The 72,089-nt window shown below is 34.6% G+C and overlaps 2 protein-coding genes across 3 annotated transcripts; both read left to right on the top strand.

Annotated features, from left to right (window-relative positions):
• The first annotated feature begins 4,180 nt into the window (after positions 1–4,180).
• Positions 4,181–33,669, top strand: ATP6V1B2 (ATPase H+ transporting V1 subunit B2). The gene is given in 15 exon segments (XM_074287454.1): positions 4,181–4,435; positions 17,463–17,518; positions 20,564–20,689; positions 21,462–21,546; positions 21,664–21,683; positions 21,685–21,742; positions 24,472–24,611; positions 25,115–25,216; positions 25,724–25,821; positions 26,195–26,318; positions 27,217–27,367; positions 28,149–28,231; positions 29,860–29,964; positions 31,306–31,435; positions 32,145–33,669. Coding segments are annotated over 15 exon segments (1,566 nt in total). The 5' UTR covers positions 4,181–4,290; the 3' UTR covers positions 32,288–33,669.
• A 22,398-nt stretch (positions 33,670–56,067) lies between these two features.
• On the top strand, positions 56,068–71,008 carry LOC141554965 (uncharacterized). 2 transcript variants are annotated; one of them, XM_074287455.1, is made up of 10 exons: positions 56,068–56,404; positions 57,220–57,302; positions 58,325–58,412; positions 64,204–64,324; positions 64,594–64,676; positions 66,222–66,295; positions 66,562–66,682; positions 67,495–67,678; positions 69,631–69,680; positions 70,335–71,008. In XM_074287455.1, the coding sequence occupies exons 1-9, from the start codon at positions 56,344–56,346 to the stop codon at positions 69,647–69,649; spliced, it is 834 nt and encodes a 277-aa protein (XP_074143556.1). In that variant the 5' UTR covers positions 56,068–56,343; the 3' UTR covers positions 69,650–69,680; positions 70,335–71,008. The 2 variants fall into 2 exon arrangements, with proteins under 2 accessions (XP_074143556.1, XP_074143557.1); XM_074287456.1 differs by having other exon boundaries at positions 56,198–56,404; positions 66,565–66,682.
• Positions 71,009–72,089: the final 1,081 nt, after the last annotated feature.

Raw genomic sequence — 72,089 nt, forward strand, 5'->3', positions numbered from 1 at the left:
CAAGGCCAAAGTAACAGGTTTAGGGTAAACAAAAAATGACAAGCACAATTTAAAAATTACTCAATAATCTTTTCTCTGAAATCGATTATCTAAATAGAAATGAAATAATGCTCACAATATTTATAATGTGTTTTTGTATATAGACCTTATTTCAAAGACTGACAGTAACCATGTTGATCCATAATCCCCCCCAGAAGCTGAGACCAAATATTTAAATCTCCAGTTATTTAGTGTGATATGTTGTCACTCAAGTTGTTTTTACATCTTGTTCTAATTTTGAACCACTTTTGCATCCACAGGGAAGATGCACATTAGTATCAAAAGCCCAGATGGATTTTGAATAGTTCTTTATTCGTCACTACTGCTGATACTCCAGCAAGGTTTCAAAGTGCCTATAAAATCATTCTGTTCTGTTCAAAAGCAGTTAGTATTTGGGAAAAAATGAAAACAGAAAAATTTTTGTGACTTAGGAGAAACTTCACCAAGTAATTAAAAGAATGAGAGAAGGGAGAAAGAAAGAATATTTCAGCATTCATTGCATTTATATACAAATTCTTTGGCCATAGTTTATATTAGTTAATATATTAGATGCATGCAATAGTCTAAGTTTATTTATGCTTTATCACTCCTATTCAAAAGCATGTTTTCTATTGACCAAGTTTTTCCAGAGAATGCAAAAAAGTCTTATTAAAGTGGACAATAAAAATGATTATAACCTTTTTTATTTCTTTCCATAAATTCTCTTGCTTTCCAGAAAGATTTCTAAGAACCTCAGTATGCCACATTGTATATTCACTTGAGATTGAGTCATTGGTAAGCTACTCAATGAGTCAGTGGCATAGATAGGAACAGATCAGTGTTCTGATCTGAATCTCATGCTTAGACTACATTCCTTACCCCACTTCTTTTCCTAGTCATCCCCTTTCTCATAATTTTTTTTTGGTGGGGAGAATTATATGTTATATAATAACTTATATAATATATTAATAATATAATAATATGTTATATAACAACTTCCCAGTTATTTATATAGATCAATATTGAGAAAAGATAAAGGGATTTGGATTCTAATGTATATTTGATTTTCTCAGTATCACCAATGGGGGAAAATGTCTTTATAATAGGTATTTGATAGGAAAAGATTTTCAAAAAATTAATAAAACTAATAATAATGGCTCATTTAAATAGCAATTTGCAATTTATAAAGCACCTTCTTCTAAAAGTGTATAAGTACCTGCATTTGACTAGAAGAAGGCAACTGAGATTATGGAGGTGAAATGATTTAGGATCATAATTTTAAAACTGAAAGAAACTTTGGGTGAACAGATTTATTTCATTCTCCTCATTTACATTTGAGCAGACCTAGAGAGGGAAATAAGTTCTGCAAAATTCTAATGTATTGTGCTGTTGCCCTCAAAGCTTTATAGGAATCTTTGACCCAGCCATATATCTTTCATGTCTGGTCATCAAGTTCTGTATATTTTCTCTCTGTACATGCTAGTCTTTCCTCTTCATTTATACTAACACCATATTAGGCAATTTCTTTCATTTTCTCAATTCTGGATTACAGCAATTATGTCTTATTCTCACCAAACTCTAGACTTTCTTCAATCCAATTTAACCTGTACCTCTTTATCAGAAAAATGCTTCTTAAACACTCTTTTTATCCCATCACTCCTATATCCTAAAATCTATGATAGCTTTCTATTTCTTATATATAAACTTAAGCTTCTTTATCTAGCTTTGATTACTCAAAAGAATTATGATTCCATCTACTATAACAACCTCTTCGTACCACTCTTCAACATATACCCTTTTAGCTATTCAAACTGTCTTTTTCCACTGTACTTTAAACACACAGTGCAAAGTTTCAAATTCCTTTTTTCATTCATGTATTTTCCCCTGCCTCCAACATCTTTTCTTCTTATCTTCAGCTACCTATCACATCTCTAAGCCAAAGTGTTCCCCCATCCAATTTTCAGCTTTTTTCAGCTTTGATTTGTTGATTTTTTCATCTGAACACATATAGTAATTAGAGTTTACTTAGTATTTTATTATTTACTAGCTTCTATATTTTAAATTTCTTTTTGTAGGCTAGTTTTATATCCTAGTTAGATATTGAATAATGGAACTATGAAAACATTTTCTTTCTCTTAGAAAGTAACTATAAATTTAGAATATTACCAATATTAAAATATCAGTGCGAGGTCTTTAGATTTAAAAAAAAATAGCAGATCAGTATAATAATTTTAACATTCACATTTCTATTATGATATCTTTTATTTTCTCAACTAAGATGTCATTGCTTTTTGTTCGATGCAGTTCAGTTCAGTACACATGGAAGATATTATGCTAGCCTTGAGTATAGAAAGATAAAATAATCACTGCTCTCAAAAAGCTTACATTCCATTATTGCTTTGTAAGAAATGACCAGCAGGATGAATACAGAGAGGCTTGGAGAGACTTAGATGAACTGATGCTGAGTGAAATGAGCAGAACCAGGAGATCATTATACACTTCAACAACAATATTGTATGAGGATGTATTCTGATGGAAGTGGATATCTTCAACATAGAGAAGAGCTAATTTAATTCCAATTGATCAATGATGGACAGAATCAGCCACACCCAGAGAAGGAACACTGGGAAATGAGTGTAAACATTTGCACTATTGTCTTTCTACCCAGGCTACTTTTACCTTCTGAATCCAATTCTTCCTGTGCAACAAGAAATTTGGTTTTGCACACATATATTGTATCTAGGATATACTGTAACACATTTAACATGTATGGGATTGCCTGTCATCTAGGGGAGGGGGAGGAGAGAAGGAGGGGAAAATTCAGAAAAAGAAGTGAGTGCAAGGGATAATGTTGTAAAAAAAAAAAAATTACCCATGCATTTGTACTGTCAAAAAAATAATAGAAAATTAATAAAAAATAAAAAAAAACAATTTTAAAAAGCTGACTTTCTATTTGGGGTAAAATAATACATAAATATATGTATATGTACATATTATATATGTTTATATGCATACATACATACATACATACACACAAAAGAAGTAAGTGTGAGTGTATGTGTGTGTGTATATATGGATGTCCATATTGATGGGAAGAAGAATAGATGCATTTGAGAAAATCAGAAAATAACCTCGAGAAGGATGTGGCATTTGAATACATCCTAGGAGAAAACAGAGAAGTAGTGATGAAGAGGGAGATCTTTTCAGCAAAATATACAAAAGCAAGGAGGCAAAAGAGTATCAGTGATTTATAATACAAATAACCTGGGCCTGATCCTAATGAAATGCTGTGTGCAAAGCATCTTCTAGAAATATGTAGATATTATCTTTTAAAAAACCTAATTATTATATTAATGACATTTTTGAAAACTCCTTTCTACTTCCATTTTAAATGGCTTTTGTTTAAAATGGCTTCCTTTCTTTCTTTTCTCTCTCCTTTCCCCCTCCCTTCCTTCCTTCCTTCCTTCCTTTCTTCCTTCCTCCCTCCCTTCCTTCCTTCCTTCCTTCCTCCCTTCCTTCCTTCCTTCCTTCCTTCCTCCCTTCCTTCCTTCCTTCCTTCCTTCCTCCCTTCCTTCCTTCCTTCCTTCCTTCCTCCCTTCCTTCCTTCCTCCCTTCCTTCCTTCCTCCCTTCCTTCCTTCCTTCCTTCCTTCCTCCCTTCCTTCCTTCCTCCCTTCCTTCCTTCTTTCCTTCCTTCCTTCCTTCCTTCCTTCCTCCCTTCCTTCCTTCCTCCCTTCCTTCCTTCCTCCCTTCCTTCCTTCCTTCCTCCCTTCCTTCCTTCCTCCCTTCCTTCCTTCCTCCCTTCCTTCCTTCTTTCCTTCCTTTCTCCCTTCCTTCATCCCTTCCTTCTTTCCTTCCTTCCTTCCATTTATCTCCTTTACTTTACTCTTATACACCTTTCTTTTTCTTTTCTTCAGGTCTCCCCTCGGTTTTACCCTCCTCCCTCTTCTACATTCTGACTGTTCCTTGATGTTCAGCTCATTACTTTGTATGTTCCGTTTTCCTTCCCTAGTCTTCCCCTCCAGCTCATCAGGCCCATCCCAGCACTCTGGCCAGCTCCCTTCGACCCCGCCCCTGAGTGTAGGCGTTAGGGGGCGGGGCTGGAGAAACGGCGTGGGGGATGGAGCTAGAGAGAAGGCAAGAGAGAGGAAAGGAGCCAGGAAGGGAGGAAGTCGGGAGCGCGCGCGTAGACGAAACCGGGAGTGCGGGCCTCCCGGCTATATCTGCGCCTGCGCAGTGGGATTCCTGGGGCCCGACGGGACGGAGGAGACAAGATGGCGGTGCGAGCGGTTCGGGGGATCGTGAACGGGTCCGCGCCCAATATGTCCAGGTCGTCCAAACCCGGCCTGGGGCCACAGGCAGGGGCCCGGGAGCAGATACTGGCCGCCAACCGAGACTACCTCTCTCAACCCCGCCTCAGTGAGTAGCTGCAGGCAGGGAGCGCCGACCCTTTTCCCCTCCCACCCCCTCACCTGCCTAGGCTGTGGCGAAGAGACTCCATCTCTCTAGCTCTGCGTTCCCTCTCCCGCGCCCAGCGAGCGCCAGGTGTGCTCCCGCGGGAGCCGCGCTCCCCCTCCCTCAGTGTGTCAGCGCCGCGGGTGCAGGTTTTGGAGAGGAACGGCGCCCTTCCACCCCCATCCTGACCCCCTCCTTCTCGCTCCCGGGCCCTCCTCGAAGCCGGGGACTTGTCCCCGCCCAGGCCTCGGCGACACCTGCTGTCAGGCCGCCCCTGAGCCTTGTAGCTCTGCGCTTTGCCATTTCGGGGACCACGGACACGTCCCCCACCTCGGGGCTCTCTGGGTGCGCTGGGCTCCAGCTGCCATTCCTGGCTTAGTGGGCAGGGACTGGAGAGCCTGAGCTTGGCCTTTGGTGGGGGAGGATGCTTAAGATAACCTGGAAGGAGCCTTCGAGGTCAGTCAGCTCCGGGGCGATTTCTCTTCCTTGGAGACAAGGAATTTGCCTGAAGTCATTCAGCGAGACTGACCGAACTGGGACCCAGATCCCCGCGCACTTGTGCTCCTCCCCCACCCCCTCCGAGGAGGGTATTTGATCTGAAGTCTTTTCCTAGCCAGATTATCTTAGTTCTTTCCTCATCCCCACCCATATACCGAGAGGTTTATTTCCCATAACCTTTTTTGGGGGGGGAGGGGCGCGTGCTATGCGTGGGTCCACGCTGTTGTCATTGCTGTCAAGGCCTTAATGCTAGGTGAAGCAGATTCGTAGCAGAGGAGATGGTGCTCGTTGGGGGAAAGAGTCCAGTTTCATAGTAGCTACCATGTTCTAGGACTGAAGATGAACCATTGGACTGGACCATATTTAGGGTTGGCTGGCAGCGCTGTGTTTTTTATTGTGGTGCTTTTTAAATTGGGGAGGTCGGATTTTAAAATTTGTCATAATTGCTAAAGCAGTTCTCGTCCTTGAGCGGTTCTTTGCACAGGCTGAAAACAACAAGAAGGGTTTTTGCCTGGGTTTTTCTCCTGTCTGACTAATCAGATCCTGATCAGTTACCGTGTCATGTGACAGCACTGCAGAGTAACTGGGAATGAGAGCAAGGCTGGCTTCCTAATCCGAGAGAGGCCCTTTTCAGTGGGGTCTCATTAAATAGAAAGCAGCTAAAGCAAGGGATCCTTAACAAATGTTGCATTAGTTTTTTCATAGATTTGGGAAATGCTTGAGAAGCTTTGTTCTCGTTCAGTCATTTCATTTGTTTTGGACTCTTGGTGTCCCCATTTGAGATTTTCTTGAGGAACACCATGCCCTTCTCCAGCTCATTTTACAAATAAGGAAACTGAGTCAAGCAAGAGTAAGTGACTTGCCCAAGGTCACGCAGCTAGTACATGTCTGTGGTATATATTATTCCATGCAACTTAATATTCAGCTGGAGAATTGTTGTGTCTCCTGATGGAAAGAACCTTTCCTTTTGAGTCAGGAAAGGCTACTAATTAGCTATGTGTTTTAGGGCTAGTCAGTTACTTTTCCGCCCCCATAAGGGATTTGGACTCGATGTTTTCCAAGATCTGTTTTAGCTATGTAATTCTTTAAATAAACTCTTTTTTTGGTTGATGATGTTCATATACTTTTTTTCCCTCTTTTTGTCAACTTATTTCCAAGAGTGTTTCTAAGAAAAAAAAAATGTGCATTAGAAAGGTAAAGTAGTTCCAAAGGGGGGATTTGCAGTAATTATTCACTTTATACTTTGTTTTAAATATCTCCTTTAGATTCTTGAGAGAGATTGAAACTTTTAATTAAAAATTATATATTGTAAATCTAGTCAGCTCTCAGAGTTTGAAATGTTGCATAAACACTATATTAGGAGCATTATCTAAACTTCATGGTTATAGGTCATAAAACCATTTAAACCTCCTAATCCATTGGTTACAGAAATTAGAGCTGGAAAGGATTACAGAGACCTTCTTTCCCAACTTTCTCATTTTATGGATGTAGAAACTGAGGTTGAGTTTTGCTGAAACTTTTAGTTAGCCTCTAATAGAAAATGAACGTACTTTGTTCTTTAGAGGTTTTAATAGAAGTTTAGTTTCCCCTGGACTATCAGGAAAGCTTGGATGGGTATCACATGTAGTTTAAAAATAATGCCAGAATAATTTTTTTTAATAGTTGCCATATTCTTAGTGCTACTCATTAGCACTTTTTGGAAACTTACTGAATTTTGAATTTTTCCATTTTAAATTTGATTGGCACACTATAAATGAAATTTGTAACAAATATTTGCTATGAGTATTTTCAAGTCCTTTCTCTGGGAGCCTCGATTTCCTTGTGCAAATGGAAACTGATACCCAACACTGGATTGTTGTGAGAAGTCATTTGTAAATCTTAAGTTGATACAGAACTGATTTCATTCTTCTGATTATTATTACTGATAATTCTTAGTGGCTAAAGAAAGGGGTTTCCTGATGATGATGACCAAGACCTCTACTGCTTTTGAGCTCTTTCTCTTAGAAGGTAATCAATGAAGAAATGATCAGCCAGAAATTAAGTGGAGTTACTAAATAAGAGTGAAGGATATGTACTTTCTCATCTGAATAATATCTAGTGTTTTCAGGTTCAGGAAGCACTTTACAGATTTTTTTTTTTTAGTCTACTACCTTGGCAAATAGCTGCCTTATTTTACTAATGAGGATACTAAGGTAATCAGAGGTTAAGTGACTTGTCCTAGGTCATACTGATAGAAAATGTCTGATGTTAGACCTGAACTCGGATCTTCCTGCTTCCAGGTCTAATGCTTCACCCAGCAGTTTTTGTGCTTTGGTGAGATACCACTAACAATAAAAATAGTAGCTGATATTTGTATAGCAATTTACTATATGCCAGGTACTATGTTAAGTCCTATACAATTATTATTTCATTTAATCCTCTCAGCAATTGTAGGTACACTTATTAAGCCCATTTTACAGAGGAGGAAACTGAGACAAAAAGAGTTTAAGTGGCCTGGCCAAAGTCACACAGCTTGTATGTGTGTGAGGCTGTATTTGAACTCAGATCTTCCTGATTTCAGGCCCTGTACTTTCTCTTCTGTGCCACTTAGCTTCATACTAGGTTTCTCTTATGCCACAGGAAAATTAGAACTTGATTATTTTAAGATCTTGAGTGATTTTGTAAGATGCATAAATTTTGTGGCTCTTAAACATTTTGGAGTAGATCGGTTTCTTTTATTGATCATAACCCAGAGTCAACTTTGTTAAAATTTAGAAATAATCAAAGCTTTACTTGCAGTCTTTTAGAACCTTCACTCTACTGCTGCCCCATTGTAATCTTCCAGGTTTCCAATACTTTGGTATTTGATTCCCCTTTATTATATAAAGTTATGAGATACATAATTGCTTTAGATATTGTTTGAATAACGAGTCTGAGGTTAAAAGGGTGGTTCTTATATTATGCAATTGCCACAGAATTTCCCCCTTGAAAATTTCACAATCATTAAGTAGCTAGGGTATTGTTGGGAAAAACTCTTGCCCTGCCTAGGGTGGGGAAGTGGGAAAATGTCATCTGACCAAACTTTCTTGAGACTTTGAAAAAGGCTGGGTAAATTGTTCCTTGTTTAGATTTAAATATGTAATAGTATGCCTCTTTGAATTAGATCACTGAATATCTAAATTTTTACTTATACATTTTCTTATCTTGAATTCCTTGGGATCACTAGCTAAAAAGAACTTTTGAGGCTATCAGTTCTAACCACATTATTTTGCAAATGTGGCCCAAAGAAATGAAAACAGATTTATATATATTTATTATGTGATTACTATGTGCCATGCATTAAGCTAAGCTCTGGGGATAAAAATAAAAAACTGCCTACCTACCTGCCTACCTTCAAGAAGCTTACTTTCTAATGGGGGGAAGACAATATGCAAGCAATAAATGTTTATTGGCTGACTCACAAACTGGATAAATTGGAAGTGAATTGTCCCTGGTCACATAAACCGAGCCTGGAAGGTCTGATTCCAAGTTCTATGTTCTTTCCACTTAAGTGAGCTACAGGAAATTTTCCTAAAAATTTTTAGAGGGTAAAAAACCCCAACACTTTTTTTTTTTCTGAGGCATTTGGGGTTAAGTGACTTGCCCAGGGGCACACAGCCAGAAAGTGTTAGGTGTCTGAAGTCACATTTGAACTCAGGTCCTCCTGACTTCAGGGCTGGTGCTCTATCCACTTCACTACCTTATCCCTATCCCAACACATTCTTGCTAACATTTCTGAAGAAAGTTTCTTTTTTTTCTTTTGGATGAGAAGAATGGAAGTACTTGTAAATAGGGTTTGCCTTCCTCTTCTCCCCTTTTTGACATTAACTTTTAAGACAACATGGTAATTGAAATCTTTTCTTTGAGAAGTTATCATGTGGCAAATAAATGCTGGTTAAATATTGTTATAGGTTAAAATGTAGTGTTAGATCTCTTTCTCTACTCCGCCTGTTTAAATATATGACTATATAAGTCGGTGTTTCTACCTTTGGGATAGTATTATAGATTTAGATCTAAAACAGGGCTTACTGGGCCTTGGGAAACATTTTACAGATAAGGAAACTAAGACTCAGAGAGACTAAATGACTTTCCCATAGATAGTGTAACCATTCCAGTAGCTAACTGCATTCTCTTTGGAACAGAATGTAAGCCTACATGTTTCAAAATGAAGTGCAACATATTTAAGAAGGTGGTGGGAATAGAATTGTATATGAACATTTCAGACTTTTCAGTTTAGTTAATAGTGTTTGAGTTATTTTTAATTCACCAACAACTTAACTGCAGAGCATTCTTAATCTTTTTAGCTTTAATATTTTTTCTTCATCTTCTTAAAATTAAGCCTCTGAGAAAGCACTATTCTTATGATTTGAGACCATATTCAGACAATCGGTTTTAAAGAAAGAAAACATGAATAGTACCATAGGCATTTAAGTTCTTGAAGCCAAAACCTAAAATTGGAAGCCAAATGACCTTTCTTCCTCCCCCCTCCCCCCCAGTTATAAGCAAAGAAAAACTTCATTTATTTTTAAAGAGGGCAGCATTTTGCTCTAGGGCACTGATTTCCAACCTAAAGTAAGGTCTAGAGGAGCCTTATCTATAAACTCCAAATATTTTCAGTTCTTCTGCCATTCATTCTTTTAACAAGTTTTAAGAACCTAAGTCTGAGTGGAGCAGGAACACACTGATTTATCCATTTTGATGCTTTAGTTTTATTCTTTTCAACTTATTATGTAGTAAAAGTAGTCATGAACAGGAAAAATGTCAACATACTTTACTTTCTCCTACGATTGTATTTCCCCAGTCCCCAACTCAAAACAGGTGCTAGGTCTAACCTTTCTGTGAGTTATCTTAGGACCCACTTGAGTCAACCCAGAGATTTGCAAATTGTCAGATTTTTCTGTTGCCCATTGAGTACTGGGACTGGTTACTATATTTGGAAAACAAATCCTTTTTATAATGATAAAATTGATATTTCAGTGAATAGTTCTGCAACTGAATTAAATACAATAAAAACTACTGATTTTGGAATATTTTTCTTTGTTAGTGATTTAAGTTCATTAATTTTTTTCTTTTTGACTGATCTGTGATTTCATCAGTTGATGGAACTTCTAATACAACTGCACATCAGTTCTTGTTCTGCAATCTTATGAGTTGCTTGGAATATTGAGAGGTTAAGCAAATTTCCCAGGGTCACTACATAACCAGTATTTTTTTTAGAGGTGGTATTTGAACCTAGCTCTTTCTAACTTCAAGGTCAGCTCTCTACCCATTATATCATCCTGCCTTTTTTAAGTTCATAAGAAAATGAAATTTTAAAAAATCTGAAACATTGAAATAGCATGAATAACTACAAATAAAAGTCTTATTATTTTCTCTACAGTTTCAAAATCGTTTTCCCCAGCTAATGCTTTTTTTTTTTCAATCGGCATTAGCTTTTTTTTTTTTTTTTTTTTTTTTTGCTGAGGCAGTTGGAGTTAAGTGACTTGCTTATTAGGTCACATAGCTAGGTGATTTGCTTCAGTGTCACATAGCTACGAAGTGTTGTGTCTGAGACCAGATTTGAACTCAAGTCCTCCTGACTTCAAGGCTGATGCTCTATCCATTGCTCCACCTAGCGGCCCCAACAGTTTCATACTCAAGCCATTATAAATAAATCTGCTTTTTTTTTTTTTTTTTTTTTTTCCTGAGGCAATTGGGGTTAAGTGACTTGCTCAGGCTCATACACCTAGAAAGGGTTAAGTGTCTGAAGTCAAATTTGAACTCAGGTCCTCCTGACTTAAGGGCTGGTGCTAATAAACCTGCTTTTTATGGACTTGTAGCACCAAATTTACTTAGATATATCTCTACAATAAATCTTGCCAAGTAAGCAGTAAGTTCAGATCAGGAAAAAACATTCCAGCATGACATTGTCCAATGTAAAATGGAAGTAAGGGCTTAGAATTATAGTTGATAATTAATTAGATATGAGTAGTTAACTTGATGGGGAAAGCGGCTGATTGTACATGATCATTGCAAACTTAATGTTAGACTAAAGTACAAAGCGTAACTATAAAATAATGAGCCCAGATCAGAAGCTACTGGAAGCTCTGTTTGCCCTGAGATTCCTTTTGATGAACCAGTAATTCTTTCTTGTCTTCTGGAAACCTACTCATGTTCTCCATTTCCAGGAAATAACCATGACTCAATTTTTTTTTTTTTTTTTTCTCGCATGGTCATACTGTTTTCTTGTGACTGGCAAAACCTTGTGGGCTTTTTTTCTCAGCTGTTTCCCCTATTGACACAGATCAGATGAGATGCCAAACATGAGATTCTGAGGCATTCTTTTTATAAAGTGTCTTTAAGAGGTAGGTCATTTTTTTCAAAGAAAAATGAAGTCATGAATAACAGATCTCTTGAAATCCTGAAAGAGCTGGTGATTGGTGTCATCTGTTTTTAAAAATATACTATTTGGGGCAGCTAGACTGCACAATGGATAGAGAGCTAGCCTAAAGTCAGGAGGACCTGAGTTCAAATCCAGCCTCAAACATTTAATATTTCCTAGCTATATGACCTTGGGCAAGTCATTTAACCCCAGTTGTCTTAGGAAAAAAAATACACACATACACACACACTATTTGGAAATCCTGATTTTGAATATCAGTTCTGCTTACTTATACCTTGTGTGACATTGGTCCTGATTTTAAAGATGACTGAGAAAGAAACTGTTACCTCTTAAAATGATCCTTTCCATTTTGAATTAGTTCCAGGTATATGCAGTAAATGGGTTTTCTGAAGGAAAAAAAATACACCTTACTCTTCAAGTCCAATTTGCATTATTAACATTTTCTGCATCACTTTCTTAAGTCTTGAGTAATGATCAACACAATAAACATTGATTTGGTCTTCTCAATTCTCAAAGGTATAAATGCTCACATAAAACATTTAACAGTTACATTACTTCTAGCTCATTCCTGAATAACTTGAATTTAAAAGTTTTCCCATATATCAAATTCGAATTTTTGCATACAACTTTGATCCTAGCTGTCCTGAGTTTAACTCTGTAAAATGGGGAAGAGGAACTTATTTTGGATTATTTGATCTGTAGAATCCCTTTGAGGCCTAACTATTTAGATTGTAACTATCTCTAAAAATTAGTTTGTTAAGTGAAATGAGATAAGATCCTTGAAACTTATGGCATGCCAAAATTAGACAAAATCTTTTCTTTTCCTAGCTACTTTAAAAAGCTGACTTTTAAAATGAGAGGGATATAGAAATAAAGCAAAATTTGAAAAGGAAAATAAAGCTGGAATTTTTGGTTGTAGCTTGATGAAATAATTACTGCAAATATTTTATAAGGAAACTGAGCCTTCGAGAGGTGGTAAAATGATTTTGTTTTTAGTGACACATAACTATGGATCAGAACTGGGATTTGAATTCAAATCATCTGACTTGGTGTGCAATTGTTTTTTTTTCCTATGATAACTCAGTCATTTAGAGTCCTGGTGAGTGTGAAATTTTTGGACATAGTTTTAGTGCTATTTGTATAGAAATTTAAAAATGGTTGAAGATCTTCTAAAGAGAATGTAAGTTGCTTTGAAATTTTCATAATTTTCTTTATGTTCTAAGGGGAAAATTTAGGCCCTTTGTGATATATACCATGCACCATTTAGTTCAAAGAATGGCATTCTTTAATCTGGTGACGCAAAACTTAGTTCATACTTAATTGTATAAGTTAAAGAGGGACAAGTAACTTGTATTTCCAGTCTCATATTCTTGCAAAATGAGAGTGATAATATCCTTAGTACCTATTTTACTCGTAGTTCTGAGATTCAAATAAGATAGAATATGTAAAAACTCAAAATTTTATAAATATCAGAGCATTGTCAACATTGCTAATTTTTTGAGAGTTGGCAAGTCTTGGCCCCCTTTTTTTGACAGTAATGTTTACATGTACATATCTTTATAGATATTTGTATTTTTTTTTTCTCAGAGCAAGTACTATGTTAAAATACCTTCTATTTTGGGGGTAGAAGTGAACTCATCATAGATGATGAGATATATCAACAAAGCAGAACTGTGCTAAGAATAGCTATTCTTGGAATATATATTTAAAATGCAAAATAAGTGTTGCCCTCAAAGAACTTATATTCTAATGGAAGTGTAGTTTGTACACATATTTGTATTTAGTGATGGGGATTAAAACTATGTTTCAGTGGTAGATGCAACTCTCAAATAAGCACACTCCCTACACCTTTCTGAAAAGAGTTGCTTAGAAGATGGTGTGTGTGTGTGTGTGTGTGTGTGTGTGTGTGTGTGTGTGTGTGTGTGTGTAAATAATTTAAAGTAATTTTAGAAGAGAAGACACTGGACTAACTGACTGGGAAAGGCCTTCTAGGTTGTCTGTAAGTTTTAATAAGTGGAAATTAAGAGAGAAAGGATTCTAAGCAACAGCAAGTACAAAGGCATGGGATTAGGAAATGATGTGGAGGATGTGAGGAACAGCAAAGTGACCAGTTTGTAGCTGGAACCATAATAGATGGAGTAGAGGATATTATGTAAGAAAGTTAGAAACAAGGACCAGAATAAATGCTATTTCCCAGCTGTAAATCACATCTTACCTCTGAAGTCCTCAAGAATTCAAATACTGATATTAAAATTTTTTGCTCCTACTATTAAACACTTTTATTTTTGCTTAGTCTTTTTCCAAAATTTGTTCCTAGACTTTAGAGAACTTAAGCAAGTGAGAAATTCCTAAGATGGTAATAGCTTCTTGTAAACTTATTTCATGCCTTCTAGAACTTTTAAAATGTGTTTGTTTTAATTTTTCTGATTATGTAGCTTAATGCTGAAGTTTTTATTTGTCAGATCTGTTGTAAGAAACTGTTATGAAATTCTTTCTTTATATTTTTATTTTCCATTGTAGTTAGACTTGCCAAGATTGGAGGATTTTTAATTTCTTAAAATGAAAGCCACTAATTTAAGTTATATTAAGGATATATTAACAAGGCATGGCTGGAAAATATCAGAATCATGTTATAGAGTGAATGAATTAGTAAAAAGACATATTAAGTGTACCATGTCCAAAGGCACTGTGCTAGCTTATGGGAATATAAAATCTAAATGAGAAACACTCCCTTACCCCTAGAAGTTTACATTCTAAAGAGAGAACATTATACATTTAGGAGTGGGGATTTGGGGTGGGAGATTGATTTGGTCTAGGAAATTACAAGGAGTAGTGGAGTTACTAGCAACTGTGTAGTCCCTTTCAGGGATAATAGTATGGATTTGATCTGGATTCCCAGATCAAGAGGTGGTAATTAGAAGGGGAAAAGGGACAGATTATTGACTAGCTTCAGGACAGAGCAACATGGTGGATATGGGGCAGTCTAGATACAGTGAATTGAGTTGGAAGGGGCCTCAGAGGTCACCTAGACCAACTACCTGATTGGAAAATATTTCCTGGGGAAGCAGTCGTGTGGTCTTCACTGGAAGACTTCTAATGATAGAATTTGCTTCCTCAGAAGGTAGGTTTTTTCTCTTCACTTTGAGCTAGTTGTAATTTTCCCTTAGAAGCCAAAATCTGCCCATTTATTCCTCCTTAGTTCTCTCTTTAACCTGGCTCCCTAGCCTGGGGTAGTCAAGCCAAGCTGATGGATAGCCAAGAGAGGTAAGGAGTTTGGTAGTGAACACGTGGGTCTTCAGACCGGGTGTTCACTAGGGAGTTAACAAGTCAGGGCATTATGTGAGTAGGGATAATAAAGGCATTCAAGATTACACATGGCTGTTCTTGAGCATGCTATCGGTTATTACACTATATATTCAAGAAATTGTGGCCCGAGACCTTTGAAGGCCTCAGAGGAGGAGAGCTGAGTAGAGTTGACACTGAAAAGTTCAGTGGTCAAAGGTACTCTGTTGGGCCTGGGACAGACTAGTAATAGTAACTGCCAGGAGGGCATGTTACAAATGGCCATAAAGTAGTCTGGTCAAACATCCATGTGACAGCTGTTCAGATATTTGATTTCCATGCTATCATATTATCCTTAATTTAAGCGTTCTATACTTTGGGATACATACCTTACTTCAAATTTCAGTATGACACGATTTTAGTAACTTCATTATTTAATAACATTCATCTTCCCCCGAGATGTACAAGTTAACTCTTTCCTAAAATGTAATCACTTAACCTTCATACCAGACTCTAGATGTGATCTGATCCCAGGTCCAAGGACTGTTCTCTTCATAGTTAGTTCTTCATATGAGATCTATATTAAGGTAAAGATGCAAATGTTGTTTAAAGAAACTCAGGTTTTTTTCACTCCTCAATTTCAGTAGCAATTGTCAGTGGGCATAAGAGGCTTTTTCTCTTTCAATTCATTTCATGTAATTGACAGCATAATCTTAAATCATAAGTTTTAGCATGTCTCTGAGGCATCATGGTACTGTTGAAATTGCTGCTTCAGGAATCAAAGGTCTGAATTCAGATCCTGTCTCATTATTTTCTTGGGAAAATTACAATTCTTCCTTTGTACTTTTAATTCCTGGTATGCTTCTGTAGTTAATTGCCAAGATTAAAGGATTTTAAAATCTCTGAAAATGAAAGCTGCTAACTTGAATTATACTAAGGATATATTAATGGGATACAGTTAGAAAATGTCAGAATATTTGAAACCCAGCTTCCTCCTGAAAGTTTAACCAGATGGCTTCTGAGAGCCCATTTAATTATGGATCTATAATCTTATGATCTTAGTCAAAAAACTTTAATTGTCTCTTGGATAAAATACATCTTTTTAAGCTTTGGTATTTAAAGCCCATTTAATAATTGAATTTCTATATTAGCATTTACTAATGGATTTTAAATTTACTAATGGATTATATTATATTATAATTATAATATATAATATAATTTTTTATATATTATATATATAATATATATAATTATAATATAATATATTATATTATGCTATATTAACATTTACTAATGGATCTCCTTAAGCATTTTTCGTAGTGAAGGAGATAAACCAATGGTTCTGTCTGTTTTGTGCATTGAATACCCTTTTTTAGAAGGATATCTATTGCCCACATTTTGGGGGAGATTCTAGATGTGAATACTCAAGTATTATTTTAGACATATTCTGGAATGGAGGCAGTACAAAATATAACCTTAGCCTACCATCTCCCTTGAAGGGTTAGACTGTCTCTAAATTGAATTAGCAAGACCCTTAACTTCAGTTTGCCTTAATCCGTTAGAGAAAAAAATTGGGAAACCACTCTTTTCCAAAGGAATGTCCATGATGTTTGGTCCATGAGGTCACAAAGAGTTGGATGTGACTGAGTGACTGAACAGTTAATTATAACAGACCATATTTAGAGATGGGCTATATTTGGAAAGAAAAGGTCTTAGATCTCAGTCTGATTTATACCTACTTTTTTAGGCTTTTTGCATATTAGTTACCTTTATAAATGCTTTGTTTCAGCCAAACTGGCCTACTTTTCTCCTGGAAATAATTCCTCTTACTTTTAGCTTTCTTTATATTTTTCTTTAAAAGGTTGAGGTTAAGTGACTTGCCCAGGGTCACACAGCTAGGAAGTGTTAAGTGTCTGAGGTCAGGTTTGAACTTAGGTCCTCCTTACTTCAGGGCTGGTGCTCTATGCACTACCTTGCTGGCCCAACTTTAGTTTTCTTTAAAGTTTCTTCATAGTCTTTTAGTTGTTTATATATGGTATATACATACATGATAATTTCAGTGCTTTCTTTTTACTCTTCCAAATTATCTTGTCTGTATTTACTTTTTTTTTTTTTTTTTTTTTACATATATTCAGAAGCCTTTCTTTCAGTAGATTGTAAACTCCTTGAGGACAGGGACTGTTTTCCATTTACTTTAATATCTAAGGTTAGGGTTAGGGTGAATTTAGGGTTAGGGTTAGTAGATAGTTAATAAATGAATGTGTTGAATACCATCAACTAGGACATAGTTTTGTTAATGTTCAGTGGTTTCAGTCATGTCCAACTTTTTGTGACCCTATTTGAGATTTTCTTCACAGAGATAGTAGAATGTTTCCCTTTTTTTTTCTCTAGTTCATTTTACAGATGAGTAAACAGAGGTAAGTGACTTGGCTTAAGATCACATAGCTAGTATCTGAGGCCAAGATTTGAAATCAGAAGGATGAGTCTTCCTTACTTCAAGCCCTACATTCTATCTGCCCTGGGACATAGTAAATAAATGTATGATTGGATTAAAATGTAGCATTATCTCATCTGGTTTTTAATTCTATGGATTCATAGTGAACCTGAAGTCCATTAAAATTTAAGATTATTTTCACTTCAACTGGTTATATAGCCATGTTTTTGTCTCATAATTATCAAATTGTAGGGTTTCCCATTCTCTCTCTCTCTCTCTCTCTCTCTCTCTCTCTCTCATATATCTTATATATCTTATTGGATTCTGCCTGCAGTCCTGGTCTGCTGTAGTTAACTGTTACTCTTTTTTCTTTTCAGCATACAAAACAGTATCAGGAGTCAACGGTCCTTTGGTAATCTTAGATCAAGTTAAGGTAAATATTGCTCTCTTTCTGATGCTTTTTTTGATTTTTAAAGAAATTAAAAGGTATATTTAAATCCTAATTTGTACATTAGGAAAAAAAATAAACGAATACTTTTGAACTGGTGATTGACAAGTTTTTTACTAAAGTGACTTTATATATGCATTGGGTAAGATTAAGCTAATCATCAATTGGTATTTCTTCCAGACATAGCTGTATATATCTTTATTACCATTATTAGCTTCAGAAATAGAAAATAACACTATACAGTATAATTAAAAAACCTGAGTTAAGCTTTCTGTCTCAGATTACAAGAATAAAATGTTATCAGGGAATGACTGAATAAATTGTGGTATATGAAGGTAATGGAGTATTATTGTTCTTTAAAAAATGATGAGCAAGCTGATTTTAGAAAGGCCTTAGAAATCAGTTCAAGATTTACAGGAACTGATGCTGAGCAAAATAAACAGAATCAGAAATATATCGTACACAGTAATGGCAAAAATGTGCAATGATCAACTATGAAAGACTTGGTTCTTCTCAGTGCTTCAGTGATTCACGGCAATAAATTTGGGACAGAAAACATCATCTGAATCCAGAAAAAGAACTATGGAGATTGAATGTACATCAACACATGTTATGTCCACATTTTTTTTCTGTTTGTTTTTTTTTCCTCTCATGGTTTTCCCCTTTTGTTCTGAATTTTTTCTCCCAACATGATTCATAAAGAAATGTGTATTTTAGAAAGTTAGTATATATGTAAAACCAGGGAAAAAAATGTTATCAGGGAAATAAGTCTATAGATTGCAATTCATATCTTTGTATGAAAGAGGAATGGAAAAGGGGATTTGTCTTTTCAACTTTATTACTGAAGGCTATAAAGTTAAAAGATTATATTTAGAATTGAAAGAAACCTCAGATTCATTTGGCCTAATTTATTTTTACAAATGTGGAAACTGATGCCCAGATAATTCCCTAAAGTAATACCCATATAACTAATAAATAATACAACATGGTTTAACAGAATGTTGAATTTTGAGTCAAAGAATTATATTTTTTGTCAAGTCAGGTATACAAAGGCAATCATATTAAAAATTTTAGGTCCATTCGCATATTTACAGACAAATGGAGTATGTATTGTTTAGTCATTTTTTTAGTCATGTCCAACTCTTCTTGGCCCCATTTGTGGTTTTCTTGGGCAAAGATATAATGGTTTATCATTTCCTTCTCCAGCTTATTTTAAAGATGAGGAAACAGGCAAACAGGGTAAAGTAATTTGAGGTAGTACACACAGCTAGTATGTCTTGAGGCTGGATTTAAACTACACTCTTTCTAACTTAAGGCCCTGTCCTCTAAACATTTTGTCAGCTAGTTGACCCTCACTTTATTGAGATAAATATTTACAAGCATCAATTATTTTGTTGAAATACAGCTCTTCAAAGTGTTCATGTATAATATACAAATATTTTCTTTTTAAGTTCTTATCTTTCAAATACTAAAGAGCGGAAAGAGACATATATGTGCCAAAATGTTTGTGGCAGCTCTTTTTGTTGTAGCTAGAAACTGGAAGATGAATGGATGTCCATCAGTTGGAGAATGGTTGGGTAAATTGTGGTATATGAAGGTTATGGAATATTATTGCTCGGTAAGAAATGACCAGCAGGAGGAATATAGAGAGGCCTGGAGAGACTTAAATCAACTGATGCTGAGTGAAATGAGCAGAACCAGAAGATCACTGTACACTTCAACAACAATACTGTATGGGGATGTATTCTGATGGAAGTGGAAATCTTCAACATAAAGAAGATCCAACTCACTTCCAGTTGATCAATGATGGACAGGGGTAGCTGCACCCAGAGAAGAAACACTGGGAGGGGAATGAAAATTATTAGCACTAATATCTGTCTGCCCAGGTTGCATGTACCTTCGGATTCTAATGTTTATTGTGCAACAAGAAAATGATATTCGCACACATGTATTGTACCTAGACTATATTGTAACACATGTAAAATGTATGGTATTGCCTGTCGTCGGGGGGAGGGAATAGAGGGGGGGGGTAATTTGGAAAAATGAATACAAGGGATAATATTATAAAATATATATTATATATATAATAAAAAAAAATAATAAAAAAATAAATAAAAAATATAAATTTAAAAAAAAAAAAAAAAAGTTCTTATCTTTCAATTTAGGAACCAGAAATAAGGACTTTAAAGGAACAGTTTTTATAAGTGAATTTGTGTAATGGATCTTTTCTGGCTTCCTTAGTTTTGTTCCAAGTAGAGATAAATATATGGATATGATGTAAAAGATTGCATAAATAATTAATTTGTTAATTTAAGTTTTTAAAGTCTAGGTTAAGATTCCTTGGTAGATGGATTTCTTTTATGTACATCTATAAATATGGATTATTGTGCCTTTGTTATAGGTTTGAATGTAAGCTTTGCCTATCTCTTTGCCACATATAATAACATAATTTCTAATAGGGAAAAATAAGTTTATGGTAAAGAATTATGTAACTTAATTTAGGATAGGACTTATTTTATATAAGGCAAATTTGAGAAGACAGTCTAGTTTCAATTCAGTATATAATACACATGATTTTTCATAATATACTTCTTGGTGAGAAGAAACTAACATATATATATAAAACAACAAAAAAAAGGAATTCCTTTGGAATGTTTGTCAGCATAGTATTTAAATTGTTTTTAAACTGGTATGATCACGTTTTATATTTTGGCTTTTGTTTTCTTATAATTTCAGTCATATTTGGATAGTTTAAGAGCTCTAGTCGTAAGTTAAGGTTCCAAGATAACTGCCTCAGACACAATAAGCCATAATTCTTGTTAAAGAAGAAAGTGTCATTGACTAGATATATAGATAAAATTTGACTCTTATTCATGTAAGTATGTCTATGAATTTATGTTTGACAGGATTCTTAAGGTTTTAAATGGGTTGAGAACATGTTGTATTAAGTACAATATATAGAAAATCTTCAGGAGCTTTAGAATTTAGATTTTTTTTTTTTTAAATTTTTAAACTTTATCTTTTTTTTAGTTTCCCAAATATGCTGAGATCGTCCTCTTAACCTTACCTGATGGCACAAAGAGAAGTGGTCAGGTTTTAGAAGTTAGTGGTAGCAAAGCAGTAGTTCAGGTAAGTAGCACTTACTAAAACTGGTCAGTGGTGTTTTTTTTCTTCATATATCTTTGTAGTCAGTCAATTTAGTCAATTTATTTTTGCTTGTAATCATTTAAAAGTCATTTTGGAAAGAAGGGTACTAAAGGTCAAAAATTGTCATTCTTTTGCTTTTGCCAAGAAACTCTCATCTGTAGTCTTATCTACTATCCATTGGCTGGTAAAATACATTTTTTCTGGGGAGGAAGTGGTGGTGCTGGTGCTGGTGGTGAAGGTGAGTGAAGAATGAACTGGATTATCACAAAGGGAGTTAGATAAAGTCTAGAGCTCATGGAGTTAATTTATGGGGATAGGGAGAAACTTATGGATAATTGAGAACATTGACCTGAGGAAAATGTTTTGGTATTCATGATACCTCTGTTTAAAAGAGCCTTACTTGAAACTCTGTTTTGGGAAAGTGGGATTAAAACAGTAATAGAGAATGGAAATTATAGGCAGGCAGATTTCTGCTTAGTATGTAGAAGAATTTTTCACATTGTTAGAACTGACCAGAATGTATTGGACTGGTAAGTGAGATTGCAGTTGTTACAGCACATTATATTATATAATTTTGTAAAATGCTTTCATTAACCAAAACCCTATGATGTAGGTAATGCACTTAGTATTATTCCCATTTTTGCAGGAAACTGGCTTGCAATAAATTATTTTGCCTTATGTCATAATTAATATTATAGATGGGACTCAAATGTGGATTAAAAAAAAAATCCATACCCTATTGCCTCTGTTATATCTCTTTTATTTTGGTAGGTTTTTGAAGGGGACTTCTGGTATAGATGCCAAGAAGACTGCCTGTGAATTTACAGGAGATATTCTTCGAACACCAGTGTCTGAAGATATGCTTGGTATATAAGAAGTTGTATTTCTTATTTTGAGTTGTTATTTTTGACTTATCAGAATTATGCTTTTCGAAACCAGATACCTTGTTCATGTAGCTATTTTATTACTCTTTTTTTATACAGGTCGAGTTTTCAATGGTTCTGGGGAAACCTATTGACAGAGGCCCAGCTGTTTTAGCTGAAGACTTTCTTGACATTATGGGTAGGTATTAATTTTCAGGAAGTAGAATAAATTGACCTTTCAGGGAAGTTAGTGTTATAACTTTATCTCATTGGGAATCTAAAGCTATTTTGGTGACATTAGGAAAATTCCATTCTCCACCCCCCAAAAAATCACCTAAAGGGGCAACTAGGTGGCGCAGTGGATAGAGCACCAGCCTTGAATTCAGGAGGACCCGAGTTCAAATCTGGTCTCAGACACTTAATACTTCCTAGCTGTGTGACTCTGGGCAAGTCACTTAACCCCAACCTCAGTGAGGGGAAAAAAAAAAAAAAAGTAATCCAAAAATCACCTAAGATGCCCTTTATTATAGTGATAGGTGAATAAGGGCCCTTCTTCTTTTCTTCTGTCTTTAAAATAAGTTTTTTTAGTAATGTTTTGTTTCTTCATCATTATTTCCCCCATCATCTTCTCTCCTGCCCCCCTTTTTATGATTTTGTTTTAAGTGAGACAGATGCTTGCACAGAATAAACATGCATCAGTGATCTACAATATCTCGCCCCAAAAAAATATCTCCAGCTATTCCATGCTTCACTAGTTTAGTACTTTTGTCCTTTTACTCACTCACGTTCACCACTTTGGTGTTTTATTGAACTCCCTTTCCTCTCTTACCTTGTGTATCTAATCAGTTGTCAAATTTTGTCATTTCTCTCTGACATCTCTTATATCTCTTCCACTTATTGCTACTCACATAGCCAGCTCCCAAATTCAAGTCATCCCTTCTTGCCTACACTATTGCAGTTGCCTTCTAATTAGGCTTTCTCAAGTATTTCCCTTTTACAATCCATCCAGCTACCAGTGATATTCCTAAGTCATAGGTCTGACTATATTAAATAGTTCTCTGTTTAATAAATGCCAATGATTTGGTTCCTTGTTGACACTAGGAACAAATATTATTTCAATTTTGTCTAATTCTTTCTATTTTTGTAATGTAATTGTTAGTATAGTAGTGCACATCTTATAATTCATAAACAAGTGAATATACAGTATTTTGGATTCATGCTTGAATATTTTTTTACTGATCGGGTGCATGTCAAAAACTTGGCCACTGTTCTAGATATATGAAATCACATGTGCGGAGGGGGGAAAAATCCTTGTTGTCTTTTCCATAAGAGGCCTTAAATAAATACCTCCTAAATTTAATTCACTATGTGAGAACAGAAGACACTTAACTGAAATGTTTTTCAGAGATTTGCCCCCAGAACACTCTATGCAACATTCACAATTGATAAGTTTTTGAAATAAACATCATGTGTTTTATAACCATAGTTTTGAAATCAGGAATGTGTTCCTGTTTTATTTTCTTATTTTTCTCATGGGAATGGATTAGTGCAACCACATACATTTTGTTACACTATAAGGATTATATTATGTTTTTTTTTTGTGTGTTTTTTTTTTTTTTTTTGTTAAACTGAGTTGGAAAGCTAATAGTGAACTGAAATGTAGAGGAAAATGTTTTGTGCATTTTCTTTTTTTTTTCCCCTTTTAATTCTTTTTTTTCCCGTTTAATTTAATACTTTAGGGACAGTTACATGACATAGTGGATAGAACACTGGCCCTGAAATCAGGAGGACTTTGGTTCAAAGAGTATAGAGACCTTTGGGCATAATTTCAAATTGCTTTAGAGAAGGGTTGAATAAGTGATATTTCACCAGCAGTGCATTGGTGTCTTGATTTTCTCCCATCTCTTCCAATATTTGTCATTTTCCTTTTCTGTCATATTAGCCAATCTGGTAGGTATGTGGTGTTAGGTCAAAGTCATTTTAATTTACATAATTTCCTAATTAATAGTGATTTAGAGCATTTTTTTATGATTATAGATAACTTTGATTACTTTGTCTAAAAACTGCTTGTTCATATCCTTTGATCATGTATTAATTGAGGAATGGTTCTTCTATAATTTTGGTTCAATTTTTTATATATATTTGATAAGTAAAGTCTTTATCAGAGAAACTTCAACTGTAATTTATGATTACCATGTATTTTCCTCCATCCATTTTCCCCCCGTAATCTACTCTCTCAACTACTGTCTCAAGCTTCAGGATTTTTGCTTAGCTGTTTCAGGGATAATTCTAGGCAGCTATGAGTTTTCCATTCTTCTAAGATGGTATGATTTAGGGAGAGGTGTATTTATTGTTTTCCAGGTCTGTGACCTCAAGTACTCTTTTCTGCTCAAGAACTATTCCAGAACTAATTCTCCTGGAACCACTAGCTCTAGGGTACTAGTACTTCTTGTCTTGGTATTGAAATCCAGGACTTCAGCCTAGATCCAGTTGTGATTAATTCCTGGTCTAGCAGAGGAACTGCTGTAATCTTCCTTCTGATTGGTTGTCTGACTTCCTTAATGGCTATGGGTAGAAAGGTCTAGGAATCACCATTGTTAACTACTGATTAATTCACCCCCAAGATCTACCTCATGGTTTGCTGGGGTGTAGCATGCACTGGACTATACTCCATTCTCATCTCAGTGCAATAAACCTTTCCTACCAACCTCCCAAGTATCTTGGGTTGGAAAATGGTTTCAGCCCATCCTTTTGTGCATACTGCTGCTTTAGGATTTATTTATTTAAATTTAAAGTTTTTTGGTGGAGTTTTGAGATCTTAGGAAGGTCTTTGCCTTTTCTCTGTCATTTTGGCTTTGCCTCTATGATTATTGACCTTTTTTTTTAATATTATGGAGATAAATTTTTTCTTTTATGTTTATTCAATAGGACAGCCAATCAACCCTCAATGTCGAATCTACCCTGAGGAAATGATTCAAACGGGCATTTCAGCAATAGATGGCATGAACAGCATTGCTAGAGGGCAGAAAATTCCCATCTTTTCTGCTGCTGGCTTACCCCATAATGAGGTGAGTGCTAAAGTAACTTCTTGGCACCAGAGCTGTATTAGGAAAGAAATTCTGGAAGTTTATTTTAAGAGCAACATGATTTTTTTTTAATGGCTTTTATTTTTGAAGTTACCATATTGTGAAGTGTATCCAAACTCTAGTTTCAGTTTTGCTGTATTATACATGAAGTATTTGTAGGTTGGCCAGTCTTAAGAAGAGACCTACATGGGGCAGGCAGGTGGTGCAATGGATAGAGCACTAGCCTTAAAGTCTGGAGGACCTGAGTTCAAATATGACCTCAGACATATAACACTTCTTAGCTTTGTGACCCTGGGCAAGTCACTTAACCCCAATTGCCTCAGGAAAAAAAAAAAAAGAGACCTATAATATCTTACTAGTTTTTTAAGCCATCTAAAAGAAATTCTAATTGTCTAGTATAGAATCTCAGAGGTTATAAATTATAATTTTTATCTTACTATAGGATGTTAGGGCAGTTTTCACCTTGATATCTTTATAATCATTAGATTGCGGCTCAGATCTGTCGTCAGGCTGGTTTGGTGAAGAAATCCAAAGATGTCATGGACTATAGTGAAGAAAATTTTGCGATTGTATTTGCTGCTATGGGTGTAAGTATAATTTCTAGTCGTAGAAACATTTAAAGCTGATGACTTTGGTTATTGAAATGATGGACTAAATATCAGGTTGACTTGAAGAAGTTACAAAATGATTCTTTTAGTAAAACTTGTAGTTTGCTGATATATTGGAGTATAGCCATAGCCTATCACTACCATAGATTTTAGCAGGTGGTCTGTTTTGACTTTTTATTTGATTTGAAATGGCCATGAATATAAATTTGAATTGACTGAAGTGAATTGTACCATGTTCTGCCATTTGCCTTAGGCACTGTGAGACAAAATAAAGGCTGACCTTTAGTGTTCCAAATTCAAAATTCTTCGAAAAGCCAAGCCATTGAAATAGAATGGCTATTTATTCCTTGTTGACTTTAAGAGAAAATTGTGTTACAGATATTTGAGTGAAATTGGAAAAAATCAGTTCAGATCCAAATTGGACTTTTCTTGGACATATTTCAAAAATTTTCATCTCCTAGTACTAATGAAAATATTATTATTTAGGTAAACATGGAAACTGCTCGATTCTTCAAATCTGACTTTGAAGAAAATGGCTCAATGGATAATGTCTGTCTTTTTTTGAACTTAGCTAATGACCCAACGTAAGTAAAGACAACTATTTCTCTTTTATGCTTATTTGGAGACTTGGGTTCAATGCCAGAATATCCCTCTGCTTTCCAAGACTTAGGAATCCAACCTCAATTGCTTGGTCTCTGAGCTCTTTGATCTGAGAAGATAAGGATCATACTGGCATTTAGCACATATTTGAATTGATCTATATGCAGAAAATATACATAATGTCAAAAATTCACTGAGTATATTCAGCAATTTTAAAATCACTTTATTTTACCCTCAGTAAGTTGTACTACATTTCTAAAATTTGTGTCTTTTTCAAATCAGAGTCTGTGTAAGTTTGAACTTATCAAGTCTATATAGTTTGAACTTTATATTTGAAGAACTTTTGTTCATTTTCAGCATTGAGCGTATTATCACTCCTCGTCTGGCTCTAACAACAGCAGAATTTCTGGCCTATCAATGTGAAAAGCATGTATTGGTTATTCTAACAGATATGAGTTCTTATGCTGAAGCTCTTCGAGAGGTAATTTTTTTTTTTTTTTTTTTTTTTTTTTTTTTTTTTAGTGTTCTTCATTAAGTATGATCATGCTAGACAGCAGAAATGAGCAAAAGAAGTCTTTTTTACATGATTCAGGAACTAATTATCAACTGTAATTATATTGGTCTTTTGTGCCTTGTGTTTGTGTACCTTTTTTTTTTTTTTTTTGGCCATTTTTCTTCATAAAGAACCTCCAGAGAGTGAGGGTAAAAGGAAATAATGAGAGAAAAACCAGTTAATATTGCTATTAATAAACCTTATTTGAGATGAGTTTTTAAACATATATAATGCATTTCATTTTTGTATGTCTTGTTCCTTAGAGGAATTCTTAGTGTATATGTGTGTGGTAGATAGTAAAGAAGGAGCAATGTAGAACTGTCCAGAAGTCTTAGGATTAGAATATTTACTTTACTATCACAGTTTAAATAAGACATTTAAAGAATATATTTAAATTTGTTTCTCATGACACTTCCCTATGACAAACAAGGTCAGTTGTATTTTTTCAGAAGTAGATGTGTAATTAAATTTGTTGTTAGTGCTTTCCTTTATTTTTTGCTGTTGATTGTGGAAGGGAGAAGATCATTGTGTATGCCTGTGTTCTCATGTTAGATGACTTCCAAGGATATATCCCTAAATCTTCATATATCAGTATGTATTAGTTAAAGTGTAAAGTCTGAAATATTAAGTTATTATGATGTTGATTGAATTTTAGTGTTTGAAATTAGGTTTTTGGTTTCCCATTCTAAATAATTTGTGCTTATATTATAGAAAAAATATTAAACAGGCAGTATTCCCTTTTTTGAAATAATCTATTGATGAATAGATTTTACCTTTTCAATGAGTTTCTTTTTTACAAGTGTATATTGTCTTGAATTGCTGATAGGTTTCAGCAGCCCGAGAAGAAGTTCCTGGTCGTCGTGGCTTCCCAGGCTATATGTATACAGACTTAGCTACAATATATGAACGAGCTGGTCGTGTGGAAGGCAGGAATGGTTCAATTACTCAGATCCCTATCCTCACTATGCCTAATGATGGTGAGTTTTTGGTTTTTTTGGTTATAACCTATCTAATCTTTCTAGGATCTTGTATTTTGAAAGTCTCCATCATACTGTTGATAGTTTTTATTTGCCAATTCTCAGGGTAGCTGAAAAGTAATCTTAGTTGAAATACTTTGTTTCATTTGTGAGTAATATCCAATTATAAGTATCTTATTTATGACAGGATGGGAGTTTATTTTAGACACTGATTTTTTATAATCAGCAACAATACACCACGTACACAGGCATAATAGATAGAGAACTGGCTTCTGAATCAGAAAGAACTGGGTTCATATTCAATTTCTGACACAGTATTGGCTATGTGAACTTGAGCAAGTCATTTCTTAGTGCATCTATCCCTAGACTACACCATTAAGATTAAAAATTGAAGAGAAGAAACTGATCTGCATTGAGAAAGGAAGTTCTTAACTGAGCACATTTTTTCCCATAAATGCATTAGTCACACATATATAAATAAATACAAAGAGTGTTGACATAGGAGTTGGGAAATCTTTACTGACATAGTCACATGTCATTGGGGAAGTCATCTAACCTTTTAAAATCTATACTTTCTTGTATCTCCCATACCCTCCCCCAGGTATGAGATGGAATGATCATACTCTACTGTAGCAGTGATTATTAATCTTACAAACTTAGTAAACAATTCTCATAGTTCAGATTATTTTAGGAATCTGCTATTCTGATAAAAATTAATTCATATTCAATAAATTATTCATATTCAGCAAAATAACCCTGTATTTACTATTTTTTATGGCAGATATCACTCATCCTATTCCTGACTTGACTGGATATATTACTGAAGGACAAATCTATGTGGACAGGCAGCTACATAACAGACAGGTATATAAAAGACTATATAATATTCTGAAAAGTGCTTTCTACAATAGTAGTAACTAGATGAATGACTTTGTGTCTGTCTTAGGAAAAAGATGCATTGAGATATCTTATAAAGTAAATAATGCTTTATCTGTAATGTGATTACAAATACTTAAATGAGTATTGTAATCTGGAAAGAGCACTGGTTTGGGAGTCATAATTCCAATTCTTATCTGGTATTGGCCTCAGTAGGAATGACACTTGATACTTTTGCTTTGTAAGCTTCTGTCTCTTCATCATCAAAATAATGATTAGGCTTACATATCGAGTTGTTCTAAAACTGCATGAATGTAAACTGTTAATTATTCATTACTTTGGTAGAGAGATGGGTTGTTATGTGTGGATATTTTGTGGGTGTGATAACTATCACAGTGATAGGAGTTCTGAGACCAAAAGTGTTATTGCTTGGTCATGCCCATATTAAAAAACCTTTCCAACTTTATATCTTTAGTGAGAATCCAGGGTTACTATTATACTACAGTGAAGCATCAGAATATTAAAGTCATAGTGTATAAGATGATCACTTGTTGAAGTATTAGAGAATATAAATTGGTTAAAATTTGTCTTGCTAATTATGCTATTGTAATTTTTGTTTAAACTTGGCTAATTATTTCTTAAAATTGAATTTAGGGGGCAGCTAGGTGGCGCAGTGGATAGAGCACCAGCCCTGAATTCAGGAGGACCTGAGTTCAAATCTGGTCTCAGACACTTAAGACTTCCTAGCTGTGCAACCCTGGGCAAGTCACTTAACCCTAGCCTCAGGGGGGGAAAAAAATTGTATTTAAACAATTTTAGCCATTTAAACACAAACTTGCCAAGTTTGTTGGTGGAACCATAAAAACTTTTTGGGATTGGGTCCCTAATAGCTAACTCTTCTTTAATCAGACCGGAGCTATTATTGCTCTTTCTTATTAATTGAGAAGTGTGTGTAATTTTATGAGATATTATTCTCATAATTATAATGAGGTATTATGAATAATTTCTTTTAAGGTCCTTGAGTTGATCCCATATCAATATTGGTTAAAGGAATTGGGGATGTTGCTTTCAGAGAAGAAAAGTTTTAAGAGAAACATGATCATTGTCATAAAATATTTGAAAGTCTGATATGGAAGAAGGAATAGACTTAGGCTGTTTGACTTCATATGGAAAAAAATAGCAGAAATGGATAGAAAATGAAAAGAGGATAATTTAGGCATGATATAAATGGGAAATATTCCTAATGTTAGAGCTATCCCAAAGTGGAATGGATTTTTAAGCAAAGTGGTAATTTCTTTCTCATCTTTTTGGCTAAACACTTCTTAAGTGTATATCAATTCTTCTTGCATGTATAATAGGAAGTTGAATTTGGCATTAGAAGAACCAAGTTTGAATTATCCAGCTTTGCTGTTTGCTAGCTCTATGATCTTTGGAAAGTTAATTAACCTCTCTGGGCCTTGACTTCCTTATCTTGAAAATAGAGTTGGATTAGTTAATTTCTCTCCCTACTCTGAATCCTGGAATTTTTAACCATCAAAATGTTGTATCAGAATATTACAATCTTCTTAAAGTAAAGTATTTATTTCTTTCTCTTTTTCCCTCTAATTCCACCCAAGATTTACCCACCTATTAATGTGTTGCCTTCCTTGTCCCGGTTAATGAAGTCTGCAATTGGAGAGGGTATGACTAGAAAAGATCATGCAGATGTATCTAACCAGCTGGTATGTATGTCCTTATATTTTTTGAATTTTTAAAAAATACACACATTTTATCTTTCTCTTGTTTTCACCTCCCCCAAATTCCATTAGTTATAGACTTTGAAATCAGAATTTTTCAGCTTCCTTAGATAAGTGGAAATCATTGTAGGCCTTTTTATGGATAAACACAACGATAGCCTTTTTTAAAAAATGGTAGTTACCTTTTTCAGTTAAATATCACATTCTTTAATGTCCATGTCTTAATATGGCAGTAGTTTCTAAATCTTAAACCAAGCAACAAAACTGTTGTAAATTTTATTGGTAGTTTTACTACTATCCTAAAAAGCATTCAGTAAAACATTTCTTGGTACATTAAACAATAAACATTAGAAACACTGAAGAATATAGTTTTATGTGCTTGTATATATTGTCTTGTTTAGATAGCCACATTAAGAACGATTTACTTTTATCTCAGTTTAGAATACAATTTTCCCATAAAGACAGTCAAATAACTAATAGATGCGTTATTGATAGGGCTTGCTCCATTATAAATCTTTTTTTGAACCCAGGCTTGGAGTATGGATTCTATATATTGATACTCTCTCAAAATAAACACTGCTGATATTGAAATGCTTAAATATCTTTCTGTAACTCTAATGACAACAAAAGTGTTTCCTTGCATGTAGAATTCTATACATTTCTGAAGTTAATAGTCTTAGAGTGTGCATAAAAAACTTAACCTTTTAAGTGAGACTGCTTTATGCTGAGTATTTTTGCATGCTTTAGTACATAAACCTTTTTGAATAATTCTTTTTTTTTTAAGTAACTTTTTAATTTTCAAAACACCTGCAAAGATAATTTTCAGCATTCATCCTTGTAAAACCTTGTGTTTCAAATTTTTCTCCCTCTCTTCCCCTCCAACCCCCTCTCCTAAAAAATAAGTAATCCCATATATGTTTAAAATTTGCAATTCTTCTATATATACTTCAATATGTATCATGCTGCCCAAGAAAAATTAGATCAAAAAGAGAAAAAATGAGAAAGAAAAAACAAAACAAAGCAAAAAAGGTGAAATACTATGCTGTGATCCACATTCAGTTCCCACTAGAGGCATATGGCTTTTTACATCACAGGTCTATTGGAATTTTCCTGAATCCCTTCATTGTTGGAAAGAGAAATGTCCTTTTGGATAATTCTAAGCAAGACTCATCTGGTATTAATTTCGACTCTGTTATCTGTTATCAGGCTCCAGGGTAGTTTCTTTAGATGATGATTTTATTAAAACTAGCCAGGCTAACTACTGTTAAAGGAAAATGTTCCACTCTTTAAAATTTTTTTTTGTTTTTTTTGTTATGCTTTACCTAGTATGCATGCTATGCTATTGGTAAGGATGTACAAGCCATGAAAGCAGTTGTTGGAGAAGAAGCCCTCACCTCAGATGATCTCCTTTATCTGGAATTTTTGCAGAAGTTTGAAAGGAACTTTATTGCTCAGGGTAAGATAAAAATGTTACACATAAAAAGTTTATAGGAAACTTCATTAAGGATTCTGAAGATGTAGTTTGATTTGAAAAATGTAGTTGATTTAATTATATATCCTCCTTTTTACTCTTAGATATATTCTCTTGCTGTTTAAGGTTCTATTCTAGGTCTTGGCTCCTATGGAATTTTTGTCTTATTCTCTCCTTTTCCTTTTCTTCCATAGATGGTAGTTCTCATTTTGTAGAGGAGTTTAGTTATATTCTTCCCCTCTACCTGGTACACTAATGGTCTTCTTCCACTGCAAGTTTATTAAATGAGTGACCATCCCTTCTCTTTTAAACACCCCTATTTATATCATGACTTTCACCTCCACTTCTCTACTAAACTATATGCCCTTGAAGATCTCTAGACTCTTGATATTTCAAAAAAATAAAAATAGATTGATTTTTTTGTTTTGTGCCTTAGTACTATGCATATAATAGATACTCAGTGATAATAAATAGTTGTTGATTGAATAAAGCAGGCTTTTTTTTTTTTCCTTGAGGCAATAAGTGACTTGCCCAGGGTCACACAGCTAGGAAGTATAAAGTGTCTGAAACAATATTTTTACTCAGGTTCTCCTGACTTCAGGGCTGGTGCTCTATCCACTGTGCTGCCTCGCTGCCCCAGGTAGGCATTTTTATAATATAATTAATCATTTTCTCCCTTTATTGCCTGTTTTAGGTCCTTATGAAAACCGTACTGTCTTTGAAACTTTGGACATTGGTTGGCAACTCCTTCGAATCTTCCCCAAAGAAATGTTGAAGAGAATCCCTCAAAGCACCCTGAGTGAATTTTACCCTCGAGACTCTTCAATAAAGCACTAGCTTCGACTTCATCTCTGTGAAATACTGGTTTTATTCTTTCCTCCCCCTCTCCCTCCTTCTTTGTGTTGGAGTTTACGTGTTACCCTGTAATTAAAACAAAGAATAGGTAACATATTGTGCCAGTGTTCCTGATGTTTTAAACTGATAATAGACTTTAAAATATTCTCTATTCCAAAAGCCTGTATCTTCAATGCTTTGTTAAAGTGGCTGCAGGGACTGAATTGAAGCTGTCTTTTATTGATGTGTGTTTGTACTTAATGGTGTAGTTATTCGTCTAATTACACCCTAATTATTTGGGTCTCCTGGACCTTATTTCTTTAAATCTCTTCAGGAGTGTGGCTAGATGAAGCTATAATGTCTTGGCCTCCAAATAAAGGCCAAACCTAAGTCTGTGCAAGTCTTTTAGGATAGCCAAGAAGTATATATTTAATCCCCTTTAGTTGAGAACGTCTCTAGTCCTCCTGCATACCACTGTTCCCATGCTGTTGCCCAGAACAGATGGTAACCTACTTTTACGTGCTTTATGGACAGAACTAGCAAGGGAAGCCTTTTAACTCTGACTTTTGCTATATCTGTAATGAGGATGATGATCTACATATTGATCCCAGAGCATAGGCAACCCATTGGTCTTGATTCTGACTCTGGAGGGAGGAGAAACTCTTGGGTTTTGCTGCTACTCCTTCTAAGTTAGGTATAAAAACTTGCAGTTTTTGCACAATTGGTATTTATCTGGTGGCAGTGAGTTTCCTACTTTGTCATGATGATCCTTATTAAGCCCCCATACAGAGGATTTGTAAGGTCCTATAATTATCTGTGCTGAAAAAAAAAATTGGAAAAGAGCTTAGGACAGGCAAACACACTATCCATTCCACCTTGATAAATTAAGGCATGCTAGTGTTCTGACATGCTGACGTGCTATCAGTGTTTAAATTTCAAGAATGTTTACCAAAAACTGAAAGCATAAGGGAAAGAGAACAAAATGCTGGAATGTGTAAATGAATATTTTGAATTAATATATAGAACATTCTGTTGAAATCCTCTGTTTGGTTCTGCTTTCTGATCACTTTGGCCTCTGGGTTAATCCCATGGCACAATTATTAACATTGAGATTCTTCAGGATTCTGATTTGCTCCTTTCTCATGTTATCCCCTGCAGCTGTCTTCTATGCAGCTTTTCCGTTGTTTGGTCTCTGCGTTCTTTGTAACTTGGGTGCAAATTGCAATTTCGTTTCTAGTGCATTCCATCCTAAAGTTGTGTAAAATCCTTTATTTTTCTTGGGATGGGAGGGGGTTGTTAGCATGAAAATATCAATGTAGAATATGTGACATCTGAATATTACAATATGAAAAATAAATGTTAAATAAAATGGAAGTTGACTGAAAGTTATTTGTCTCACTTGAGAATTAATGAGTCACAATAACTGCAATATAAGAAGCTATTAAGATTCAAAGTTTTATAAGACTTAATTTTGAATATTAAAATCCATTATGCCTTGTATAACTGCTATAAATACAGAAGCTGTTTTTTTCCCTCCACAAAACTCCATTATTCATACTAACCTTTAAATTTTCTAATTATATCAGAGAGAACCTTTTAGTAGACCCTAATCTTATATTCTATATTCTACTTTGGAGTCTGGTCCCTAGTTGATGTTAGTCCTTAGTTCACCTTCTTCCTAAGGCTTAGCACAGTATTTATAAATTGTTCCATTTTTCAGGGTGGACAGAGGAAATAGAAAGGGTGGAAAATAAGGGGAGTTGTGGTATCTACAATTTTTAGCCACAAATGGTGAGTGGGTGCTCTTTTATAGGTCATTGGGTGAATGAAAATTATTTTGCTCTATCAGAGCACTATCAATTGAACATTATCACGTATACATCAGACTACAAGCATAGGATTATTGCAAACCCTACTGGATGTATGAGTGGAGGTAGTTATTCTTAGTAATATCCTCTTCATAGACCATGCTAGATGTTAGACAAGTTTCATTTAGATCTCCTGTATATACTGTGTAAGAATTATACAAATTAGAATTTGGGAAGTGAAATATACCATTTAATTTCAAGACTATTTTCTGTCCTAATTAGGTTTAAGTGATTTTTTTTTTTAAACTGGTATTTGTTTTCAAGTGACTGTCAATCTAGTATGAGTAACTAAGCAAAGGAAAGACATTTTTCAGCAATTTCTGGCATGTAAAGGCAGTTTAGTGTCATGATAATTTAGATAAACATTGCTAGTTTATGGAAATTTTAAACTCTACTACACTAATGAATGGAAGCTTAATAAATCATCACTAGGTGCATCACTTAACAAATCATTCTCTTTTGACTTCAAAAACAAAATTATTGCTATTTAAAGAAACTTTCAAATAAGTCACTTAGGATAATCTAGCACAAATGGAAAAAGTCAGGGAAGAACTTAGGGGAGAAATTTCCAATCTCACTATATTACGTCATTTGGGTTCTTCTGTTGCTTAAGAGAAAGCTAACACGAGTTTCTTATTGCTCTCTGCCTAGTACAACCTGTTTTTGAGGTGTGGGACCTTGATCCTGCCACCTGCAGAATTACTGTCCCTGTATTCAATGCTTCTACCTGTTGTTCGGAAAAAGGCAGCTGCTCCACCCATTGTAAGCAAACCTGGAATTTTGGAATTGGCACATGAAATCTGTGACTCAATTGATTACGTGCTATCTGATGACTGGTCCTGGAGCTTTTCCTTTCCTCTGTATTCTGTTTTTAAAGAAAAATAGTCTCTTGCTTAATGACTCAAAAGCCCTTTGACACAGGGCTTCCTCAGATCTTGTAGTTCAATTTAATATTAAGATTTTAATATTGGTAATATTAATTTAATATTGGTAATATTAGTAACATAGTTTTGAAAGGAAGAAATCCAAGTTGTCAGTAGCTATATGAAATAAACAAATTACTAATACTTAGATGTCAAACAAAAAGACTTCCAAGATTATTTCTTTGCCTTCATTACATTGGCAAAGGTGACATAAAAGGAAAATGACATTGGAAGGACTACGGGGAAAGAGGTACATTATTACAGAGCTATGATAAAACCATTTCTGAAGAACAATTTAGAAAATTACTCCAAATGTCACTAAACTGCCATATGTGTTTTTATTATTTTTTTAAATAAAATTTCTTCAGTATCTTCCCCACCAGCATTCTTCCCTCTTCTCCCAGAGATAATAAATATATTTTTTAAAGACAAAAAAAGGGGAAATGGAAATCACAATACATTAATATTCAATGCATGTTCAGGCAGCGTTATCTCTTCATTTAAGTCATGCTTGATTTTTCTAATTTTGTTATATTCACTTTTTAAATTTAAATTTTTTAATCTATTTTTCTTTTTAAAAAAAAATTGTCCTTATTTGTTAAATATTAACCAATTTAGTGTAAAAAAATTTACTCATTTTTTAAGCTGAGTTCAAAATTCTTTCCCTTTTTCCTACTATCCTTTCTACCTCCTTGAGAAAGCAATTATTTTGATTTTAAACATGTCCATATTAGTCATGTTACAAAAGAAAGCAATAAAAAATTTTTAAATAAGCTTCGATCTACATTCAAAATTCATCAGTTCTCTGGAGGTGGATAGTATTTTTTGTCATGGGTCCTTTAGAATTTGATTATTGTCTTGACCAGATCATATTAAAAATATGACCAACTTTGGAAGACTTAGTTATTCTGCTAAAGTTGATCATTTTTTAATATTGCTGTTTCTGTGTACAGTGTTGTGGTTCTGATTACCTCATTTTGCAAAAAAAAAAAAAACCAAAAAAAACCAGATAAGGCTTCCTAGGTTTTTCTGAAACTATCCTGCTTGTAATTTCTTTTAGCACAACAATATTTCATCACTATCGTATATTGCAACTTGGTCAGCCATTCCCCAATTGATGGGTGTTCCCTAATTTTCCAATTCTTTGCCTACAAAAAAATAGCTGCTATATTTTTGTACAAATAAATTGTTTTCCTTTCTCTTTGATCTCTTTGGGATATAGACCTAGTAGTGATATTGCTGGTCAAAGGGTATATGTGCATTTTTGTGCACAGTTCCAAATTGTTCTCCAGAATGGTTGGATTAGTTTGCAATTCCACCAACAGTGCATTTGTGTTCCACTCTTTCCAAATCTCTCCCGCACTTGTCACTTTCCTTTTCTGTCATGTTAGCGAATCTGGAGGGATATGAATGAGATAGTATCTCAGGCAGGGTTGTTTTAATTTCTCTCATCCTAGGACTTTTTCATGTGGCTTAATAGTTTTGATTTCTTCTGAAAACTTCTGAAAAATGTCCTTTGACCATTTATTGTAATGGCTCAGTTGCTTATGTATTTGTGAAATAAGATCTTTATCAGAGAAATTTGTTCCAAAATTTTTCTCAGTTAACTTTTCCTTCTAATTTTGGTTGTTATTTGTGTAAAACTTTTTTAAGCACATATAATCTAAATTATTTATTTTATTTCTAGTAATCTTTGTCTTTTGTTTGGGCATAAATTTCTTTTATTCATAAATCTGATAGGTGCATTTTTGCATACTCCCCAAATTTATTTATGATAACCATTCTTTTTGTCTACATCATCTATTTTGACCTTATGTTGTCATGCATTGTGAAATTTGGGTTTATGCCTAATTTCTGCCAAATTGCTTTCCAGTTTTCCTTGTCAAATGCTAAGTTCTTATCCCAAAAGTTGGATTTGGGGGTTTATCAAACACTAGAGTACTATGATCATTTACTGCTATGGATTATATATCTTATTCCATTAGTCCACAATTCTTATTTCTTAAATAGTACCAAATTGTTTTGATGAATTTTGCTTTATAATGTAGTTTTAAAATCTGAAACTTCTAGGCTGCCTTCCTTAACAGATTTTTAAGTCGGTTCCCTTTATATTCTTGATTAAATTTTGTTCTTCCAGATAAATTTTATTACTATTTTTTCTAACTATAAAATAATTCTTTGGTAGTTTAGTATGACACTAAATTAGTAAATTAAGTAGGATTGTCATTTTTATTATATTGACTAAGCCTATCCATCAATAATGAATATTTATTCATTTGTTTAGATCTGTCTTTATCTGTGTAAAAAGTGTTTTTAAATTATGTTTATATAATTCCTGAGTTTATCTTGATAGGTAGACTGCCAAGTATTTTATATTGTCTGTGGTTATTTTAAATGAATTTTCTCCCTTTCTGCTGGTTTTGTTGGTAGTATATTGAAATGCTGATGATTCATGTGAGTTTTTTTATATCCTAGAATTTTGCTGAAATTTATTGTTTCAACTAGTTCTTAAGTTGATCCTCTAGGGGTTCTCTAAGTATGCCATTATATCATCTGTTTTTGAGTTGATGCCTATCAGTTGGGGAATGGCTGCATATATTATGGTATATGTATGTTATGAAATATTATTGTTCCATAAGAAATGATCATCAGGATGATTTCAGAAAGGCCTGGAGAGACTTACATGAATTGATGCTAAGTAAAGTGAATAGAATAAGAGATCACTACACAGCAACAAGATTATACAATGATCAATTCTGATGGACATGACTCTTTTCAACAAGGCCAATTCCAATAGACTTGTGATGGAGAGAGCCTTCTGCAATCAGAGAAGACTATGGGGAGTGAATGTGGATTACAACATAACATTTTTACCTCTTTATTGTTTGCTTTTTTGTTTGTTTCTCTTTTTTTTTTTTTTTCTTTTTTGATAGGATTTTTCTTGTGCAGCATGATAAATATGGAAATATGTAAAGAAGAATTGTACATGCTTATTTTGCATTGGATTATTTGCTGGTCTGCGGGAAGGAAGTGGGGAGAAGGGAGGGAGAAAAATTTAGAACATAAGGTTTTGCAAAGGTGAATGTTAAAAACTATCTTTGCATGTATTTTGAAACTAAGAAGCTATTATCAAATTTTAAAAAGAGTGGGGCAGCTAGGTGGTGCAGTGGATAGAGTACCAGCTCTGAATTCAGGAGGACCTGAGTTCAAATCTGGTCCCAGACATTTAACACTTCCTAGCTGTGAGACCCTGGGCAAGTCACTTAACCCCAGCCTTAAAAAAAAAAAAAAAGACACAAATTTTAAAAAGAGTGAGGAGTCCTCCCCCTATTTCTTATTTTTATTTCTTCATTTTCTTTTTTCTTGTCTTATTGCTATGATTAGTATTTCTAGTATGACATTAAATAATAGTGATAATAAACTCCTTTCACTCCTTATATTATTAGGAAGGTTTCAAGTTTATCCCCATTACAGGTAATTCTTGTTCTTGGTTGTAGATAAATACTTATTATTTTTTAAAAGGTACCATTAGTTCCTATGCTTTCTAGTGTTTTGTTTTGTTTTGTTTTTTTAATAGGAATGGATGTTGTAGTTTGTCAAAAGCTTTTTCTGCCTTTATTGATACAATTATGTAATTTTTGTTGTTTTGTTTTTGACATGGTCAAGTTTTGACATGCTTTTAGTTTTCCTAATATTGAATCAGATCTGCATTCTTAGTATAAATTCCACTTGCTCATAGTATCTGATCTTTGTGGTATGTTGTTATGATTTCCTTGGTAGTATTTTATTTAATTTTTGAATCTTTATTCATTAAAGAAATTGGTCTATGGTTTTCTTTCTCTATTTTGGCTGTTACTGATTTAGGTATCAGCACTCCATTTGAAACATAAAAGAAATTTCGTAGGATTCTTTACCTATTTTTTTCAAATAGTTTATATGGATGGCATTGGGATTAATTGTTCCTTAAATGTTTGGCAGAATTATCTTGTGAATTCATCTCGTTTGGGGGATTTTTTCTTAGAGAGATTAATGATGGCTTGTTCAATTTATTTTTTTCAGAAAAGGTATTCTATTTCTTCTGTTAATCTGGATAATTTATAATGTTTTATAAATATCCATTTTACTTAGATTATCCATTTAACTGGAAAATATTTGAGCAAGATAACTTCTAATAATTATTTTAATTTCATCTTCATTGATGGTGCATTCACTCTTTAATTTTTGATAATAGCAATTTGGCTTTCTTTCTTAAAATCAAATTAACCAAGTTTATTTACTTTTTTCTCATAATAGCAGCTTCTAGTTTTATTTATTTTAATAGTTTTTTCTTTTAATTTTATTAATCTTTCCTTTGATTTTCAGGATTTCCATTTTTGTTTAATTGAGGATTTTTAATTTTTAATAATTTTTTTTTAGGATTTTTATTTTTAGCTTTATGCCCAATTCATTGGTTTGCTTTTTCTCTCTTTTATATATTATACATTTAGAGATATAAAATTTCCCTGATGTACTACTTTGATTGTATCACATAAATTTTGTAATAGTGTCTCACTATTGTCATTCTCATGAATGAAATTATTGTTTCCATTGTTCTTTGAATTATTTATTCTTTAGGAGCAGATCATTTCATTCCCAATTAACTTTTAATCTATGTTTTATGGTCCTTTATTAAATGTAATTTTTTTTCATTATAATGTGAAAAGGATGCATTTAACACTTCTGCTTTTCTGAATTGGTTGTAAGGTTTTTATGTCTTAATACAAGATCAGTTTTTCTGAAGGAGCCATATATAACATGTATAAAAAAGGTATACTTTTTTCTATATCATAATGTATTTTCCAGAGGTCTATCACATCTAACTTTTCCAAGATTCTATCCCTCTCCTTAAACTCACTCCCTTCTTGTTTATTTTAAGGTGAGATTTTTCGAGCTCTGAGAGAGAAAAGTTAAGTTTTCTCTACTAGTATAGTTTTACTATGTATTTCCTCCTATAATTCATTTAACTTTTTCTTTGTGAATTAAGATGCCATATTTCATTTTGGAATGCATATTTAGAAATGGGGTGTATATATATTTAGTATTGATATTATGTTACTGTCTATGAAGATATAGGTTTCTTGTTTATCCCTTTTAATTAAAAATATCTTTTTGCTTTTGCTTCATCAGAGGTTGTGATTGTTACCTCTGCCTTTTTTGTTAATTTCAGCTGAAGTGTAGCAGATTTTGTACCAGCCTCTTATTTTAACTCTGTATCTCTTTCAGATTTTTTTTTTTTTTTTTTGGTTAAAAAAAAAAAAAAAATTGTTGTTTTCTGATTTCCAATCTATTCTTCCATCTGCTTCCACTTTAGGGGAGGAGTTCATTCCACTCACATTAACATTTATGATCACGAACTTTGCATTTCTCTTCATCCTATTTTTTTGTTTCTTTTTATTCTATCCCTCCTCTAAAATCTATTTTGCTTCTGTTCCCTTTGTTTTTTTTTTAAATCTGCTCTCTCATCATTTTTTCCTTATCTCTTATCCCTTTCATTAGCTTCCTCTTGCCCAATCCTAATTTTTAAAGTATTATTTTCTTCAATGAGGTTCTGTATCTTTTTTTCCATTTGACCAATTTGGTTTCTTTTAAGGTGTTATTTTCTTCAATATTTCTTTTATGTGCCTCTTTTACCAACTATTAGTTTTTCAAATTTTCCTTCCTCTGCCTAATTTTTCTTCTTATTTGATTTTGAAAAGAAAAAAAAATGAACTCTTCCAAGAATTCTTGTTGAGCTTGTATTCATTCACAGTTTCCCCTTTGAAGTCTTGCTTGTAGATTCTTTGACTCCATTTTCTTCTTTTGAATATGTGTTGTGATCTTCCCTGTCACCATAGTAGCATTTTAATGGTCTTGTTATTTGTATTGCTGTGCTTGCTCATTTTACTACCCTATTTATGGTATGTGGGATCTGTCTTAAACTTCAGGCTTTTTTGACTGCTGTTTTCAGTTAGTTCTGAGGATTGGAAGTTTTCAGTACTTCCAAGTTGGTATGACCTAGGGAGAGGTATAGTAATTGCTCTCTTGATCTTCATTCTCGTTCTTACACTGAAAGGGCTTTTAGAATTGCAGTTGATACTACTCTTCTAGGATCTTTCCTTGGGATTGAAAATGATGCTGTTTTTAAAGTCCCTGATCCCTTGAGGCCAAAAGTGATACTACCCCTCAAGGTTTTCATTCCCCCGACTAGAAGTGCTTGTCTCCATCCTTCCACTGTAACACAGAAGTGGGTATAGGTAATGGTGTTGCCAAATACTATCTGATCCTGTGATACCCTCTAATCTCTTTATGACCACTTGCCATGTCTCCTTACCATCTCAAAGCTGTTGCTGCTTCTGTCTCTACCACTAGTGTTTCAATCATATGGACTTTGGGCCAGTCTTCTATCCCATGTCACAGATCTTTCTTTCCAATATCGTTGCTTTAGGCAGGAAGATCTCACTGTGACCCTTTGCTTGGCCACTCTTGAATTTGATTTGCCTTTTTTTTTTTTTTTTTTTTTTTTTAGTTGTTGTGGAGGGGAATGTTGCAAGAACTCAACTGAGTGTTTCTCTACCATCATGGATGGTTCAGACTAAAAAACGTTATAACATGCAACTAAAAATTAGTTGTCCATCACCACTAGAGGGCAGCAGGTTTTTTTTAAAAATCACTTAATATTTCTAAGTCAAAAGAATTTTCAGTGTCCTCTGAAGATGAATCCCAGTCTTCCCTGTTCTCATTGTAAGTTTCTAAGATTGGATTTTTTCCTTAGTCAGATCATTTTTTTAAAAATGAAAAGTATAGGTGTAAGCATTTCTAATTGTGGGGTGGAGGGTAGGAATGGTATCTCTGCTATCACTTTAGCTCTCCCTGTTGCCTTAAACTCCAAACCAAGAACTCCTTTCTCTTGCAAGTGCCAGAAGCATCCCTGCCCCAATGCCCCTGTACTCCAGGGGCGCTGCTTCTTTTTCCACCTAGGGCTACATGGCAACAGCATAGTAGGGCCTGGCATTCCTGATCAGCCCTCAGTCTTTCAGGATTCAGGCCTGCTGTCTAGGAGATGGAAGTTTCTGTGATTCCTGCTGGGGCTCCAGCCAAACCCAATTCCACCCGTAGAGCTAGGCTGGAAGTATATACACTTTACACTGATTATTCCCAGCCTGAATTTTTTTTTTTTTCCCCAGATCTTGGGTTGGGCCTGGAGGACCCCTGTTCTGTCCCAAATCTTATTGGTTTTTCACCAGTTTATGTTCACCCTGAGGTAAGAATTTATTCTGTTTCTGGGGGAGAAACTTATTGAGCTTGAAATTCTGACCTACTCTGCCATCTTCCCAGAATCCTGCTTTCCAACTTTTAGTCAAATCTTTAATCATTTAATTAATCAATTGTCTAAATTAATAATAATAATGCTAATATTCACGATCGTCATTATTGTTATTAAGGTGGGAAGGATCAAAAAGGTGAGACTGGTAATGAGATCTGTTCCAGTCTAGGCTTTTTTCCCCTCCCAGCCACTTAATAATATTTTATTTTTTCATTACATGAAAAGATAGTTTCAAGATTCATTTTTATAAGATGTTGAATTTCATATTTCTGATATCTCTTCCCTAAGAGAGTAAGCCATCTGATATAGGTTACATGTTCAATCATATTAAACATTTTCACATTCATATTGTTAAAACAAATTAGAACAAAAGGGGAAAACCACAAGAAAGAAAAAAGTAACAATGAAAATAATGTTTTAATCTACATTCATCTAGTCTAGTTTTTGTCACTGACTAGTTGCATGACTTTTGCTAGGTTGCTTCACCTCAGTTTTTTCAGCCCTAAAATGAAGAATTGGACTTATAACTTTTAAGGCATCAGTTCTTAATTTTTTTTTTTAAGGGATATGAATCACTTTGGCAGTTTGGTAAAGTTTATGGACCCCCTTCTCAGGATAATATTTTCAAATATATAAAATAAATAGGATTATAAAGGAAATAGATTGTGTTTAAATATGTTGTATGTTTTTCCCATCCAAGTTCATGAATCCCCACTCAAAAAAAAAAAAAAAAAAAACAATCTAGTAATATGAATGGACTGCTAGACTTGGAGTCAGGAAGATCTGAATTCAAATCCAGCTTCACCTGTACTGGCTGTGTGATCTTGGCAAGTCAGTTAACTTCCCTCAGCTTCAATTTCCTTATCTGTAAATTGGGGTTAGTAAAAATTCTAACTTTTTAGCATTATTGTGAGGATTAATTGAGATAATATCTTTAATGTCTTACAAATCTTATAATAGATGATAATGATAATAGTGGTAGTGATAATGATTACCTATAGGTCTCATCCATGGACCCCTAGCTCTAAGATCTTTTCTAACTTAAAAAATTCTATAATTGTTTGAAAGAAATAATTTGTTTCAGTCTATTGAATTAATTCAACATTTATTAAACACAATGTTATGTACAAGCTACTTCCTGAACTTAGACATGATCATATCAGTCCTTGATCTTGCTATCCCCTACAAATTTATTACTTTCATGTTTATGAACTCCAGAATTCATTTATTTGATCACACTCTGTTGTCATTCCACCTTTTTCCTCTACTTTTAAAATCCCCAAACCTATTGTTCATGCTCACTGAAACCTCCCATTCTTTCACTTCTTTATTCTTTTATAGGCTCTCTCTCCCAAATTGCCTATAGTTTCTTCCTTTCCTGACTTTGAATAAATGAATAAATGAGTGAATAGAATATGAGACTCAAAGTCAGAGAGACCTAAGATAGAATCTTGCCTCAAAAATTTAAAGTAGCTGTGTGACTTTAGGTAAACTCTTATTGACTCAGTTTCTTCAATTTTAAAAGAAAGATAGGACTTTGACTTCAAGGTCCAACACTCTTATGGTAGTTCATTGTACACTTAAAAGTTAGGAAATTGTCTTTAAGGTCCATTGGGTTCTTTTTTTTAATGTATTGAGTTCACTTACAATTGCTATGAAACTCATTTTGAGGAATTTTAATACATAGGCAGAGGTATATCTGTCTTTAGTATGTATCTTCTTTGGGGTATACAGTTTTCTGGAAATATTTAGATAATGAAATTGATTATATTATTCTATTTGTGGAAAGAAAAGCATGGAGAACCACAAAAAAATCTAGAGACATATGGAGACTTGATAATGAATAATAAGTGGATCAAAACAAATATTAGCACTCTTTGCAGATGATATGATGGTATACTTAGAGAAACCCAGAGATTCTAATAAAAAGTTATTAGAAATGATTTACAACTTTAGCAAAATTGTTGGATACAAAATAAATCCACATAAATCCTCAGCATTTTTATACATCACCAACAAAATGCAACAGCAAGAGATACAAAGAGAAATTCCATTCAAAACAAATGTCAAGAATATAAAATATTTGGGAATCCATCTAATTATGAGCAAAATTACAAAACACTTGCCACAAAAATAAAGTCAGATTTAAATTATTGGAAAGACATTCAGTGCTCTTGGATAGGCCCAGCGAATATAATAAAGATGACAATACTCCCCAAACTAATCTATTTATTTAGTGCTATACCAATCAGACTCCCAAGAAACTATTTTAATGACCTAGAAAAAATAACAACACAATTCATATGGAAGAATAAAAGGTCGAGAATTTCAAGGGAATTAATGGAAAAAAAAGTCAGATGAAGGTGGTCTAGCTGTACCTGATCTAACGCTATATTATAAAGCAGAGTCACCAAAAGCATTTGGTATTGGCTAAGAAATAGACTAGTCGATCAGTGGAACAGATTAGGTACACAGGACAAAATAGAGTACAACTATAGCAATCTAGTGTTTGACAAACCCAAAGATACCAACATTAGGGATAAAAATTCATTATTTGAAAAAAAACTGTTGGGAAAACTGGAAATTAGTATGGCAGAAATTAGATATGGACCCACACTTAACACCATATACCAAGATAAGATCAAAATGGGTCCATGATTTAGGCATAAAGAATGAGATCATAAATAGATTAGAGGAACAGAGGATAGTCTACCTCCCAGACATGTGGAGGAGGAAGGAATTTATGACCAAAGGAGAACTAGAGATTATTGTTGATCACAAAATAGAAGATTTTGATTACATCAAATTAAAAAGCTTTTGTACAAACAAAACTAATGCAAACAAGATTAGAAGGGAAGTAACAAATTGGGAAAATTTTTTTTTACAGTTAAAGGTTCTGATAAAGGTCTCATTTCCAAAATATATAGAGATCTGACCCTAATTTATAAGAAATCAAACCATTCTCCAATTGATAAATGGTCAAAGGATATGAACAGACAATTTTCAGATGATGAAATTGAAACTATTTCCACTCATATGAAAGTGTTCCAAATCACTACTTATCAGAGAAATGCAAATTAAGACAACTCAGATACCACTACATACCTGTCAGATTGGCTAAGATGACAGGAACAAGTAATGATGAATGTTGGAGGGGATGTGGGAAAACTGGGACACTGATACATTGTTGGTGGAGTTGTGAAAGAATCCAGCCATTCTGGAGAGCAATTTGGAACTATGCCCAAAAAGTTATCAAACTGTGCATACCCTTTGATCCAGCAGTGATACTACTGGGCTTACATCCCAGTAAAGATGAGAAAGAGACCTGTATGTGCCAAAATGTTTGTGGCAGCTCTTTTTGTAGTAGCTAGAAACTGGAAAATGAATGGATGTCCATCAATTGGAGAATGGTTGGGTAAATTATGGTATATGGATGTTATGGAAAATTATTGTTCTGTAAGAAATGACCAGCAGGATGAATACAGAGAGCTTTGGAGAGACTTACATCAATTGATGCTGAGTGAAGTGAGCAGAACCAGAAGATCACTATACACTTCAAAAACAATACTGTATGAAGATATATTCTGATGGAAGTGGATATCTTCACATAAAGGAGATCCAACTCACTTCCAGTTGATCAATGATGGACAGAAACAACTACACCCAGAGAAGGAACACTGGGAATTGAACATAAACTGTTAGCACTGTCTTTCTACCCAGGTTACTTATATCTTTGGAATCCAATTCTTAACGTGCAATAAGAAAATTGGATTTACACACATATATTGTATTTAGGTTATACTGTAATACATTTAATATGTATAGGATTGCCTGTCATCTAGTCGAGGGAGTAGAGAGAGGGAGGGGAAATTTTAGAAAAATGAATACAAGGGATAATGTTATTAAAAAAAATTATTTATGCATATGTACTATCAAAAAATTTTATAATTATAAAATTAATAAAATAAATATTAGAAACAATAGCTATATATAAAGAAAATGATAAAGATGAAACAATTTATCAAAATTGCTGGGATGTAGCTAAAGCAGGATTAGGGAAAATTTTACCTTTATAACATTAACAAAACAGAAAAAGCAGATGAATGAATTGCATATTTTTTAAAATTAAAAATAAAATAATAAATGCAAAATGAGCACAAAAGACGAGCTATTAAAAATTAGAGGGGAATTAGATAAATTAGGAAAAAATGCTCCATATAAATCATAAAACTAAAAGTTGGTCCTTTAAAAAGAATAATAATTGATTAACTAATCTGATTTAAAAAAGAAAAGAGCAGAAAAATCAAATCAATAAAATGGCAAATAAGTAAGGTAAAATATTAAAACCAGAAAAATTAAAATAATCAGAACATTATGCACAGTTATATGCTAACAAAGATAAAAACACAAAATAGAGAAATATCTTAAAACATGGAATACTCAGATCAATCAAATCAATACTCAAATCAGAATACCAGACAGAGATTTTAAATAACCTGATCTCCAAAAAAAAAAAAAAAAAAAAAAAAAAAAAAAAAAGTTCCAATTGTAAAGGGAAATACCCCAAAGGGGGGAAAAAAAATCTCTTGTCTCTGGTAGACTTGTTTTTTGTTTTTGTTTTTGTTTTTTGTTTTTTTTCTGAGGCTGGGGTTAAGTGACTTGCCCAGGGTCACACAGCTAGGAAGTGTTAAGTGTCTGAGACCAGATTTGAACTTGGGTCCTCCCAAGTGAATTCCAGGCTGGTGCTCTATCCACTGCACCACCTAGCTGCTCCTCTGGTAGACTTGTAAGAGAATTCTAGTGGACTCAATAGTTAATACTTATACTTATTTCTTCAAATTTATTCAAAAATTAGGAAATAAAGCACCTTGCCAGAATCTTTTTAGGAGATAAATATAGTCCTAGTACTTAAAACAGGGAAAAAGAAATCACAGAAAGAAAACTATAGGCCATATCACTAATAAAACATTGACTCAAATTTTAGATAAAATTCTATCGAACAGATTACTGTGATTTTTCTAAAATTATTATCATCAAATGAAATATATTCCAGAAATGCAACATTTGGAAAACAACATAAACGTAAAAACACATGATCATGCAATGTTGGAAAAAAATTTTTTAACAAAGTAAAACTTTTTTTTTGTTTGTTTTGTGCTAAGGCAGTTGGGATTACACAGTTACAATTAGGAGGTGTTAAATGTCTGAGGCCAGATTTGAACTCAGGTCTTCCTGACTTCAGGGCTGGTGAAAACATTCTTTTATACTACAAGTCATATAATGTATAAGCATAGAGGGACTTTTAAAAATTTCACAAAAAGCATCCTTCTAAAAACTAAATATGAATATTTAGTATACCCTAGAATTTTCCCCAGTCAACACAAGAGTGTAGAAAGGATGCTCACTCTCATTATTATTTAATATAGTTCTGGAAATGTCATTAATATCAATAAAACTAGGGGCAGCTAGGTGGTGCAGTGGATAGAGCGCCAGCCTTGAATTCAGGAGGAATGTGACCTCAGGCACTTAACATTTCCTGGCTGTGTGACCCTGGGCAAGTCACTTAACCCTAGCCTCAGGGGAAAAAAAAACAAAAACAATAAAACTAGAAAAAAGGATTCAAGAAGTAAAGACAGGTAAAGAGTAAACAAAACTATCCTTGTTTGCTGATGATGTAATGGTTTGCTTGGAAAATCCCAGAAAGCAAAAAATATTGAGACAATTAAATAGCTTCAGCAAAATTTGAGTCCACAAAATAAGTCTTCAAAAATCAATGGCATTTCTACATAAGAAAATACAAAAAGCAATGCTAGAAAGAAATCCCATTCCAAGTAACTACAAAATACATAAAATGGAAATTAATCTCCCAAAGCAGGCAACAATCTTTTATAGATTCAATTACAAGTTCTCCTTAAAGAAATAAGAAACAACTTTAATAGCTTGAGGGATATCCAGTACTTAAGGTTTGGACACAACAATATAATGACAGCACTACCAAATTAATTTATGTTTTAATGCTCTACTAATTAAATCACCAAGAGGATACATTACAGAATTTGATAAAATAATAACAAAATTCTCTTGAAAAAACAACAGATCTAATACCAAGGGAAATAATGAAAAGAAGTAAAGATAAAGGGAAAGTTGCATTCCAATGCCTCAAACTACATTACAAAACATCAGACATCAAAATCATCCAATAATGTTTGAAGAATAAAGATATCGATAGGTCAGACTAACCAGGGAAGATCTAATTACAAAAAACCCCCTCAAAAACCCAGTGCTTGACAAAATAGAAAACATAAGCTATGTAAGAAAAACTCCCTATTTGATTTTTTAAAAAGCCTGCTAGGAAAACTGAAAATTTGTCTGGCACAAATTAAGGCAAGACATTCTGGGAGTGGAGTGAAGCCAGGAAGCTGTTTGAGCTCTCCCAATTTCCCTCGAAAACTACATGAAACCAAGCCTCCGAACAGAGTCTGATGCAATGAAACCACTGTCCACCTTCCAAAAGGTTAGAAAAACTTCAAGAAAAGTCAGTCTCACTGGGGTAAAAATGGTGTTCAACCCAGTTCAGGAGTATAAGAAAGCCAGTGAGAGAATCTTAATCACAGCAAATCATCAAGCAAGACCCTTAGTCCTGGTTCAGCAGAAGAGCAGACCAGTGGGACAACCTCCAGTCCCAGCTCAGAAAGCAAATTCTTGGAAACCATATTGTTTTCCTGAAAAAAGCAGATTAAAGGTACCCCCTGCAAACACAAAGAGCCCCTATGCTCAAAGCCAAGGCTCAGAGCTGCACAATAAGCTTGTGATAGTTCCCCCTTTACCCCAGGGACAGGGCTTGACCATAAAAGTTATTAAAAAAAAAAAAAAAAAAAAAAAGAATACCAAAAGAAAAGGGGAAAAAAATGAACAAGAAACAGAAAAAAGAACCTTGACCATAGGAAATTACTATGGTGACAGGGAAGACCAAAACACCAACTCAAAGGAGGACAAGATGTCCACAGAGGGTATCTCTCTTGATATAGATTATCAAGGAAAACTGCCCCAACATTGGAGAAACAGAGGGGGAAATAGTCATTGAAAGAATCAACTGATCACCTTCAGAAAGAGATACCACAAGGAAACCTCTAAGGAATATGGTTGTAAAACTCCAGAAGTACAATGTCAAGAAAAAAAAAAAAACAAAAAACTGCAAATTATAAGGATCAAACAGGATTTGTGTTACTGGAGTCACCTGCTAGTGGCTGCTGGGGATCTAATTCTGAACATCAGAATAGATCCCTTCTTGTGAGAGGATGATAATGATATAAGGAGACTGAGAAGCAATTGTATTCTCTGACCTCCCTCTTCTTGTCTCTGATCTATTTCATTTCCAATTTACAAGCAACAGCTGCTTTAGTAAAGGCTGATTTGCAATTCCTTCAAGCTGTGGATTTTTTTTTGTTGTTGTTGTTGTTGTTGTTTTTTCATGCTTAGGTGTGGTCCTTAACAGATTCCAATGAAGAGATATGAGAGGACATACCCTTTTATGGAAGTGAGAGGTCCACAGATGTTACATGTTGTACATAATTTTGGATTTTTTCAATATATTATGATGATTTTTTTTCCCTCTCTTAAAAAATTATTTTATAGAATGGCTCTCAGAGAGGAAGGTAGAGGCATATATGGCATACAGAATGATATAAGAAACAAATTATCAACAAAAACTAATATTAAAAAAAGAAAGAATGGAGAAGAAAGCCAATATTTTGGTGGAACTTTTTTCTGTCTGGACTTTTCTCTCTGAGATGCCCTAGGATCAAGAATTCTCCTCTTTTATGTCCCAGTCTTTTCTTGCTCCAGTGTCTAGAATCCAGAAACTCAGAATCACTAACCCTATTCTGAGGTAACTTTTCCCTTTTATGCAAATTGCATAAGACCTAAAAGATGGGGAAGGAGTTAAAGAGAGAGGGAAAATTTGTAACTGAAAATAAAAATATTTAAATTTACACACACAATATAACTTCTACCCATATCTGCGAGAGATACATGATCTGCTTCTATTCAAAATTTTAAAATTATATAATATTTAATCTTAAAATCCCATATTTATTTAAAATGTATTGTGGAGTGTGGTATAAAGTTGTGATCTTGGATTAATTTTTTTTTTCCATTTCAGAGTACTTTCTTTAATGTATGTAATTAAATAATACATAATATTCACAAGTGCACCTACATATATGAGTACATATCTATGTACATATTTCTACATGTTACTTAATACACATTGCTTTATGAATCATGCTGCAAGAGAAAAATCAAAATAAAAGGGAAAAACCAAGGGAGAGGGAAAAAAAAAACAGAAAAGAGAAGAGAACATAGCATGTGTTGATTTTCATTCTCCATAGTTCATTTTCTGGAGGCAGATGGCACTTTTTCTATCCAAAGTCTATTGGGATCTCCTTGGATCATTGAACCACTGAAAAGAACCAAGTCTTTCACTGTTGATCATCACACATTCTTGCTGTTATTATATATAATGTATTTCTGGTTTTGCTCAAAATCAGCTTATGTAAATCTTTCCAGGTTTTTCTAAAATCTTGTCCATAATTTTTTATAAATAATAATATTCCATTACTTTCATATACCATGATTTAGTCAGTCATTCCCCAACTAATGGGCACTTACTCATTTTCCAATTCTAACTACAAAAAGAGCAGCTATAAATATTGCACATGTGGGTCCTTCCCCTCCTTTATGATTTTCTTGGGATACAGATCCAGTAGTAGCACTGTTGGGTCAAAGGGTATGCACAGTTTGATAGCCCTTTGGACACAGTTCCAGATTGAAATGACACTCAATTCTAATTATTTCATTGAATCAAAAAGTTTCTTTCCCAGGTAAGTCTCCAGAACCAAAAAGGATAATTTCTTTTTTAAAATTCTTTTTATTTGTTTCATTTATTATTTCCCAATTAACATGTAAAACAATTTTGAGATCCAAATTTTTTTCCTTACCTCCCACTTCTACCCCCTTCTTGAGAAAGCAAACAATTTGATTTTAATTTATTCATGTGAGATAATGCAAAACTTATATTGTACTAATCATATTGTTAAAGAAAACACAAACAAAATAGAAGAATAAATATTTTTTAAAATTTAAAGGTGTGCTTCAGTCTTCATTCAGAATTCATCAGTTCTCTCTGGAGATGTATAATATCTTTTTTTTTTTATCATGGATCCTTTGGAATTGTCTTGGATATCATTTTCTTGATCAGTCTTCATAGTAATAATACTTAAAATTTTGCTGTTATTGTGTTCAATATTCTCCTAGGTCTCCTCATTTCATTTTGTATAAATTTATACCTTCCCAGATTTTTCTGAAACCATACTGCTTATTATTTCTTATAGTACAATGACATTCTATAGACCATAACTTGTCCAGCCATTCCCAATTAATGGGTATCTCATCGTTTTCTAATTATTTGCCATTATAAAAAGAACTGCTAAAATATTTTTGCACATATAGTTCATTTTTCCTTTTTTTTTTTTTTTTTTTTTTTTTTTTTTGGTTCTCTTTGGGATTCGGACCTAGTAGTGGTATTGCTGGATCAAATGGTACATATGATTTTATAGCTCTTAGGCATAGTTCCAAATTGTTTTCTAGAATGGCTGGACTAGTTTACAATTCCACCAATTGAATCTTAGTGCCTGAATTTTTCCAAATCCCCTTCAATATTTATCATTTTCCTTTCTATCACCATTATTCATTCTGATAGATGTGAGATGGTATCTCAGGATTGCTTCAATTTGCATTTCTTTCATTATGTGACTATTTCATATAACTATTGATAACTATGATTTCTTCTTCTGAAAACCATTTATTCATATCCTTTTTTGGGGGAGTGATGAGGCAATTGGGGTTAAGTGACTTATTCAGGGTCACATAGTTAGGAAGTGCTAAATATTTGAGGTTGGATTTGAACTCAGATCATACTAACTCCGTGGCAGGTGCTCTATTCACTTCTTTATCTACCTGCCTCTACATTCATATCTTTTAATAAATATTAATTTAATAAATTCATATCTTTTATCAACTAACTTATTTTTATAAATTTGGCTTAGTTGACTATATATTTAAGAGATGAGACTTTTATCAGAGAAACTTGTGGCAAAATTTTCCCCAGTTTCCTTCTAATTTTAGCTGCATTAGTTTTGCTTGTGCAAAATCTTCTTAATTTGATGTAATCAAATTATCTATTTTATTTCTTATTATATTTCTTGTTTGGTCATAAACTCTTCCCTTATCTTAACAAATACATTTTCCCATACTTGCCTAATTTACTTATAATATCATACTTTACATTTAAATAATTTATCCATTATAATAACTTTATCTCAATATAGAGTGTAGTTGGTCAGGCATTTTTGCCATTGGTAAATAAGTATTTATTAAATACCAGCTATGTGCCAAGCACCAGGAATATAAATACAAAGGAATGCTATAATCCCTACCCTCAGAGAGGTTTCATCCCAATATAATATGTATATACATACAAATACACACATATCACATAACTATGGAAAGAGACAGAAATTTTCTATGGGGTATTACTAGTAGATTCAAAGATCCAGTAAGGTTCGCTATAGAAAGTATCACTTGAGCTGAGTTTCAGAGGAAGCCAGAGATAAAAAGAAGTAGAGTTTAAGATATAGTACATATCAAGTATGAGAACCCAGAAGAAGCTCAGTGTAGCTGCACAACTGAATGTGAGCAGCTTACAGAGGAGCCATCTGAACTGTCAAGAGTTGGTTGTTAAATTTTTTGTGTAAGCATTTACATATCAGAAATCACAATACAAATCAACTTACTTGTTATGTTTTATTGATTGTCTCTAACATAAAGTGATAGAGAAAAATTTAATAGTATAGATTAAAACCAGGAGAGCTGATTGTTAAACACTTACCAGTATACTATTGCATGTTGAGTAAGGATGGAAAAGTATTTTGGAGTGAGGCTGTGCTATACTATTAAAGTCAAATAGACGAATTCCTATCTGCTTCTAAAGACAATTGGGAACTATTAGAATTTTATTGAGTAGGAAAATGAGATGGTCAGACATTGGCTTCAGGGAAATCATTTAGCAATTGATTGGACTCTGCAGAGATTCAAAGTATTCACTGAATAGTTCTCCGTATCCTTATTTCAGTGTTTTTTATCAATCATTTCTGAACCGAAGGTGTCCTGAGATCCAGGGAAGCAGAGAGCCAGGGAGGCATCTCATGACACTGAAATCATTTTGGCATAAGGAATAATAAAAGCAAAGAAGACAAAAAAAATGTCCCTTTCACTTTTAGAATGGAAGATTTTCACATAAGTCTGTTATACTAATAAGAATGTATTAGAGCCAAATTTTCTATCAGAAATATATTCTGTTCATTTCCTGGGCTCGCTTCTACTTATTAAAATATCAGTGACATTCCATCATAAGAAGATGCTAATCACACCTCACTTATCCCTGAGCTGTTAATGCTTTCCCCCTCCTGAAATTGCTCTGTATTTATTCTTCTGTTGTTGTTGTCATTGTTTGTCCTTCCTTGAGGGTGATGTCTTGACTCGAAAGTGATTTGGATTTATGAGGGAGAGCTACATCAGACTCACTCTCTTCTCCGGTCACTGGAATTCAATGGCAAGACAGGAGATAGGTAACTATATCCCTCAATGGAACCCTTAAAAGCCAGGCTTCTTTTTTTCATCTTGGTAATCTCAATGGCTGGCACATAGTAGGGTCTTACTAAATGCTTGTTGTGTTATGATATAATGCAACATGTTACATCATGTCATGTCATGAGATGTTACAACATGCCATGTGATGGACATGAATTCGATCTCTTCGTCTGATGGCAAGTCAACCCTCAAATAGGCAATTGAATTCTTACTATGTACTTGGCCCTTGGCTAGGCACAGTAGAACACATCCAAAAAGAGCAAGGGAGGGTTCCTCTTCTCTTGGTGCTTAGAAAGGTCAACCCACAATTAAGTAAGTTCTGAGATTTCTTTTTCCTCACCATGGATTCTATTTAAGGTTCCCTTCACTGATTCCAGTATAATAAGATTCCTACCTAGTTCTAAGCTTCAGTTGATCTCAATAACTGTGATAAAGCGATAGCCTCTTGTTTTGATTCTTTTCTTTCTATCCCATGTTAATAGAATGTAAGCTTCTGGAGCGCAAGAACATTCATTGTAGGTTTGTTTTTTTTTTTTTTTTTCATAATGTAACACAATGCTTGGAACATAATTGATCAATTAATAAATGCCTCTTTATTCATTGATACTCTCTCTCTAGAGCAAAGCTTCTTGAACTATGGCTCACAAATGTGGGGGTCATGAAAAATTTGGCAACAGTAAAAGGTATCAAATATTCTACCAAGATTTAATTCTTTATGTAAAAAAATAAGCACATCCATCTCATTAGTATGCAAATTTGCTTTCATCTTTAATAATTATAGATATATATGTGTGTGTATACCAAAGAATTATTTTTAAAATAAATTTCTTTATGATTTATTATTAATAAATGTTTGACCTGTATACCTATTGTATGTACTTTGGGTGGAGTAAAAATTTCTCAGATGAAAAGAGGTTACAAGTAGAAAAAGTTTAAGAAGCCCTGCTCTAGAAAAGTATGTTGGCCAACTAGGTGGCATAGTAGATAGAGCACTGGCCTTGGAGTTAGAAAAATCTGAATTCAAAACTGACTTTAAGCATTCACTACCTGTGTGACCCTTTGCAAGTTTGCCTCAGTTTCCTTACCTATAAAATGAGCTTAAGAAGGGAACGCTAAACCACTCCAGTATCTTTACCAAGAAAATCCTAAAAGAGATCACAAATAGACCAAAAGGACTGAAAAACAACAGATAAGTACATATCCCTGGGGAAAGTATATAGTATGAGGTTCAAGGACAATTCCTAGCCTTTTTCATCATACATTTTAGGAGATCTCAACCTTTTTTCTAAGATGCTAAAGTTTTCACAGGCAAGGCAAAGTGGTAATTATCCCATTTATCCATCCATTAAACAATTATTTAATGTCTATTGTTTTGGAGAACTGCAAAGTAGAGAGTAAAGGGGAGATAGGACAATGAAGGTAGAGTGGTCTTAGAATCCAGAAAATATAAGCTGTAGAGTATGCTTGTTAATTGCCTTAGTTTTTTAGCCTTTGACTTCTCACCTGATATCTTGAATTTTCTGAATTAGAGACAGGATTAGTCATCCTTGACCTACCTCAAGTTTTTGCTTTCTCATGGTATATTTTAAAGGATGATTGCTCACATCCTGATATCCATAGCAAACATCATAACCAATTATACAGTGTGTCCCAAAAGTTTCTGGCAGTTTTAAACTATTAAAATGATTGAAGCTATTAAGACATTACAACTTAAAACTGTGCCAAGACTTTTGGGGTATTTTGTATTTTATCCTTTGAAAAGCAATTTAGTCATGCTCCAGGTGTTCTGGGAAATTGAATCACTCTGGTGAGGAGATTCAGGTGGGCTCAGTTTTTGAACATTGACTTCAGCATATTTGACTGCATGCCCTTCCCACTACACCCCCACAGCCCCCCATCTCTTATCTCTATTTAAGGTTCCTGCTGGCGAAGGCTCCCATTGGAGGTTTTATTTCCCATTGTGCCTCTTCTCCATCTCTTCCTACATTCCCTCTTTCTCCCTATTCAAGCACCCCCAACCTGTGTTTTTTTTTTCTTTCTTCTTTTTGGAGACCAAGGGACTGAACTATAAAAGATCTAGTAATCTTCTGTTGAGAGTGCTTTTATTTTCCATTTCTGACCAGATCCTTCTAGCCCTTCCTTAGAAATAAGGCAAGCTAGTGGACTGGAGAGAGCCCAGAAACGGTATCAGTGAATTAATTGGACTTAGAAGACGACATGTCATGCTGCAGGTGGATTAGAAAAAACATATTTGGCTGCTGCTGTTTAACTTCCCAAGGTTGTATATCTCTGACCTTTATTATGGCTTAGTGCATAGGTTGAGTACGTGGGAATATTTTCCCAGGTTGTCCCCTGAATAGAAATGGCTCAAGTTGGGGTATGGCCTCTTAGAAGACGGGTATGAAGAAAAAGAAAGTCGGCCTTATCTTGTTAGACTAAACCTAAAGTTCTCTGGGAGCTTTTTCAAGGAGGGAGGGTGCTCTCTCCCTTCCCCATTCCTCCCTTCTAGCTAGCTGTGATGCGTTGAGAGCTCCTACTACCCTCCCTTTAGCTTTGAGGCAAAATGGTGTCATGAAAAGACATGAGTTATGAAACACTCAAATCTGAGGTTAAATTCTCTTGATGAAGTTTAATAGTACAACTGTGGGCAAATTATTTAATTTGCTGACCTCAGAGTGTATCTTATAAAATCTATAAAATGAAGGAATTAGGCTAGATAAAATTTAAATTTCCTTCCAGCTTTAAAATGTTTTTGTCTCTGTAACTACTTTGGCCTAAATTGTATTTTTACTTTTTTCATCAGTTTTGAGCTAAAGGATCAGAAATCCTCGCTAAAATGTTAAGCCATATGTAGTCATGGGTTGGATTTTAGATACTTGCCAAAAGAGAACTTCTTCAAGAAATGATTTTTCTTTGGGCTCCTTTGTGGAAGAGTCTTCAGTTTGTTGTTCTAAGACTAGAAAACCTGAAGGGTAGGGTAGGGAAGAAAAGCTGCCTGTCAACTAGCATGGTGGTACTTCCCCTGTACATGTGACAGAAGCATGTATGTATGTGAGTGTTCCCTTCTCCAACTCTCCTCTGTGTTTTCTGCAGAAAAGGCTGTGTCTACTCAGTCTCTGGACACACAATTTGCCAGTGATGAGTTATTTGATTGTGAAATCTCCAATCTCAGTGAGGTACAAGAAAACTGCCTGAGTGGGGAAGATCCTTTGGGGAGGGAGGAGGTTGGGTTCTGTCTCCAGAAACTCTCAAATTTAAGATATATATCTAATGGGACAAAATAAATCGGGCTTCATAGGAAGGGAATGTGGGGAGGCAGAAATTCAGTGCTTCTTTGATTACAGCTGCAAGGCTCCAGAGTGACCACCAGGTGGAAGCATTGTCTTGCAGCTGGTCAACCCAAGACTAGGGCTGGAAGGGAGAAGGAAAATGGTAGTTCATTCATTGCCTGGGTTAGAAGGCTGTTGATTTCTTGGTGTTCCAGACTCCAACTACAAAATATGAATCTGACTTCTCCTCCATCCTCCAAAGCCAAAATGACTCTCGGTTTTTGAAAGATACATTTACCTCACTGGAGGCTGGAGAACTGGAAAGGAAATTGTAATTACTTCCCTGATATATTATGAAATCTAGGCATTTCCTGAAAAGCAAGGCTGACTCTGGGGGACTGTAAGGCCCTTTTAGAAGAATAGGGGGAGAAAGCAAAAAGACACCCCTGTTCATCTGTTTCATCTGCAGAAGAGAAACATGTTAATTCCAACTGTTGAGCTGAGGAATGGTGAGATAGTATAAAGAATTCTTCCCCTTTGCCTTGGTGTTTTGAGATGAAAGAGGCAGTATACACAAACTTATTTTATTATTTTCTTGAGTTGGGTACTTTGTCTTTTGGAAAGGAGAGGCAAAACTGTAAGTATGTCTTTCTATTTTGTTGGGTTTTTCTTTCTAAAGCCTAACAGTTCTTACAGGAGAAAAGACTCACTTGTTTCAATTCATTGGATCCTACTTTGATCTGAGGGGCATCTGACCCCTAGCTAATGGGGAAAGGGAAGAAATGAGTTTTGGTTTGTTTTTTGGAAGGGGATGAGGGTAGGGGAGAGGGAGCAACTAAATGAGGTCCTGGAAAAAAAGTTACCATAACTTCTGAGAACTTCTCTCTCCTTCCCTCCCCCACCTGCCCCTATCATTTCTCTTGCCATAGAGTTCTAATTCAGAACCTAAAACCAAATCGGAATCAAAAAGCTTCAACCAGTTGGAATCCCTGGAATTGCCTAAGAACCTCATTGTCGGTAAGTAATGATACATTGCAGCATGATAGATGTGGAAATATGTTTAGAAAAATTGCATGTAATTAACTTATATTGGATTACTTGCTGTCTAAGGGAAAGAGGGAAGGACAGAAGAAGGAAGGAAGGAAAGAGGAATTGATGAGAAGAAGAATGCTAGGTTTTGCAAGAGTGAATGTTGAAAACTATCTTTGCCTATATTTTGAAAAATAAAAGGCTATTTTATTTTTTAAAGTAATGATCCATGAACCTTAGGGCTATGCTGCCTCAAAACCCGACTATGGTTGGCATAGGTAAGAAAATGCTATTCTCAGAATCGGGAAGATCTGAATCAAAGTTGTACCTAAACCACTTCCTAGATGTAACATTGGGTAAGTCATTTAATTTCCTTAGTTTCATTTCCCCCATCTGTACGATAAAGAAAATATTTCCTCACAAAGCTCATGAGAGGAGGCTGTTATGAGAAGGGAGGATATCCCAGGCATGGGTGGCAGTGGATGAAGAGAGTCAGTAGAAATTCCAAGTATTAAAAGATAGCCTGCTTTGAGGAACAGCACAGGAGGAAAGGAAACAAGTTATTATGGCCAGGTACTTAGTACTTCATAAATATTAACAACCCTGGGAGGCAGTTCCATAATTTTCCTCATGATTGAAGAAAAACTGAGGTAGAAATTAAGGAAAATACTCAGGGTCGGTCATAGTTAGAAAGTATCTGAGATTGAATTTGAAAGTGGGTCTTTCTGACTCCAGGCTCACTGCTTTAATTATACCTAGCAGATTCCAAGGAATCTATAATCTATGGCCATGGATCTAACTAAGTTAGGAAGTGATAGGCATTATGAAAGGCTTTAAGTAATAAATAGGATTTGTTTCCTTCTGGAGGTGATCCTGGAATTTGTAGGGGAATGGAATAGGATGGGAGACATGGTCAGACCTGCATGTACTTTATGAAAATCACTTTGACTAAATGGAGGCTGTATAAGAACAGAGAGAGCCTTATAACAGCTGGGTATTGTAATAATAGGGATGGATAAAAGAGGAATGGTGGAAACTATTGGGAGAAAAGAATAGTATTTGAGAGATGATGCAGAGATGAAATCAATAGATCTTGGCAACTGATTAGGGGTGTGTGTGTACATACACACACATACACACAATAGTGAACTGAAAATGAAACTTAAGTTGTAAGTTTTGGAGAATTTTGGATAGGGGAGTTTGAGGGGAAAAATAAATTGTTTTAGACAAATTGAGTTTAAGATGTTTATTGGATCTCTACTTTAAAATATCTGATAGGCATTTGGAAATGTGTGACTAGAGGGTAATAAAGGTTAGGGGCTGGATAAGAAAAATTGAAAATAGTTAGTACAGATGTGATATTTGAATTAATGGGAGCTAATCAGAAAACCAAGTGAAATAATGGATGGAAAGGAGAAGAGGACCCAGGACAGAGCCCTACAGTTTGTAGAGGGGGGGAAAATACCCAGCAAAGGAAACTAAGGATTAGCCAGATAGGTAGGAGGAGAATCAGAACAAAATATTGTTTATAAAATTGAATGAGAAGTGTCAAGGAGATGAATGATCAATGCATGGCAAAGGCTGCAGAGAATTTAAGAAGGATAAGCAATAAGAAAAGGTTGTTGGATTTGGTGGCTAAGAGATGATCAGTGATTTTTGAAAAGAGTAGTTTTGTTTTGGTGGAATAAAGTAGGAAGTCTGATTATGGACTATTAAAAAGAGTAAGAGAGAATGTAAAAGCATGTCTTGTAGATGGCCTTCCAAGATATTTAGGGCAGCCTCAGAAGTGATTTTTCTTTTCTAGTCAACAATTGTTATTTACTTTGTCACCATCTATCCAGTTGATTCTAGTATGACTAAGTTTTTTGATTAGCTGAGGATCATCATGGCTTTTACCATTCTGGATGCTTTTTTCTAAGATTTCTGGATGCTGTAGTTGATCAATGTCTTTCCAAATATGTACCTAGAATTGAATATAATAAATACTCTAGATGTAGTTTGAGTGAGGGTAATTCAAAATAAAAGTAGCATTTTGTTTGTTAATCACATTATACATCACCTAGATTTTCTGTCTTGCTCATGTTATACTTGTGAAGCTGATTTTTTTTCTTTTAAAATCTATTTAGGTCTTCACATGTTTTCCATTTTATTGAATTCCGTCCAATACTCAAGCCTGTTGAAATCTATAGATCCTATATTGATTGCCTGAGACTACTTCTTTTCCTGAAGTTTTTGTATTATCTAAAAATTTGATAAACATGTTATCTGGGCCTATAGATAAACTTTATCAATATCCATCCTTCTGACTTGTTTGACAAGATGAGACTATTCAAAAAAAGGGAAAGTCTGTTGTGACCCCTTCAGAAAAAAAGGAAAGAGGAGCTTCTTAATCGGTTTCATTTTTTTCCACTGTCTTTTAAATTCTAAAGTCTTCCAAAGAATCGATCATCCTATTGGCTTATAATATAAATATATAAAATAAATATAAGGAATATGAGAGGTAAAATCCTTTCAGTATTTGCCTCTCTAGTTCTATATCTTTAGCATTTAGTCATTTTCTTAAAATTTGTAGTTAAAGTTTTTTAAAATATAAAGAATTTATTTTCCCTACGCTTTTCCAGAAAAAAAGAAAACAAAACTCATCTAGTAAATAATGGAAAAGCAACATCTTTTACATTTTATACATCCAAAAAACATATCCCATTCTGCATATTTAATTCATTGCCTCTAACATATGAATGAGGTGGGTAATATGTTTCCTCACTAGTTATCTGGAATCATTCTTACAATCTTGCAAAGATAATTGACAATGGATCAGACATCTTGTTTCCCAGTGAAGCTCTTTTAGGTCAGCTAACTTAAGTCGACAACACTAGATTAACATTCTCACTAGATTGGGTTTTTTTTTCTTTTTTTTGGGGGGGGTGGGGTGGGGTATCAACTCCCTATTAGCTTCTTCTTTTTTTTTTTTTTTTTTTTTTTCTTCCTGTCCTTTCCAGTTTCAGACTTTCTTGGGGAAAGAATCTTCAACATAAGAACCTTTATCTCGATTCATCCCATTACTTTACATCAATCCTATCCCTTTTGGAATTCTGACTTAAGTCATAGGTGTGCTTCACAGACGTTCATCATGAGCTTTAGCATAATTGTAATGAGAGGTCATGTTTCATGCTATTATGAGTTCCTTATCTCTTTTCTTTTGAATAAAGTCAAACCTTACAGAACAACAGGATCATGGATTCCATTCTACAAACTTTGTGATACCTAAAGAATTTTATTGGACTCTTTACATTAGGATCGCTAGTTCATTTTACTAGTGAAGTTTGGGCTAAACTCCAAATGTTTTTGAAGGTAAAACAGAGTATCTTGGAAAGTATGTGGCTCTGAGCTGATACAAGAATTGGATGCTCATATTGAGCTTTAGAATATGGTAAGCCCTGTTGGCTTTAGTATACTTAATGGTTGTAGGAGTGCTAGAATAAGATCATAAGTCTTTGAAAATCAGATCACAATTTGATGTTAATAGGGACCACCATAGCAATCAAAGATATGTGAAAGGTATTTGCCATTATGATGTGCCTGATGAGGTCATCCAACTTCTGCTAGTAGACCTTTGATGAAAGACAACCCACTACCTCCCAATATATCCATTTTATTCTAAAATGGCTCTAACTAAAGGAAAGATTTTCTTCACATCAAATTTAACTCTGTATCTTTGAATTTCTGACTGAGTAATTAGGAACAGGAGGACATCTGGTCTACTATGTTTATTTAATAGCAGTTCTGGCTTGATTCAGTGAGAGTTGATGGGGTAGCTTGGAAAGAATTAAAATATCAAATAGGTATGTGAACTGAGGCAAATATTTCACTTTAACAGGCCTCCATTTTCTCCCTCTGCAAGATGGGATATTTAGGTCATTTTGCAATCCTAAATGAGACTATATCTGAAATATTTTATGACCAAAAAATTCACAAATAGTAATAGAACCTTACTTAAGGACATAAGAATTGTAAAGATGTAGTCCAATTCCTAGTGGTTAATGAAAGTTAAGGAAGTCAAAAGTTAAGAAAACTAGAAAGAACCTTTCAATTTATGGAAAAAAAATTTGCACCCTCACTTAAGTAGACAGCATGATTGACTATATAACTAGCTATTTCTAAGATCTTAGAATTTTAAGTTAGAAGCTATTTTCGATTATTAAATCTAACTACTCTTTCCTTCCCCAACTCTTATGTATTCCTTTTTTATAAATATAGAGTATGAAGCCTGAAGAAGTCATTTACTTGTTTTGGTTCTAGTATCGATATGAAACTTGAAGCTTATTAGAATTCTGGAGCTGGTCTTAAATCATGAGAAGAACAAGAAGAAAGTATAACAGAAAATACTAGATTTGGAATCGGAAGTCCTTCATTTAAAGCCTAGCTTACTATGTTCTACCTCTACTCCCCCAACTTCCTCTTTCCATATGGCTTCTCCTTCCTAGTAAAAAACTTATGAAGAGGAGTCAAAAAGCACAACCTAGTAGCCCCAACATGTGACTTCTGGGATTATCCAACAGGGCTCTAGAGAAACCTAATCAAAAGAATGTGTAGTATGGTAATCCAAATTGCTAGTCATTTCTCCTTATAAGAAAGGAGATCAAAGAAAAGTGGGACACTCTACTGTATGAGTCTTATTCTGGAGACTGTGGCAGCTGACCCTTTTTCAACACTAGTTGAAGTACCTTTTCCTTGGGATCCTATTAAACTTGTGGACCTTAATTGTGTTGTCCAGATGTTGATCCTTCCCCACCATTAACAGCTTCAAAGCTCAAATGTAGTGGCTAGGTATTATAACATCATATACTTCAGGTTAAGATTATAACCTATTTAGTTCTGAGATCTTACAAAGGCTATCTGCTTCCTACATGTTAGGTTAAAGCAAACCCAGACGAGGGATACAGCATATCCCTTTTTAGAAGAAGGGAAGGTTTTGATTTCTAAATTAAAATAGAGTGAACATAGTGAGGATTCTTTCCCTCTCTTCTCCTCTGTCCCACCTCTCCCATTTTCTCTAATTGCTTACCCTTAGTTCTTTCTTCTAAGGACTTCTCAGTATATACACAAGGGCCATCTCAGATCATTTTGATCTATATTTTGCCACTGAATCCAGATGGTGCTGAAGGAGAAAGGGGGGCTGGTGATTTTTGCACAGCCCTCCCTCACTTCAGTTCAATTCACTTGCAAGTCATGATATCACCTCCCTGATTCATGGTCTTCTTCAAGAACAAAGGACAAACAAGAAGTACACCTACATGTAGACAAGTTTAAATGATCCTATGCCTCTGAGGCTACTCTTGCTTCTAAAGCAGCATGAAGGTATACATCATCTTCTAACCATAATGCTATTACTACTCACTTTTCTAGAATTCTTATCAAGAATGTTTTTGCATATGTTTAGTATTTTAAGAGAAGAATGTTAACTTAATTTTCCCTTAGATTTCAGAAAGATCTGACCTGACACAGGCAGTCAGGTGGTACAGAGCATAGAGCTTCCTGGAGTCAGAGCAGAGTTCAAATGTGACCTCCATCATTTATTATGATCCTAGCCATGTCACTTTAACTCTGCTTCAATTTCCTCAAATGTAAAGTGGGGATAATATCTCCTGCCTCCCAGAGTTGAAGATCAAATGAAATCATTGTAAAAAGTACTTAGCTCAATGCTTGGGACATAGATACTAGATAAATGCTTAGTCAATTTCCTTCCCTCTTAATAATAAATACATGTTTTTTGTCCTAGTTTATGAATTGAAGAAAGGACAAAAGAACCCGACTATAGACAGCCCCATACTTTCAGGTGCAAATATCTCTACCCCTTCTGGTTTAGAGGAATCATATCGACTATCTCCTCCAATCACTAGGTAGGTAGACTGTCCTACAACTCTGGCTTCATCTTCTTGGCCCTTTGGGTTTTTTCCTTCTTGTATTTAAGGCTTTCAAAGAAATTCTGTTCTCTAGGCTTGTTATATAGGGAGGTTAGGAGAGAAGATGAAGTCCCTCAAATGCAGACCCAAACCTGAAAGACAGCAGGCCAAGGAAGCCTCTGAGGAATCATGAGCATAGAGGATGTCTAGTGCTAAGGTATAAAAGACAGTTACCTTGATCTGAAATTCTGTCATGTTTCACACAGGAGTCCTTTAAATACATCGTATCTGCAGCCCTTAGAGATGGATAGTCCCACTGATCTGGACACAAGGAATGTTTCATCCCACGGTACATTCTTTCCCTGCCCCTTTCCTAGTTCCATCCCCAAGGGGTATAGTTATATTTATCAGCTATCTAATATAGCCCCTTTAATGATCTAAAGCAGAGCGTTGTTTAAGAATGTAAGAAAGCTAGCTGACACAGTAAATAGAGCACTGGACCTGAAGTTGGGAGATCAGAGTGCAAATCAAGTTTTTGAAACTTGATATAGCTGTGCAATCCAGAACAAGTCACTTAACTTCCATCTGTCTTGGTTTTATCACCTGTAAAATAGGAATAGTAGCTTCTCTCTCTCCCAGGGTTATTGTGAAGATCACATGTAAAGCTTTGAAAACATAAGGAGTTATATAAATACTAGCTATTGTGCTAGTCTAAAGTAGTTCAAATCTAAGGACTAGGTGGTTTTAGCCTCATCCTCCATTTCTTTCCATCTTCAATCTTTCTCTTTTTCAATTAGCATACATTTATTAAGTACCCATTATGTACTAGTCACTAGGGATCCAAATACAAAAGGGAAAGTACATGTTCTCAAGAAAATTAGTACCCTAATAAAGAGGTGGCTGGGAAAGGGAGTTTTAGTTATGGTAGTGATAGGGTTTTTAAGTAGAGCAATAGGGCAGCAGATTATCATGCAACCCTATGAATATATCAGACTCTGACAGGAGAGGGCAGGGAAACTCTTTATTGGACAAGGAACAGCTTATAACATTTTAATGCTGTCCTCTTTTATAATAAATTTCTCTAATGAAAGCTGAGTCTGCCTTCATTGGTTTCATATGCTGCTTTTGGAGGATAACTTTACAGAAGGAACAAAAATACTCTTCTAATTCCCTGCTGAAATTTTATGTTTAAGCTATCAGTATTTAGCTTCCATTCACTTTGTGTATGTGGTTTTTCTCTCTCCTTTCCCTCCTCCAAGTGATTCCTTTTTCGAAAGGGGGTTTTTCCAATAAAACTGACTTCTTATTGTACCAGATAAGAGAAGTTTTAATTCCATGGACACTCTTATCGTATCCACAGTAAGCTAAACCCCAGGCAAACCCAGGAAAAAACAAACAGTCCCTAACCTTGATGAACCCCTTTTTCAACAAAGGAAAAAAACAAGTATTTATTAAGCACTTACCATGTGCCAGGCATTGTAGTAAGTATTGGTAAAACAGCATTTACATAAATCTTTATGGTTTTCAAAGAATATCGGTACTATTGTCATGTGATCAGTATTCGATTCTGGGAGATAGGCTACTATCTCCATTTTACAGACAATGGAATGAAGGTAGATAAAATGCTATGAAGAGAGGCATAAAAAAAAATGATTCCTGCCCTTGAATAACTTTAATCCTACTGGGAAAGATAAAATAGATTCATAAGGAATCAAAATAATTCCAAAAGGGATAGCACTGGGAGTGGGGATTCATAAAGTAGAGGTTACCTTAGAGTGCTCACTTTCCCATTTAGACCTCTGTTTGCCTCTTATAGTGACAATAAAAGAATAGATCTAGATCTTGGGCTCCTTCCTGCTTTTAAATGTCTTTAACTTCCTTTCTCCCACCAAAGCGACTTGCAGTCCCAAGAATTCTAAAAACCTTGCCCAGGAGATAGAAGAATACTTACATGTTCAAGCTGCAAAGGTAAAGATATCCCTGATTTTTTTTTTTTTAACTTGATATGAGAGGTGGAAGAGCTAATACGAAGATTTCATAAAAGGTTGGATCTAGTCATTTCTATAAAATCTCACATACACTCAAAAAATAAATGCTGTGAATTATTCATTTATCTTAGACTTCATAGAAGTGACATGTCTACTTTTCTGTATAGTCTTTAAAAGTTTTGGTTTTATGTTCCTCCTCCCCAAACTCTCACTTCCAACTCATTACCATTCCATTTTCTCCCTTAGCAGTTGCAAGAAGCTTCTGTGAGACCACTGGAAGAAGCTTCTATGAAACCACTGGAAGAAATAAAGGAAGCTGATAAAGAAAACATGCTGATATCTGAAGAACAAAGTCATTCTGCAGAGGGTAACTCTTAGCACTTCTAAAGAGCACAAAATACATACTTCAATTTGGCTCTGGATAGTAATTACTTCAAAGATTAGGTCGAAGGAGGGACTTCAGAATACAATCTAATCTGATGTGAGAGCCTCTCTTGAGGCTCTCTTGCTTAGTTTCCCTTAGATCCTGTCACTCAATAACTATCTGGCCTAATAACGGGTATTGAGGCAGGTATTGAGTCATTTTGGTTGTTGTCTAACTCTTTGTGACCCTACTTGGGACTTTCTTGGCAATGATATTGGAATGATTTGCTGTTCCTTCTCTAGCTCACTTTACAGATGAAGAAACTGAAGCAGACAGAATGAAGTGACTTATTTAGGGTCACACAGCTAAGTGTCTGAGGCTAAATTTGAATTCAGGAAGATGTCTTCCCTGACTCTAGGCATGGCACTCTATGTACTGCCCATAGGTCAATGGCTTTAAGTTTCTGCCTAAGTAATTTCATGTTCAGAAGTCAGATGTGGCCCTACATGTAGATTTTTTTTTGAGGGGGGGTGTGTTCAAATCCTTCTATTAACAGCTGTGTAATCAGGAGCAAGTCATCTTGCTTTCTGAGCTAGTCTTCACATAGTTAAAATGTATCTTGTAATACTTGTAGCCTCAACCTGATGCATGTATAAAGCACTTTTGAAAACTTCAAAGTATTGTATCAGTTATTCTGATACAGCTAAGCTGCTAAATATTAGTTACTCTGGGCTTACCCATAAGGCAAATTCATCACGGCTCTCTCTGTAACCTAATCTATTTTTCGGGACTTTCTAAAATGTTCTAAACTATAGGTGTTGCTGGAACCTCAGATATTGCTATGGTAGAAGAAGCTCCATCCGAAACTCGGGAGGTTGTTCAGATTGCCCCAGAGCATCAGCAAGAGAAGATCCCTACGCAAAGTAATGCGGATGACTCAAGAAAAAGACTTAGCATTAGTACTCATGAATCCAGTGTTCCTCATCACACTCGAAGCAGGTAAAATGACTCTTTTTAAGTATACCATCAGTTTCTTTGCAGGACTTAAGACCAGTAATGGGGAACAACTTGCTGCTGGAGAAATATGAAGGAGCATTATACCATTAGGCAGCACAAGTTTAGTGTATAGGGACCTTTTTTTTTTTTTTTTTTTTTTTCCTTTCCCTGAGGTAGTTGGGGTTAAGTGACTTGCCCAGGGTCACACAGCTAGGAAGTGTTAAGTGCCTGAGGTCACATTTGAACTCGGGTCCTCCTGACTTCAGGGCTGGTGCTCTATCCACTGCGCCACCTAGCTGCCCTATGTAGGGGCCTTCTTGATAAAGCAGCTTACCCTGATTTTTACTGGAATAGTTAAGGCTAAAAGGGAAGAATCTCTTTACATGGAATGTAAGCAAACAGTTGTATTCAACTCACCTATTGCATTTCTTTACTACTTAGTCAAGTAGTATAACAATCCTCAAGACATGACAATGCATTCATATAGCACTGTCTTTGGGGTTTCGAGTGTTAGAAATGGAAGTCCTTTATTTTTAATTTTTAAAACATTTTTATTTAATGTTTTGAGTTCCAAATTCTGTTCTTCTTTTCTCTCCCTGAGATGGAAAGCAATCGGAAATGCTTGACATAATTCCATAATAATTTTATATAAAAAGATTTGACTAAAAAAAAAAATGAAAAAGTTAAATAGTATTTTGGTTTATATCTAGTTCCATCAGCTCTTTTTCTCTCTAGATGAATAACATTTTTATCATAAGTCCTTAAGAACCGTCTTAGCTATTCCCAGCAATACAATGATCTAAGTCATTCAAAGTTAATCATCACAGAATATTGTTATTATCGTAAACAATTTTCTCCTGGTTCTTACTTCAATTTGTATGAGACCATAAGTCTTTCCACTTTTTTCTAAAAGCATGCTGCTCAATTTTTATAGCCCAATAGTATGTCATGACAATCACATCACAATTTGTCCAGCCATTCCCCAATTGATGGACATCAATTTTTCACCACCACAAGAACTGATATAAACATTTTTGCACATATAGGTCCTTTTACTTTTTATTTATCTTTAGGATATAGATTTATTATTGCTGGGTCAAAGAATGCAAACTTAGACCTTTGGGTGTAATTCCAAATTGCTCTCCAGAATGATTAAATTAGTTCATAAGTCCACCAAGAATGCTTTAGTGTCACAAGTTTTCCACATCCTTTCCAGCATTTTCATTTTCCTGTCATATTAACCAATCCAATAGGCATGAGGTATTATAGAGTTTTTACTTTGCATTTTTCTAACCAATAGTAAGTTGGAGCATTTTTATGTAACTGGATGGTTTAGATTCTTTTGAAAACTGTTCATATTCTTTGATCATTTCATTCCTCAGTTGACTTGTACTTTTCAGTTTTCTATATATTTGAGCAACGAGGCCTTCAACAGTAAAACTTGCTATTAAAAAATCCCCCCCCCCCCAGCTTTCTGCTTTCCTTCTAATTTTGGCTACATTGGATTTTTTTGGTACAAAAACTCTAAAGTAATCAAAACTGTCCATTTTACTTCCTTTAATGCTATTTCTAATTTGCTCATGATTGGTTTTTATGTCAAAATGACATACTCATTTTGACTTAAGATGTTGGTCTATGCCTAGTTTCTGCCAAACTGCTTTCCAGTTCCCCCTTCTCTCCACTCTCCTCCGACCTCACCACCCCAGTGAATTATTGGAGTACATCTTTCTTAATGAGAAGAAAGTGACAGATTCAACAAAGTGGATTAAGAAGGAAAGATGGAAACCAAGAAAGCACTACTGAAGTCTAAGGAGGAAGGGGCTAGCTGGGGGGAAGAGGCGGGGTCAGGGTAGGGAGAAGAAGACTGAAAATTGCTCTAGAGAAGACTTTTTTTTTTTTTTTTTTTTTCCCAAAGGGAAAAACAATAAATTGCTAATTTTGGGATTCTTTTCTAGGTCAGGAAGTTGGCCTTAAATCAACCTTGGAAAAAGATTCTATATTCTTGGTGAGCAGAATATAACTGGAACATATGATGGTCTGGCATAGTCCCTGGCATGTTTAAGCTATGATCCCTCATGAGAAGTGGCAAGTTTCATAGGCAGAGAGCAGAAAGAAGCTTTGCATATGTGATCTAGGGGTAACTTATCCTGGGCTAGGAAGCCCAAAGCCAAAGTAATCAGTAAATAGACATAGTTTCCACATTTGGCCCAGGTTCTTGGATCTAGATACAAATACATATTCTACTATTTTCCTGACCCATGAGTAGACGATCTACAAAGTCTATCCTGAGTCATGGCAAAGGTTGGCATTTGCCAGCAATAGTTTCCCTTTTTGTAGAATATTCTAATAAAAGGATCCCTAATACCTCATCTTGGACCTGGCAGTTGGACTCTATTGTTTTCAGCTTCCTTCTTGGTGGTTCTTCTCTAGGGTCAGGGGGCTACCAAGGAGGTTTAAACCTGATAGAAGAAACTTCCTCACAAAGCTGTCCAAAAGTGGGTTGGGTTCCCTCGATGTCTTCCTTTCCTTGGAGGTCTTGAACTAGATGATGGATAACAACTTTTTGGACATGTTAGAGTAACAGTTACTCTAAGTACACATGCAATACAAGTAACCCTTGAGGTACCTTCTACCTCTTACATTCTGGTTCATTTTGCAGGATGTCATTGGTACTTTCCATACTGAAAATCTTGCTGGTCATGTTGATGCCTCCTGTCCTTGACTTAATCCAGAAATAATAAGTTAAATCATTCAGATATGGCCTTGCTCAGTTTTCAAAGGAATTATCTTCAAATAAGATTGGGGCTTAGCCTTGAAGATTCTGTGAAGAATGTCATTTGTGATTTATCTGGATCAGAACATTCATAGGCCAATGTGATTACAGTTGAAAATTTAGTTGTCTTCTACTTAATTCCTACATCAAGCAAATAACTTTTCCCAATATTCTGGGACCCCTAGTTCCCTTTAATAAATGACAATCTTATTTAACTACTTCAAGGCAGGATATTGAGGGGGAATGTGGGAATGAGTGTGTTCAAAAAACTGTCTGCATGTAGTTTTCTTAAGTGGTGGAGCAGGATAGTGGTAGATATGGATTGAGAAAGTTATATCTGACCTTTGTTTCTAGAATAGGCTTAAAGTGTCTTAGAGTTTTGTTTTTTAAACTACATGAAGTTAATTATCTTAATGAAAGGAGTCTTTTATCTTGGACATATTGTAAATTCCTTATATTTTAGTCTACTGAATGAGAGGGGAAGCAAAGAACTTGAACCTTTATTTATGTACATAAACCCATTTACAACTAATCTCTTGAATAAATGAATTTCAACATGATCTCCATATTATCCATCTTTTATTCAGTCTCTGGGTTTCCTTTGTCTCTAATTCTTTTTAACTTCCATGCTAGACCCAGGTGCTACCAGATGAAGTTTAAAATTCTTATTGACTTTTTAAAATTAGTAAAATGACGATCTAAATGCCTATTTGGGCTCTAAGACCAGTAGTTTTCAAAGAGTATGCAACAACCCCCCTCCCAACTCCAGTTTGCTACCTATTTTGAGCAACTTGGAGTTTGTTGATATCAGCAACTTTGTGTGGAGGGTAACTTTGTCCCCTGGAACTTCAGAGTATGAATGAGGGGAGAGACGGGAATCTTAAGGCCAAACTTCTTGGAAATTCTGAGCAAGTCTCAATCTCTCTACTGAATAGTCACTAAGGTCCTATCCAGATTTATTATCTTTGTTGTCTTTTATCTTTACCTTCTTTGTTGCCAACTTAGATGTATTGTATGCTACATTCCTTGTAATAAGAAACTAACCTATGAGAATTTTGAAGTGTTCTACACCTAACCAAGGATAGACCACCTAGGTCATAAACTCTAGCCCAAGTGATGTCAGTAAGAATTTTCCCTTCTCTTCTCTCCCATATAATTTGTGTGGAACATCCAGTATAGAGAAACTCTTCATTTAGGATAAGTTATGATCTTCTTTCAATTAAGACTGTTAGTGGAGGATTTTGGAAACATGGCAGAATAGGCCAGAAAATTCCAAGCTCTCTAGATTATTCTCACAAATAAGATAAAATGCCTCTTTGTGAATATAGATTTTTAAAAACAAACTAGAATTAAGGCAGAAAATTTTCTCCTGAGACAATCAGAAGATGCAAAGCACCATTTATTGAAGAGCAAAACAAATAGGGCTAAAACTGAAAATTATAACTCAAAATTAAAACAGTTGAGTGAGGGGAAAAAACAAAAGGGTATTCAATGAAGACATGAACTTAATAGAAAATTTGATGTATGAGATTTGAGAGAAATATAGAGACTAATTACAAGGGACTTGATAAGGACAAATCTTATTTTTCCACATGTAGAAATTAAACTATATCTAAGATTGTCATTGGTGATTGAGTCTTT

Source organism: Sminthopsis crassicaudata, chromosome 2, assembly GCF_048593235.1.
Source record: "Sminthopsis crassicaudata isolate SCR6 chromosome 2, ASM4859323v1, whole genome shotgun sequence".
In the NCBI taxonomy this organism is placed as follows: Eukaryota; Metazoa; Chordata; class Mammalia; order Dasyuromorphia; family Dasyuridae; genus Sminthopsis; species Sminthopsis crassicaudata.

Excerpts from the sequence above, each read along its gene's own strand:
- LOC141554965 (XM_074287455.1), top strand. The coding sequence starts at position 56,344 with ATGTCATGCTGCAGGTGGATTAGAAAAAACATATTTGGCTGCTGCTGT. Across the intron at positions 64,325-64,593 it reads CTATCTCCTCCAATCACTAG|GAGTCCTTTAAATACATCGT; the intron begins GTAGGTAGACTG and ends TGTTTCACACAG. Across the intron at positions 64,677-66,221 it reads AAGGAATGTTTCATCCCACG|CGACTTGCAGTCCCAAGAAT; the intron begins GTACATTCTTTC and ends CTCCCACCAAAG.